General features: G+C 38.7%; 3 protein-coding genes across 5 annotated transcripts; 2 read left to right on the top strand and 1 right to left on the bottom strand.

Moving 5' to 3' along the window:
• Positions 1-43,661: 43,661 nt before the first annotated feature.
• LOC135154334 (serine/threonine-protein phosphatase 6 regulatory ankyrin repeat subunit A-like) lies at positions 43,662-50,320 on the top strand. Its single transcript, XM_064100446.1, has 3 exons — positions 43,662-43,883; positions 47,315-48,523; positions 48,623-50,320. The coding sequence occupies exons 1-3, from the start codon at positions 43,662-43,664 to the stop codon at positions 50,318-50,320; spliced, it is 3,129 nt and encodes a 1,042-aa protein (XP_063956516.1).
• Positions 50,321-52,596: 2,276 nt separating this feature from the next.
• On the bottom strand, positions 52,597-57,694 carry LOC135154540 (uncharacterized). Of its 3 annotated transcripts, none has more exons than XM_064101086.1 (2): positions 56,783-57,694; positions 52,597-53,762 (listed from the first exon to the last, which is right to left on the bottom strand). In XM_064101086.1, the coding sequence occupies exon 1, from the start codon at positions 57,463-57,465 to the stop codon at positions 56,827-56,829; it is 639 nt and encodes a 212-aa protein (XP_063957156.1). In that variant the 5' UTR covers positions 57,466-57,694; the 3' UTR covers positions 52,597-53,762; positions 56,783-56,826. The 3 variants fall into 3 exon arrangements, with proteins under 3 accessions (XP_063957156.1, XP_063957157.1, XP_063957155.1); XM_064101087.1 differs by having other exon boundaries at positions 52,597-53,751; positions 56,783-57,660; XM_064101085.1 differs by having other exon boundaries at positions 56,783-57,652.
• Positions 57,695-58,637: 943 nt separating this feature from the next.
• On the top strand, positions 58,638-64,640 carry LOC135154333 (uncharacterized). The gene is made up of 6 exons (XM_064100445.1): positions 58,638-58,884; positions 59,234-59,481; positions 62,189-62,317; positions 62,889-63,063; positions 63,384-63,429; positions 64,343-64,640. The coding sequence occupies exons 1-6, from the start codon at positions 58,638-58,640 to the stop codon at positions 64,638-64,640; spliced, it is 1,143 nt and encodes a 380-aa protein (XP_063956515.1).
• The last annotated feature ends 7,449 nt before the right edge of the window (positions 64,641-72,089 follow it).

Here is a 72,089-nt window from a genome sequence, read left to right as displayed (position 1 = left end):
AAGCAGCCCTCTAAATAAAATCAGTGCACTACCAGACTTCATCGAGTTCAGTTCTCTATTTTTTTCCTGTGTCTACCGAGTTTAGTTCCATCTTCTTCTCTCCGTTTGCTGTTCCATTTGATGTGTAAAATAGTTGAGCCTCTGTTCCTACGTCAGATAAACATTTATTTCTCCATAGACCTGTACCATTTTAAATCCCACAGCACTTTAGAGCTTCAATAGAAAGCAGGCTATTGATAGTACCTTTTCTCAGACACGTAGGTCAGATAACTTACTAAGACTTCAGTCACATTTGCTGCGGCCGCCAAATTACACTTTGAAATCTCTGCAGCGAGTATAAATTCTACAGTCGCCGCAAAATATCCACGGCCACTTGCTCGACGGTGGCCATAGTACGGCGAGTCGAAAACAGATGTTTTATTCATTTTTATTCAAATGATCAATAACTCATGTAGCTATTACAAAAAAAAGTTTAAACGGTTGTTTTTTACTCGCCGTACGCCGTAGAACAAAATGTGACTGAGGTGTAACTGTAGCAGTCACATATTAGGTCGCCGCATGGCGTATTTTTGAATTTATGGACACAGAAAATCTGCGGCTGACGTATGTCATGAAATTTACGTATGGTCGCCGTAGGGTGACCCTGCGGCTGCCGTAGGTTTTTGACAAATATTTCGGCAGACGCAGGGTGGCCGCGAAGCGCCCTCAGGGCGGCCAAATGGCATATACTATTATTATGATTATACAATGAGTGACTTCATCATGGTAATTTAAAGCTAAATGACAGTAGTTGCAGTAAAATACTGATTACAGTATATCATCGTGGATCTAGATCTGGTACAGTTACATAAACTGAACTTTGTGAAATCATAATATCCTTTGGCACATATTCATACAAACAGACACTTTGGTGATCATTATATTAAATTCTGTAAAAAGTTATTTTGAGATCGTCCCCACAACTGGAATTTATCTTTAAGAAAGGCGTTTCATTTCAGACAGTTTCTAAAGTGTCGCACCATGCCTCTCAAGCAGAGAACACGAAAGGAGAATGTGAAAGGCGGGAAAGGGAACACCACTTGAGTCCATGGGCAGCAACATGGCCACCTTACGCTCGACGTAAGGCCACCGTAGACCGTTTTACGCCATGGCTACGGCTAATCAAATTTTCAAGGCGAGCGTATAGAAATGAAAATAAAAATGGTATAACTCAGCGATGTGATTATTATACGGATACCCCATAGTCTGTAAAAACGGGAATCCTTTGTGGGTCGACCCTGGGCGGCCTGCGCAGAATTTATGCGGCGCGCCGTAGAGCAAATGTGACAGAGGTTTAAGTGTTATATATTATACGTTTATGCTGGTTGAAAAGAAAGCAGATATTTTTCAGGAATTTTTCTTATGCCAGTAATCCTCCAGTGAGCCCAGATGATCAGCATTCAAATTCAATGTGAAACGTTATCCTTTGCAAGGCTGTATTCAATGTGTAGTCAAACACAAATATACACACATTTACACTTAGTTCACAGTATATTAATCTAGTACATGGATGCGTATGAATGAGTAAACAAAGTGTATATCCACCCCTCTGATACAATCGTCGCTGATTGGTCAATGGTGATATCATTCTATAAATTGATCAGTGTGTTCTGTAAATTAGGGACAAATAAAAAGTTTCATGTTATCTTACTGGGCGCGGTGTGCAGCCCGAATAGCGCCAAAGACTAGGTTGGTGCAGTTCCAACCTATAACCACCAAACTTGAGAGCATAGAGTACATCTGTTTAGTAAAAAAAAAAAACCATCTAACTCCTGACGCGACCTGAAAATAACAACTCCATTTTTATGCTTTAATGAAGAGCAAGTAGTCAAACGATTTTATTCGGGGAATACATTTAATGTACACACCCATTGCGGCAAATACTTTCGCACGCAAAAGCAAATAAACGCGAATCCCACAGAAGAGAGGACTTTTGTCGAGGACTTTCCTTAGACTTCAATGCTATCATCTACATCATTACTCGATCTTCATTCAAGCTTGTTTTAATGATATGACTGCGAATGGACTGCCATGCCATGTTCAATGATGCACTATTCTACTACCAGTATAACTTGAAAAGCCAGAACTCTGTCGTTAGCTGTACCTAGGACTATGTTAACCTTGATCTACTGAATTGCTGTTGACATCGGCTGACTGTTGTCAAGATTATTACAGGTATGTCACATTTAATCAATTTTATATATAAGGTCCGTACGTACCCTTTCCGTCTAGATTGAATAGGAGTAACGGCTCTTAGGCCTGTATTCTGAAGTCGGGTTGAAATTAGAACATGGTCTAACTCTCTGCTAAACTTATGGAAAGCAAAGAATGTCAAATTTATTCGTTACATTGTACGTTTATTTTGCTGTCCCCAACGGAAAAATGCAGTATCATTTTTTTTCTTCACTTTTTCAGAAAAGTAGTCGGTTAGTAAACCCGTTTTTGTCACATGAGACATCCAGCTTTCTGAATTTCTTTAGTAAGTGCAAAACGCAGTATCTGAATTTAAGGTTTCCCCATGGAAAAACGCATTATCTACATTTTGCACAAGTTGTGATAACCGGGGGGGGGGCACTTGCATTGGCGAGTGGATACCATGCGCGACAAAAAAAACACGTTAAAGGGATGTCTTTTTCAAGATAGGGCACGTTACGTATGTAACGTAACAAGGGTGTCAAAAGCACTAAAATAATGAAAAAAGGGTATCTATCTCGCTCGGAAAGCTACGTGTTCAGGGTCAAATGTGCGAGGGTATACAAATCAAAAATCGTTAAAGATGTACTTTTTGTCCCAAAAGTCAACACTACGTGTTTAGAGTCCGATTTGCAAGAGGTGTTGGAGGTGGGGCCGTACTATAAACCCAATGATGTATATAAAGGTAAAACCGATGTCCGTGACATAACGCCATAGGGGTTCAATTCAGGGAATACTTGCCAATAGTATTGTTTTGTTTCCAATACTTGTTAAGGGTGGGGTTTCACACGCCAATACTTGTTAAGGGGTGCATTTTCAGAATACGGAAAATACGTGTTTATATGGTGCTTTTCGAGACCCCATGGTCGCGCATGGTATCCACTCGTCAATGGAAGTGCCCCCCCCCCCCCCCCCGGAATAATAAGCATGTTATTTTATTCTTTCAAAGCCGCTCCAATCTATTTAATTTCTCAAGTAACAAGTATTCCTTCATCATCAAATTGTAGATTATAAACTTGCTCATTTCAGGCACCCACCAAACATATAATGTTGTATTTTGAGATATTTACCTAAATGTATTGATTGTTCAGTTTCCCCATTAAAAACGCACTTTACAATTGGAGAACATGTCACTTAAATTCATTTTTATCATGACTTACTCAGTCGATGTTGCCTAGAAAATTAATTTGTAATTCAAGGAAATATTGATAGCTTAAGTCCCGATTTTCACGGGAATAAGCCAGTACCTAGTTCCATTCTGCGCATGATTAGAAGAAGGTCATCCGTACTAAAAGTGACATGGTGGTTTAATATCTAAGGACATGAGCACCAAATTTGATGTCTTGATTATTCATACATTCTTTTGAATTTTGTTTTTCATTAGATCCACCAAAAAACGACAATGCGTCCACTAGCGACTGGTATTTTTGTTTTACATTTGGCCAAGTACATTGCTATAGCAACTTGTTAATGCATTCAAAGTAAAAATGCAACAAATACTTTCATAGTGTGTTTAGTGGTGTGCTATTCTAGTCACCTGGCCTATAAAATTTCTACATCCTGCTATGTAAGGCATGCTTACACAACTTTCTTGCTATGGAATCTGCCTATCATGATGTTAAAAATGAAAGGTAATTTGACCAAAATACCCCATGAGGAATTACCGAATTGGTCAATTGTCTCAAGAAGGTTACTTGGCATTTTACTACAGATGGGGCCGTAGTTTGTAGCGGGCACCCCGGTGTTTCTTAGCTAGTATTACATCAAAATCTAAGTACAAACTCAAAGAGGTCGTCCCTGTTGGTTGAAGGCGCCCTTTGTGTTTCTAAGCTACTTTTAAAAATTGAATTACACATTGATAGATTATTTCTCGGTAATTAGGCAATATGGGCTGAGTAAATGATGATAAAACTGAATGGAATTCTCTGTCATCTGTAGATACTGCATTTTTGCATGAGGAGGCAGTATGTGTTCTATGGTCTTTTCAAACAGTTAAGCATGGTTTCAGGAGAGAAAAAAATGAGCTGATACATTGCAATTGTACTGGTAGAGATTTCTGTTACTATCCATAGTTGATTGATTGATTTTATTTGTCAGGTAACTATGAACAAGTACAACAAAATATGAAAAGAAGTGTATACCTTGACATGATTACCCATTAAAACCGAGATGGCTTATTTCCAATGGGGTCCTTACATCAGTAATTGAAGACAATGTGCATCTATGAAAAAACACCTATAGAAATCTACAAACTACATCAATTATGTCTAGACCACTAAATTAACACGATGAATTCTAAAACTTAATATATAAAAAGACAAAAGCAAATAAGTTTGCCATGAAAAACACTTACGCAGTCAACAAAATATGATTAAAATAATTGTAAAACAGGTAGAGTAAACGATCATTAATTCTAAGTTACATATGAGAATTAAACTAATAATAAGTTTTTAAGTAGCGCTAAATGCATCGTAACTAATAAACGATTCATGAATCGTAAAACCTAAGATATGAAAAAGTACAAATAAGTTAGACCACAACTTATACTTCAGAAAACGAGCCTAAGGGTATAACTCAAGTGAAGCATTATTTTAATAGATCTAATCATATTGTAATGGAGCAGATTGTATTCACTCACTTAAGGATACTTTTTTTAAAGCTTCTGAACGCAGGCTTAATCTTCTGCATTCAGTTTCAACGTTTGTTGCCTCTTTACTTAGGTTGGCTGGACCTGGTGGTTCGGAGTCAAAATTGAATTTCACTGGTTGTTTTTAATGATGTTGTTATAAATGGTGTTGTTCTTTTCCTTCTTCTTCTTCTTCTGTCCCTTCTTCTTCTTTCCCTTCTTCTTCTTCTTTCCCTTCTTCTTCTTTCCCTTCTTCTTCTTTCCCTTCTTCTTCTTCTTCATCTTCTTCTTCTTTCCCTCCTCCTTCTTTCCCTTCTTCTTCTTCTTCTCTTCTTCTTCTTCCTTCCCTTCTTCTTCTTCTTCTTCTTCTTCTTCTTCTCCTCCTTCTTCTTCTTCTTCTCCTTCTTCTTCTTATTCTTATTTCGCTTCTTCTTCTTCTTCTTCTTCTTCTTCTTCTTCTTCTTCTTCTTTCACTTCTTCTTCTTCTATTGTATAAGTGTATCCTTCACAGATGAAGATCAACACACTGCAGAGTCGTGCGCATGCAGTCGATAATCTCAAATAGACTTCAAGTTCAAGTGGGATTATATTGTTCTCACCTCCAATACTTATCCAGTCCATTTTTGAAGCTGTGGACACTGGGTGCATTAAAAATTTACTGAGACTAAAGGTATCCTTATGCTTATTTTAAAGACAGGTACACCTCAAAAACAGTTGATTTGAATAAATAGAGAAAACTCCAACAAGCATACCACTGAAAATGTCATCAAATCTGATGTAAAATATGAAAGTTATGACACCTTTAATTTCGCTTAATTTCACAAAATAGTTAATAAATGTACATCCTGGTCGGTGTGCAAAATATGAGCAAACTGATTCACACTGTCATTCACTCACTATTTATTTTGTATTATTTTATTTTATGAGATATTTTAATTTTCAAATGAAATAACGATTAATTCCTCCTTGAACAAGTGAAATTAGCCTTGTTTAATACTATATGGTTCAGTCAAGTTGGTCCGTGTGGAAGTCAATGAGTTTGACCATGAAGAAAGGAAAGGACACACTACAACGTTGGTGGTGAGGCCATTTCATCGATATCAGATGCCTCTGTTAAGAGCTTAGGGTGTTGGTTCACGAACATGACGAAGGAGCTCTCTGACAGGAACCAGATAAATGAGGTCCGAAAGATGGTAGACGATGGACAAAAGTACTCTCCCAAATAAACTTAAGTTGTGGTGCCTAAAGTTCGGTCTCTTCCCAAGGATCATGTGGCCTTTGATGATGTATGAGACTGCAATGACGCATGCTGAGAGGATGGAGCAAAGAATCTCAGTGCACAGCCGGAAGTGCCGTGGCATCCCTCCATGCACAACGAACATAAGCTTCTATGGCCATTCCAAAATGCCGAAGCTACTCCTGAGTGCACTTACAGAGGAGTTCAAGGTGGAAAAGGCTCACACGTACTCAATCCTTAGGGACTCTAGCGACCAGTTTGTTAAGGGGACTGTGCCAGACATTCGCACAGGACGCAAATGGAATGCCCAGCAAGAATGTGAGGAATTGGAATCTCGGCTGAGGCACAAGGATATTGTTAGGCCTGCACAAACCAATAGAGCAGGGCTAGGCATGAATACAACCCAGTACTTCTTTAAGGCAAGCACAAAAATGAAGCGGAAGATGGTTTCTGACGAAATCCGCCACAAAGAGGAGGAACGACGTATAGCTAAAGCAGTTGGCCTCTTGCAGCAGGGAGCTGTCGATGTGTAGAACCAAGGTCCCTATCCTGGAAAGACATATGGAACATAGAAACAGGCACACTTAAATTCTTGATCCGAGCAACCTACGACGTTCTTCCAAAACCTGAAGAAGTGGGCCAAGACCAAGAACGAGAATTACCATAGATGTGGAAATAAGGGTTTACTCAGACACATTCCAGCAAATTTTCAGGTGTCTTCGGTAGAAAGCTTGTATACATGGAGGCACAATGAGATCTTGAAGGAACTGAGCAATGCCCTTAAGATCACTCCTGAGAAAGCAAATCAGACTGAACCACTAAATGCTCCAGTGATGATCTCATTTGTGAAGGCTGGAACAAGTATTGGAGCCCATAGGAAAGCTAAACTACATACGAGTAGGCTCCTTTGTCTAGCAAGAGACTGGCAGTTGATCTTAGAATTTGATGAGCAGATGACCTTTCCCATTGAGATTGCGACTACCAACATGCTACCAGATATGGTAGTCTGGTCAAAGCAGTCCAAGTCGGTCATCCTCTGTGTGAACTGACTGTGGCATGGGAGGAGAACATTGAGACAGCCCATGAGTACAAGACGTCAAAATATGCCGGACTTATCTCAGAATGTAAGGAGAGGGGATGGAAGGAAGACTACTACCTGGTGGAGATTGGCTGCAAAGAATATGCGACAAAGTCTCTCCATTTCTTCCTGTCAAGAATGGGAATAACCAGCAGAAGAAAGCTGGCTTTGGACTTAATTGAGATTGCTACAAGGTCCTCAGTCTGGATTTGGAATAGATATAAAGACAACTTACCAAACGAGCAGCTCGAGGTGGCATCTTGATGCTGCTGGCCTGCCTCCTGCCACATAGCCATATTGAGGATAATGGGCCAAAATGGCTGGCAGGAGGACCTCGACTGAGGATCCAGCTGTTCTGGAGGACATTTCTCTGCATAAGGTGTGTTTTGATTATCTCTTTAAGTCAAATTTGTCCCTATTGTCAATTTATAAAAATGAAATATTTTACAATTCAAACAATAAAAAAACTGCCCATTCAATCTAATTACTATTATCACACCATTAAATTGTGGTTCATTGTGTGGCAGTCATGTGCCACTTTTCATCATTTTATGATGGCAAAAACAGTGAGAGACATCATCGACTGTCTCACTTGCATGTCAATGAGTTGTGCATATCACTGTTTTGTGAAAAATAAACGAAACTTTTAGATATCGTAGCTTTCTTATTCTACATCCGATTTTGATGAAATTTTCAGCGTTATGCTTGTTTGATTTGAGTACATTCATTCAAATGAACATTTCTCTGTGGTGGACTTGACCTTTTGAATTATATGTTATGTTATGTTTCTCAATGACTAATCTGGGGATATACATCTTTTGTACTGCCTCTGGTGGGCCCATGCATCTGACCCATATCTGGCACTACCTCATGGTCATATCTGTAAAATAACTTGTTAGTTTCAATTATATCCCTTCGCATACGGATGTGCAAATGTAAGAAGGGGAGGGGGGGGGTAAGTTTAATGAATCATTGCTTGTCTTGTAGTTTCTTAGACTAAGTATATTAAAAAGTTATGTTCTATCTTGTAATATATTAAGATCGATCGGGAGCACGCGATCTGCGCCGTATCGTCAAGATCACCCGACATAAATAATTATTTTCGACGGTTCCAAGGCCTTGTAAATATTCGTTTTGCCTCAACATGAAATAAGGTATTTATAGCAGAAAGTAACGTTAGTATCCACTTAATAGACGTTCGGAAAAGATCGAGCGAGACTCCGCCTATGGCTACGACGAGGCCTGCGGCTACGGCCCTAAACAACAGGCGACAGCTTCCGTAGCAACCGAGCCTGGGTTCTCCGTACAGTACCGGTCACGCAACTTCGAGCAGCCGGGCCGAAGCCCCGCCACGCCACGGCACGGTTTGGGTTACGACGATGTCCTGATCGACAAGTGACATGACGCTTCTTGAAAACATCTTCTGTTTGTTCTTGGTCTCCTCAACATTGCCCCAAATACAGTTTGTGAAGGTTCGTAGTTTGTGGTTTGTTGTCAATGAACCAATTTCAACTCATGAACTTAAGACTAAGACTAAGTCTAAGTACCGGTATAATTAGACCAAAAGCTTCAGTCTCTGTATTTTGGTTGTTCCGCTGAACTACGTTGGCTCCACTTACCAATACATTACAGTAAAATGTCAGAAATTGTTGAATAAATCCCCAGAAAAGACGGTTATTCCTGTCTACGGTATATTAAGATAACGTTAACGTTAGTTTTTGCTTGCAGTTGCAATTTCATTTTCATTTGTTTTTCCTACTATACAGTCTTATGTTTTTTCCCTTCACACACCTAGCTGATTACAATATCAGTTACACCATATGCGTATTTATATTTTTTCATATACATTTCTTTTTTGGATATATTAATATACATATCACTTATAGATACATATTTACACTTACCTTCTTCTCTTAGTTTGTTTAATGCTTTATCATACATACTTATATGTCTTTTGCACATTATCAGTTGTTCCCCATTCTTTTCCCTTTTTTTCCCTCACTCTTATGCACCAGTTTATTATGCCTTTCTTTGTAACCTGTTTGACCCACCTCTCACTAATTATCTTGTTATTCATCCCATTATCACTGTTTTGTTCCAGATCCTGTTTGATGTTGCCTGCCTCATTATCTTAATCCCTCTTGGCTTGAGGTCTTTTACCGGCCTTACTTACACTAACTTCCCTTTGTGTCTGCCTACTCCTTTTCTTTCATCCCCTTCACTAACCTGATTGGTCTTCTCTACTCACTAATGCCCCTTTTGTCTCCTTGTTTCTAGTGTTGCTGTAGCTTGTTTGTGGTCTATATTATGGTTGTTCCACTTTATATGTTTGTCATTTTGCCTCCGACGAAGATTCTGCTAGGATCGAAAGCTTAGGCCCCTTTTTGACTTTGTAATATATTTTAGTTTGTTAGGTTCAGTTTATTACATAAACCGTGAAAGGGAAATCAATAGATGAAATGTAAAATACCTGGATCTGATGGGGTAATAATAATTGCAAAGTAAAACGCTGAGAAACATTTTGGAATAAGCGCTATATGGATTATTTGATCATTAAGATGACATCAAATCAGGGATTAATAGAAGAGTAAACGGTTCTTCTGCATATGAAAAAAAAATGCTTAGGCGTGGATCTCAATATTCTACATGTACAACAATTTATCAAACTTTGTGCAAACTCTATCACGTTGCACAACACAAAAAAGAAGTCCATCATAAATATGAATTTCATTGTACGAACATACATAATGTGATATGTGTAGTTTCGTATCTAAGTTTCATAGATGGAGAAGAAAGGGGGGGGGGTGCCATTGATGGTTGAGTGAATAGTACATGCAGAAACTTATTGTTCACTTGAATGTTGTTGTATTTTGTGTCATGCGTCATGCCGAGAAATGAAAAGAAAACGGTATGGCATAAATCATGGTTGTCAATGAACTTTGACATGTTTATCCCTCTTTTTAACATTATGTGTATAGTTGGTGCACTGGGGTGATAGCAGCCTAAGGCCATGATATCAGGAAGCTAAAATGCGTCTGTCTGGATGAGTTCTTAAACATTTTTGGAGCTCTTTTAGAATTTCTCCTACACGGACAGCTATCCAATTCGAACGCATTGTGAGGGGAGTAGTCCGTATCGTCCATGTGTTGTCCCCCCCCCCCCTCCCCGAAATTTCTCATTTTTCTATTGTTAATCCTGAAAATTTGGTGACAAAATGAGCCGGGATAATTATTATTTCAAGACTCTACTCGAATATTAATTTAATTAATTAATTTAGGGATCCAATGTGGTTGAGCTTTGGTCTGTTCATGGATCACATGCCCCTTAAACTGCTATACAAGCCTGTTGAAGTATTGAATTAGTATGTGCATGGACCTACTACTAGGTCCATGGTGTGTGAGAGAGTGAGGGTGTATTTGTTTGTTTGTTTGAGTATTTTCAGAGTGTATCTATTAGATATGATTATGCACTGCTGGGACCGACCTTTAACGGCACCATCCGAAAGATGTGACCAAGGCTCGAACCTCTAATTTAGAAAAAAAAATATGAGGCATTTGAAAGTTTCCAGTCAGTACATGAAGGCTTCTGTTTCTGTTTATGATAACTCCCGTAGGAATTCGGAAGGACAGATTTTTGCTGGTAAACGCCATTAGTAGTAGTATTTGTTTCCTTGTTAAAAGCATAATTTTATATACAATAAAATACGATGGATAGCCTACATCCAGTGTGAGATTTGCCATGCAGTCACGCTGGTCTTCCGTGGAGTCCAGAACATTTAACATTAACATACAAGTTAGACATAATTATGTATAAAACCAGCTTAAAATAACAGATGTACAGAAGATAAATGATAACCGTGACGAAAATAAATGATTGAAAATACAAGTATAAACAGAAAACATATATAGAAAACAAACAGCAAATAGAAAAAACAAAAACAAATGAAGGGGTGCAAATCTTAACAGGAAAAGGGGAGGGGGTACCGGAGTCCATGTACTACAGATCATCAATCTTAGATTTGAAAATGTTAATACTAGGGGATGATGACAAGAGGAAGGGAATTATGAACCATGTCGCTTTTCAATGATCTTTTGAAGTAATTTGTTCTTCTAAGGAGTGGCCTGTATGAAATAATTTTTTAATGAAACAACGACAGCAACACACACATAAACAAGCAGAAGCTATTATATAGGAATGAGAGGGATGAAATTGCACGTTTAATCATATATTCCGTATCGCGTTGGAAAACCTATAAGAATTAAATTGTCCGAGGAAATTTGTTAATGTATTTTGATTATGAAGTATTGTCAGGGATGGATACAGAGGTCAAAGGGATCGTTGATTTCGGGCTTCTACCAAAATAATTTCTCACCTGACAGATCTTTGTGTTCATCGGTTGACCCTTGCGACCTTTTGCTTGTGAACGATTCACCGGGGATGTGATCCGAAATCACCATTGTACTTTGATCTCTGAATTTTACGTTGCGTGGTGTACCGTAAAGTGCGGCGATCTCTCGTAATATTACGGCGTCGAGTTGCGACGCTTACTACTGGATTGCGACGTTTGTAATGGCGTGAACAGCGGCGTTGAATCGCGGGGACGGCGTTTACTACGGAACTGCGGCGCTTATTACGGCACTGAGTTGCAACGTTCTGCGTCGGCAACTGCGGCGTAGGCCTATAAGAGGAACACGCGGTTTGTTTTAAAATCATCGACGTCATGTCAGATCGCTACGGTTGTTCACTGTGCGATAGAACGTATGGTCGCAAGTTCGACATGAAGAGGGACCAACAACACGCTCACCCCGCTAAATTGGATGAGGAGGAGGAAGAAGACTCCAGCGATGACGGATCTCCATCACCATCTTCCGACGAACAAACCGGTGAAAGCGAATCTTCAGAGACATACGACCCCGAAGTATTTTCAGAGACGCAAGAACCCCAAGACAATCGAGTTTATCAAGGTTGGCTCGATCGAGCCATGGCAGCCACCGAGATGAGAAACGACAAATTACAATAATACATAGCCCAGGTATTGATGAAGAAGACGCCAAGTAGTGGATCGCATACCGTTCGAAAACCCGTGAAGTCAGAGAGTCTTGGCCAAGCACGGACCCAAATTTGAGTGCCTGTTCCAGTATCAAGATGAAGAAGAGATGGAGTGGACCGAGCAGAGCGAATAGACCAACGAGGGACTTTTGAAATATCGAGGAGAAATGGAAAAACGCTGTTTCACCCCCTTAATCTCGAACTCTCGAAAAAAAAATGCCCATCGTGTGGAAGAAAATAACAAATAAAATCAATTAAACGCTTGATTTCGTTTTGTAACGGTATCTTTATTTCTTTGTTGCGTCCGTGGAAGAAAGAAAGAATGGAATGCGTGGGGGTGTGGTAGCAATTGGTTAGGTTTTGTACCCTTCAATCCCTTCTGATTGTTCTTAACCGGTTTCATACAACAGGCACATGCAGAGGCGGATCCAGCCCCCCCCCCCCCCCCCCCCCGATTGGGAAAAAAGGGGAAAGGAAGAAAAAGAAGAGGAGAGAGAGGAGAAAAAGAAGGGGAAACATAAGAGAAAGAAGACGAGTGAATAAGTAAGATGAGGGAAAGACTTGAAAATAATTTTAAAAATCTTTCATGTCACTATCTAACATTTTCGCGCGCGCTTCGCGCTCGCATTGCATTTTAGGTGATTTACATATCTTGTTCATTATGGAGTTTATATATCAAGTTTGGAAGTCAATATACAAAACATATTTCCTCTCGGAAATCGAGCTTTCATTATTTTGTGTGATCTACAAATTGATTTTAAAAAAGTGCTTTGTAAAAATGTCAGTTTTATGGTCTGAATATTAGCATTTTCTGCTCGCGCTGCATGCTCGCAAATTTTGATTTATCAGGTACCTATTATTTTCGTGTGTTCCATAAAGTTTTCAAAATATCCCTTTTCAGGTCTTATTGTCAAATCGCATCAGCTAGCGCTGCACGCTCGTCGCATTTTGATTGGCGAGTTATGTATGTCTCAATATGGATTATAAAACAAACTACTTAAAATTCCCTTTTCATGACAGTGTATGCAAAAGATTAGGCTCGCAATTTCCGCTCGCATTAATGGTTGATAATATATTAACTTATGCATCTTAGTTATAATTACAAAAGTGCTTGAAATGTCCAGTTTTCAGGCCATCATATCATTAGATTTCGTGCCCTCATTAGGCATTAATGAATAAAATATTAATCTAATAATTGAATTGTCCCTTTTGTTTCATCTCGCGCTTAGCAAGAGGAATAGGAAGGCAGTCTTCCTTTTTATATGCTGACATATCCTAAGGATGTGCCGGTCCTATGTCAAAACTCAAAGTAATAATAATGAACAATATCAGCTCTTTATTAAGTGCGATCCATATCCACACAATTTCCTACAAAGTGCTTGAAATATAGAGAAGAAATTGACTCTTTTTTAGATCGGAATATCAAATAGTTTAAGCTCGCGATTTTCAAAATAAAAATATGTATTTAGAATGTTTATATTCTGGGTCTAAATATGAAACACGCGCGCGCATGTGTTAGAGATTCAACCTTCCCCCTCAAGTGTATTCTTAATCCTTTGTATTATGTAATGCACAATAGTGCTCTGGAGTGAATAGTGAGTAGTTAGGCTCAGTGGTTAGGCTCCATCGCACTTAATTGTAATTAACATACTCAGCATTTTTGAACTGGGTGGGTTGCCTGTTTTAGCAGGAGTACCTCACTATCTGCACAGCTTTCACACAGGCAGGACCTATTGGTCCTTGGGTCCAGTTGGGTGATTGGAAATGGAGAGTTAGAGTTTTAAGCCAAACACTTGCGCTGCAATAAAACTATATTCCAGAGTCAAGATTCACTAAACCAACATGGAGGCCTGTTCCTGATTTCCTGCATTTAGTCATCCCAGTCAAACTATGGGTTCTTCTTCATCTACCTGGGAGTTCACCCAGTGGTTCTTCAGAAGTAAAGAAGTCTGGCAGCTCATTTTCAGCCATTGACCAGACCAGTCAAGAGTAGGAGTAAAGGTTTATTAGAGGGCACCCACCAAGAACGGACAGCACCCTCGCTGACAAGATCTGATGATGGTCGTTTATCATCGCTCGTTTTACTCATTCGTTACTCCTCATGAATTTTTAGCAGGAAGCAACAGTTGATTAAAGTGGGTTATTTTATTTATACCCTCCAGAGACTTAAAGCATTGTTTTGTAACCATATATATACTATTGTGTAACTTCCTTCGAGTTGAATATATTTTTGTTATTATTGTTTATCTTCTGTTTATTCTGGTCCACCAAAACCAGAAGATTGAATTTAAATGTTGGAAGTTGAAGCCGGAAAACGAGTAATAAAACTAAACATATTTTATTTGTTGAACTAAATAATAATTGTCTTCCATGGTCATTTATTTAGTTTTACAGTAGTGAGTTGAGAGAGTCACCATTCGACACAAGTTATGTCCATTTGAATTTATTCAGGTGTGACATTTTTGGGGGCTTGTCCGGGAGTCGAACCCGGGACCTCTCGCAGAATTAGGTTTCCTCTTATACTTCTTTATTACCAAAAGTGAAATAGATATTCTCATTTTGTGAAGTACAAATTTGGAATTTTTCTACCTAAGAATATTCATAGATTGTTCTTGGACATTATTTTTGCTTTGTATAATGGGATATATTAGATATTATCAAGTCAAAGCAGGATACTCCATAGAATGTAATTTCATGTGAATATTATTTACCGTTTTGATCGTTAATGCTACTTCTCTTTGAATGTTTTGTATTCTCTTCAATAATAGGAATAGTTGTGATTTGGTGATTAGAACGGAAATCGGATGCAAGTCTTCCAAGTCGGTTAAAGTGTTCTTGATTCTTTGGTAAGTAATCATTTTGCGTAACTTTGCGCGCGTGTTTGGAAGAAGTTATTTTCTCAGATAGAATTTTAACCTTTTGATACAATAGTCCTGCCTGGTTGAGTTTTCATAATGGATTCTATTGATGAAAAATTGATTAACTTAGGTAAGGAGTTAGGATTAGTGGGTAAAGACTTGTTGGATTTCATTAAGGATAGAGAACAACAAGCAAGAGAAGAGAGAGCAACTGTAAGGGAAGATAGGAGACAGGAAATTGAGTTAAAGCAGTTAGAGGAAAATATATTAGATAAACAGTTGGCCTTAGTGCAGGCTAATAAGGGTAATGAATCCCAGTTAGGAAATAACAGTATGCGAACCCATAGTTTGACAAAAGTCCCAAAGTTACCTCACTTTGACGAAAGTAGGGATAACATAGATGCATACCTAGAGCGTTTTGAAAGGTACGCAAATAGTCAGAAATGGCAAAGTGATTGTTGGGCCATTAATTTAGGTGCACTTCTACAGGGGAAGGCTCTAGAAGTCTACAGTAGGTTGGCACCAGATGAAGCTGCTAAGTATTCAACTCTCAAGGGCGCCCTCCTTCGTAGATACCAGATGTCTGCAGATGACTTCCGGAAGAAGTTCTACAGAGCAACTCCAGAGACAGGAGAGTCTGCTGGTCAGTTTATGGCGAGGTTAGAACATTACTTCGAAAGATGGGTAGATCTGACAGATACAGCCAAATCATTTGAAGGGTTGAAAGATTTGATAATTAGACAGCAGTTCTTAGAGCAGATAAATCCAGGATTAGCTATTTACCTGAGAGAGCGTACTCCTCAGTCGACAAGGGAAATGACTGAAACTGCTCAGATTTATATTTCAGCACATGGTGGTCATTTCAAGGGTCCAAGAAAGGAAACCAAAGTAATGACACCTCATAAGTCTGAAACAAAGAGTGATGGTTTTCATAGGGAAAAGCCTAAGGGCCGAAAGCAAATTGGTCCTTGCTATCTGTGTGATCAAATGGGTCACCTTGCAAGAAATTGTAAGTCAAGTTCTAAATCAATACCTGAGAAGGGTGGAAGTTTTGTAGATATTGGGTCCAAAACCAATAAACATAGGAAGTCTTCAGGTAAGACTAAATTTCATGATCCATGTCCTACGTGTTCTTCTTCTAAAGATTTAGGTGATGGCAGTGATACATCCCAGCTTGAGAGTGGGCTGTTTGTCATGATGTCTGCCTCAGGTATGGACCAGACAAGACCTACGAGGAAACAGAGGAAGAAACAGAAGAAGAAAATATCTGAGATGTGTGCGACTTGTAAAGGTAAGTTACGCGAACTAATGCCTGTTACTGATGGTATTGTGAATTCTCAGACAGTTTCTGTTCTTAGAGACACAGGGTGTACTTGTGTTGTGATTCGGAAGAAACTAGTCAAGAAGGATCAGATGACTGGGAAATACAAGCTGTGTATTCTCATTGATGGTACGGTACGTTGGTATCCTACGGCTACGATACATATTGATTGTCCGTTTTTTGTAGGAACCGTTGTGGCGCTTTGTGTACGAGCACCACTGTTTGATGTTATTGTAGGAAATATCCAGAATGTTCTTCCTCCAGATGCGCCGAATCCAAATTGGGGAATGCCGACATCAGGTAATGTTGTCACAGATAATGCTTTGTCTGAGGTGGGGATGGCTGTTGAGACGAGGTCACAGGTTAAAGCTGCTGAGAGAAAGCAAGCTCCTTTGAAGGTAATGTCTCCCATTCCAGAAGTTTCTCCACAGGATATACAGGAAGCACAGTTAGCAGATCCTACACTTAAGAAGGCAAGAGAACTTGCTGAGACCGAGGATGGTAGCAAAGAAGGTAAGAGAAATTATTTTTTCTTTCAGGATGGTTTGCTGCATAGAGTTTTCCAACCAAGTAGTGTTGTGAATGGAAACCAGGTTGTGCAACTTGTTGTGCCTAAGCCCTATCGGAAGGTTGTTATGAAACTGGCACATGAAGGTATTATGGGTGGACATCAGGGTGTCAAAAAGACTTCAGATAAGATAATGTTGAGTTTCTTTTGGCCAGGATTACAAGCAGATGTGAGTAGATTCTGCCAGTCGTGTGATATCTGTCAGAGAACTATTAGCAAGGGAAGGGTCCCACGAGTTCCTCTTGGCAAGATGCCAATTATCGATGTTCCATTCAAGAGAATAGCTGTTGATTTGATAGGACCGATTCAACCTATCACTTCCAGGAAGAATAGGTATATTCTTACAGTGGTTGATTGTGCTACTAGGTACCCAGAGGCGGTAGCCTTGCCCAACATAGAGACAACTACTGTTGCAGAGGCACTTGTTCAGATTTTCTCCAGAGTCGGTGTACCACAGGAGATTTTGTCAGATCAGGGCACTCAGTTCACCTCTGATCTTATGAAGGATATTGGGAAGTTGCTTTCAATAAAGCAAATGATGACGACCCCATATCACCCTGCCTGCAATGGGCTCGTTGAACGATTCAACGGCACGTTGAAGAAGATTTTACGAAGAACTTGTTCAGACCGTCCCTCTGATTGGGATCGGTATCTCGCACCTATTTTGTTTGCTTACAGGGAGGCTCCTCAGGCTTCTATGGGTTTCTCACCTTTCGAACTCCTGTACGGACGCACTGTAAGAGGACCCTTAATGATTCTCAAGGAACTTTGGACGGGTAAGCAGCAGAATGAGGAGTTGAAATCAACCTACCAGTATGTAGTCGAGCTGAAGGAACGACTGGAATCGACGCTAGAGGTTGCACAGCAAGAGCTGAGGAAGTCGATGGAAAGAAGTTCAAAGTACTACAACTCGAAGAGTAGGGAGAGAAGATTTCAGGTAGGAGATCAAGTTTTGTTGTTGTTACCTACTGAACACAACAAATTGTTAGTACAGTGGAAAGGTCCATTCACTGTTGTGCACAAGCTCAGTGATCAGGATTATAGGTTAGACATTAATGGAAAACTTAAGACTTTCCATGCTAATTTGTTGAAACGTTATATCAGCAGAGAAGAAGACAGAGAAGAGTCTTTGACGGGTGATGAAGATCCAGCGGTTAGCGCTCAAGCTGTTGTCGTGACCGAGGATGATGACAGTGAAGCTAGTCCGATGTCAGGGAAGCTCAAGTCCATCAGTATTCATCTCCCTCCACTTGAAGCAACTGAGACGACAGAAGATGTTTCAGTGTGCAAGAACTTATCTAAGGAGCAGAAGCGTGAGGTAAAGTCTTTGTTACTTGATTACAGGAAAGTCCTTACTGATCTTCCAGGAGAGTGTAAGTTGGGCACTCATTCAATCAAGCTGACTACAGATGAGCCAGTACGTCAGAGACCATACCCCACTGCACATGCTCGCAAGAACACAATTGAGGAAGAAGTCAAGAAGATGCTCGAGATGGGAGTGATTGAGCAGTCTGAGTCTCCTTATTCATCGCCAATTGTGTTAGTTGGAAAAGCTGATGGGACAAACCGTTTCTGCGTAGATTTTCGTCGATTGAATCGAGTGACAGTGTTCGACGCAGAACCCATTCCCAACAGTGATGAGATTTTCGCAAGTCTATCAGGATGTAAGTACTTCTCAAAAGTAGATCTATCTAAAGGGTACTGGCAGATTCCCTTATCCGAGGATGCTAAAGAGAAGACTGCATTCCGTAGTCCAAGTGGACTGTACCAGTTTTGCAGGATGCCTTTCGGTCTTGTTAATGCGCCGGCAACTTTCAGTCGGGTAATGAGATCACTGCTCAAAGGTATGCCTTGCGTTCATAACTACTTGGATGACATACTCATCCATACTCGTACATGGGAGGAACATCTCCATGTTCTTGGAGAAGTCTTCAACAGACTTCGTTCAGCTGGTTTGACGGCACGGCCAAGTAAGTGTCAAATAGGATGTAACCAGATTGAATATCTAGGCCACATCGTGGGAGAGGACAAGCTTCTACCGATGCAAGACAAGGTGGAAAAGATTCGCAACGCTCCACCGCCAGAGACAAAGAAGCAGATGAGATCGTTCATCGGGATGATAAACTACTACCGCAAGTTTATCCCTGATTTTGCATCAATTGCAGCTCCTCTGACAGACAAGACCAAAGGTCGTCAGCCCAACAAGCTTGTTTGGAGTGAATCAGACAAGAAGGCTTTTCAGCAGTTGAAAGACTGTTTGTCTACAGCTCCAGTTCTTTGCTTAGCTGATGTCGCTAAGCCCTTCATCATTCGCACTGATGCCTCGTCAACAGGTATCGGAGCAGTTCTCTTTCAAGAAAAAGAAGAAGGAAAACGCCCTGTTGCTTATGCCAGCAGAAAGTTACTTCCCAGGGAGCAAGCGTACTCTGCCATTGAACGCGAATGTCTCGCAATCGTTTGGGGAATTAGTAAATTTCAGGTATACCTAGATGGACGAGAGTTTATATTGGAGACAGATCACAAACCCCTCGTCTACCTTAACCAGTCTAAGTCGACTAATAGTAGAATCATGAGGTGGGCTTTATCTCTCCAACCTTATAGGTTCCATATTGAAGCTATACCAGGTTCGGAGAATGTTGGCGCGGATTTTCTCAGCAGGGCAGTTTGAGTTTGAATTAAGTTTAAGTAAAGCAAGAGAGCTTAGATTTATTTCTATGTCAATCCACTTTTGGGGATAGATTGAATATTTAATGTAAATATGAAATATTTTCTTAAGGAGGGGGTGATGTTAGAGATTCAACCTTCCCCCTCAAGTGTATTCTTAATCCTTTGTATTATGTAATGCACAATAGTGCTCTGGAGTGAATAGTGAGTAGTTAGGCTCAGTGGTTAGGCTCCATCGCACTTAATTGTAATTAACATACTCAGCATTTTTGAACTGGGTGGGTTGCCTGTTTTAGCAGGAGTACCTCACTATCTGCACAGCTTTCACACAGGCAGGACCTATTGGTCCTTGGGTCCAGTTGGGTGATTGGAAATGGAGAGTTAGAGTTTTAAGCCAAACACTTGCGCTGCAATAAAACTATATTCCAGAGTCAAGATTCACTAAACCAACATGGAGGCCTGTTCCTGATTTCCTGCATTTAGTCATCCCAGTCAAACTATGGGTTCTTCTTCATCTACCTGGGAGTTCACCCAGTGGTTCTTCAGAAGTAAAGAAGTCTGGCAGCTCATTTTCAGCCATTGACCAGACCAGTCAAGAGTAGGAGTAAAGGTTTATTAGAGGGCACCCACCAAGAACGGACAGCACCCTCGCTGACAAGATCTGATGATGGTCGTTTATCATCGCTCGTTTTACTCATTCGTTACTCCTCATGAATTTTTAGCAGGAAGCAACAGTTGATTAAAGTGGGTTATTTTATTTATACCCTCCAGAGACTTAAAGCATTGTTTTGTAACCATATATATACTATTGTGTAACTTCCTTCGAGTTGAATATATTTTTGTTATTATTGTTTATCTTCTGTTTATTCTGGTCCACCAAAACCAGAAGATTGAATTTAAATGTTGGAAGTTGAAGCCGGAAAACGAGTAATAAAACTAAACATATTTTATTTGTTGAACTAAATAATAATTGTCTTCCATGGTCATTTATTTAGTTTTACAGTAGTGAGTTGAGAGAGTCACCATTCGACACAAGTTATGTCCATTTGAATTTATTCAGGTGTGACAGCATGTTTATTCGATACTCAACTTGTCTATTTAAATCATTATCCAGTTTCAGATCACAATATAATTTTTTTTTTCTGCTCGCGCTTTGTGCTCGCATTATTAATGTAGAAAATCCCCTATTACTCATTCTCTTCATGATTTACAAAACATGAATAGAGTGTCATGTTTTTAGGTCTAATTCTCGATTTATTTTTCCGCTCGCGCTTTGCGCTCGCATCAATTGTTTAGTTATATACCTATTATGTTCAAGTTACAAAAAGTGCTTAGAATTTCCATTCTTTTGGTAAAAATGTCAGAAAAATTCAGCTCACGCTTCGCCCTCGCATTATTTGGTTTTTGAAGTATGTAACGTCTTCATGGCTAACTGCATGCAGTCTTTATTAGGTACCGTATTTATCAGTTTATTTCTGCTCGCGCTTCGTGTTCGCAGTAGTTATTTAGTTGCATATGCACATCTTTTTCAGGATAATGTTACGATACTGCAACAAATAACAGTGAAAAAAATTGATATTTAAATTTGTGTTCCCTTTCTTTTATTACAATAAATACAAGTATATTAGCTAACAAAATTAAAACAAAATATCTTACAACAATCTCTTGAAATCAGTTCTGGCGTTATTCCGAATTTATGATCCAAATGATAGTATCCCAGTTGGCTGGCGAAAACTCTGTTTACAAAGATGGCGACGATGAAACTGATGTTGAAGCACGATGAATAACAAGAGTCACTGTAACGAGTTGGAATGTCCGCAAAGACGATGTTGATGATGATTAACAGTCAATTTCAGCAATCCATGGGTTGAAAAGCGTTCATTAAACAGGTTGATGATGTTGATGATCTCGATGAGAACTGAGAATTCCTCTCTCAAAATAACTGCAAACAGTTCATTGATGGCGGGCAAATAATTCCACAGAAGATAAATATTCCAGGTGGAAATAAACTCTGCTCTGACATAAAGTCTGGCGAGAAACTCTGAGTTCTGATCTGATGTGATGAAGTGATCTGATATGATCAAGTCTGTGATCTAGTATGATGTGATGAAGTCCTTGTAGAAACTGCAGCTTTTATATGCACATTTCAGCTATTCTAGATTATTCTAGTATTCACTATTCTAGAGGCTTCTATATAGTATTCACTATTATGGAAGGTTCTAGTATTGTCTTTAAAAACATTCCTGAATGACCTCAGTGAAATCAACACATAGCTAATCCTATTGTGTATTTCCACTACCAATACAAGACTATTATAGAGCAATCTCTATTGTTTAGCAGTCTGTATTGTCTCTCTTGGGACATACCAGAGATAACAAAGATTATTCAAAGATTACTCATGTGTAACACAGCTGTACTATAGAGCATTCTGGAACATTCTTAATCATTCCAAAATATTCTTAAAGAGGAAATAACTAAATTAATGAATGTAATTACTCTTACAATTCTTCTTATATATAACAATAACAAACATTGCCCAGAATGTTTAAATTTAGGAAAAAATACATGAGATTTCCCAAAAAAATAGCGCGCGCTTCGCGCTCGCATTATATAAATGAGGATTATGATATTATATATTTATGTTGATTGATAAGAATAAAGCTAAAACGTGACTATTAGGACTACCCTTCAAAGAAACCAAAAATCCTCTTCGAGCGGCCGATCGAGGAAAATATGGCTGAAACCCCCCCCCCCCCCCCCCCCCCATTGGCGAAGGCTGGATCCGCCCCTGACATGGATATTTGTAGCCCGTGGAGGGGGCCACTTTCATTGACGAGTGGATACCATGCGCGAGTATGGGGTCTCGAAAAGGACCCTAAACAAGTATTTTCCATATTCTGAAAGTGCACCCCTTAACATGTATTGGTGTGTGAAACCCTACCCATAACAAATATTGGGAGGAACACGATACTCTTGGCAAGTATTTCCTGAATTGAACCCCTAAACAAGTACAGCGATATTTTAATTGTTATGTCACGGGTCCTTCGGTCATCGGTTTTACCTTTAGCCAGAGTACGGCCCCACCTCCCACACCTCGTTCAAATCGTACTCGAAATACGTAGTGTTGACTGTTGGGGCAAAAAGTACATCCTTTATAAAAGATTTTAATTTTTTTATACCTTCACATATTTGATCCTAAACACGTAGCTTTCTTGGCAAAATAGATGCACTTTTTTCATTATTTTAGTGTTTTTGGCACCCTTATTACGTTACGTACGTAACGTGGCCAATTTTGAAAAAGACTTTGTTTTTACGTGTTTTTGGGGGGGTCGCGCATGGCATCCACTCGTCAATGTAAGTGCCCCTCCCCCGGGATTCGTAGATACTAAACTCCATCTAGGGAAGCTTTATGATACGGTCACATATAAGACGATGGAATGAGTATAGGGGAAAAACTAAAACAAAAATCAGTTCGAATATTTCAGATAAAATCAAAGTCAATGAGGTAAGGGGAATAATACAGCCAGCGGGCGACCGAATAGCCACCTTTCGCAATCCTCACGGACGCTAATATTATGGTCCCCTAACACAAAAGTTAACGCTTAATCATACACTTGATTTTTAGGATTGATTGTACATTATCTGATTATAGTCAATAGAATCAAACGTAGAAAACTGCTCTACAATCAATGCTAAGCTTTGTGTTACAGCGGGGTTACAGACCCTACAGATCTGTTTTTCGTGTGCAAAATTCTTCCCGCGACACCCGCACCATACATGCATGTACATTACGACTGATGGCTGGAGATATTCGAAATGCAGGACCTACAATAGATTATGACATAGATAAGAAAGAGTTTTTTCAAACAAATCGAGTGCATATTGAGTGAGGAAAAGGTTACTGAATTAAGGCTTAGATGTAGATCATTCCAGTCCATCGAATCGATATTGCATTTAATGTGGATTATTGGTGGATCTCTGGCAATTGATTCCATGGTCAAATCACCTCTCCAGCCGAAACCATTTCGCATGCGTTGATTATGTACACTGCATGTATATGTCTGAACACGTACCAGCCGAATTTGCGGGGTTTTTTTCTTTTATTTACTCCTACACAAACGATATGCCTCTAGCACACAATGTAATGGGCATTATGGTTTACTTTCCCCAGAAATGGGGATTAGATTCGAATTCCAGTAGGGACCACTTCCATTGATGAGTGGATACCAAGCACGACCACGCGGTTTCGAAAAGCACCCTAAACAAGGGAAACAAGGCTTTTCCAGATTATAAAAATGCATCTTTTAACAAGTATTTAGCTTGTGAAACCCTACAAGTATTGAAAACATTTCCTCATTTTAAGTATTTTAAACATCGTTTTTGACACCCTTATTACGTAACATAGACCTATACGTACCGTCCTTGCCCACTCTTTCCCTTTTTACGCGTGGTCGCGCCTGGTATCCACTCTTCAATGGAAGTGGGCCCCGCGGGCGGCCTCTCGAGCTCTGGGAGGAACCAAATGTGGCTTTGGAAAGTCGTCCTAAATCGGATATATCGCTGTTACCATAGTAGCAACCAGAACTTGCACACGAAACGCAGATTGAATGTTTCCGTTCCAGATGCGAAACGAAAAAAATCTCATGTCACACGATTTGCATTGCAGGACAGAGTTTAACGACCATGACGACGGGCCCAAAAATCTCTTCCAAAATCAACTACCGTCGCAAATAAGCGATCGCGTTCTCAAACGAAAGGTCGGGATTATTTTGCAATACACGCTGGATGATAAGCCGTGCGAACATGATAGGAGTACTGTGTTTCTCGCTCAAGTGCCAGTCCTGCTCATAAATAGAGAGCCGCGACAAAAGGTTGGAAATCTTTATTGTAGTAAACGGAGTTCTTGCTCCATCAGCGAAAGGTCGAGCTTTTCCTTTTCATTGATGCGTGCATCAGTGTTTGAGCTGTCAATAAAAGGATTAAGTCTTGACAGGGAGTGGCTCCAATATTCATTGGTGTACTTCGGGCCAATTGAAATGCTTTCCTCGAACACAAGAGAAGAGACATGATTCAACATTAGAGCAGCTCTGGACGTCTCAGCTTAGGGCTAATACACGAGACTTGGTCTTTTTTAGAAGATTAATCGAGAATGGGGAATTTAATGGATAAGATTTGGTCTTTCTTATAAGAAATATCAAATCAATGGTGAAGAATTCAAGGTTTTCTCAATTTCTGCAAGTCACTTTCCTTTGTAATGGTGACTCGCTTTTTCGTGTGCTTGGATATGGCAAGGATGCGGCCATCTTGGGTCCATATCGCCTCCATACAATCAGTTCGTTTCCTTGTGAGACTCATGAATATAGATTGCATTATCCTGTATATAAAGAAATTTCTCCTATTTTTGTAGATTTTGTCTCGTACATGGTAGTTCATGAACTTCACAGTTATTCCACTCTCTCTGTTTTGTTTACTCTTACCCAATCTATGGCTTCTATCTATTTCTTTTTATTCTAATTCAACATTAAGCTAATCTGCATTGAGTTTGACGATGGTTTCATCAGTGTTTTCGTTCTCTCGCTCCTTTAATCCATTGAAAATCAGACAATTTCTGCGCGAGTACTGTTCAGACTTTAGACTTATCAAGTTGGTCTAACAAAGATTGTATCTCTGATTCTAAGGCATTGATGCGAGTGTCTCGTGCCTCCATTTCAAATTCAATTTACTCACATATACTATCATATAATATGTAACTTACTCAGTGATCAAGGGTGTAATATCATTAATCAAAGTTGTTTTACTTCAGTCTCTTCAGCCTTTAGATAGATAAATCAATATCTTGCAACTGATTTCGATATATGTTTTAAACATCATGACAAAATCTGTCATAACAAATTGATTTATATATTAAAAAGATATTTTTGGCTCGGTCGCTTCCCTCGCAAACAGCATTTTGAAACTAATTGAGCCCTTTATGTCGTGTCTTGCCCCGAAAATTTTAGTCTCATGACGCCTCTGACCTCGATCTGCCCAAACTAAAAGAATAATGAAATAAAATCTATCAAAAATAAAAAAATAAAAAGATCCCTCACAAGAGAACAAAACAGCCACCAACCATGAATACAGATCTACACACATAGCTTGCCAGTATATATGCTAGAACGGTGGTTTATTTTTAATTCTATCAAGATAATTATGAAATATGGCGCTTTAAACATTTTGTTGACGTAGATGGCGCTCTTTAATATTGATGAACGAAGAGCAAATCAGAAATCAGAGAGCTGACGGCAATTTCGATGTTCGATGTGCGATTATCCGAATACAGAATCACGAAGAGAAAAGCGTGTTTTGATTTTGTTTTTTATACTAAAAACACAAATATAGTATGAGAAATCAGAAAGAGCCCAAAAGTATTTCTTGATTTATATTTTCTGTTTTTTATCTACAAAAACGAAATCACAGCAAGTTTTTTCTCGCTGTGATTTCGTTTTTGTGTTTTCAAAGACCGAACCACGGGGCTGATTTCCGTTTTTGCTCTTCGATGATTAGAAAGGAAGAACGAATTATCCATTAGTACCCTGATTCAATGGACATGAAATTTCAATGCAGTGACATTGCTACCACCTTTATTTGTGCACAAGCAATAGGCCGGAACTAAATGAGAGTATAATACATCATAAATGAAGGGTTTTCGCGATCATTTTAAGCTGACGTCAGCTCCTGTCAAATAAGATTGACGAACAGTAGAGGTATACATGAATCCTGATATCTGCCAAGTTTGAAAGGTTTCGCTTGAATTAAAAAAAAGATACGAGCAAGCTAAAGATATTCTGATAGTATTGTGCATTTTTTTCGATTTTTTAAATCTTCAGGCGTATTTATTTTTTTTGTGGATATTTCGTAAATTGTATAAAAGGTTAATATTTTTTTCAATGTCTTGAAAGGGCATATCTTCAAGAACCTAAATCCAAGAAAAGGTACGGTTTGGCCTTACATGACATAATGAGTGTCAGTCAAAGATAAACAATCTCAAAACTTTAGAGGGTGCTATTTATAAAAGTAGTGGTTACTAAGGCGTAAACACTATTGATTTGTGAGGCTTAATACCATAAGCAAACCCTGACATTATTAGACCGAAATAAATAAAAGCAAGGAAGTTATCGCCATTTTACGATTTTCCGACTTTGCATTTCAATAAATGTGAAGTTTTTTAACGTAGACTATTTTTAGGGCATGAACATGGCAATTTGAAAGGCAAATCATTTTTTTATGAAAGAACATATCGTAAACAATCTGCAGCGATCTGTTAGAAGTAGGTAGCATGCAGGATAAGGGAGTTAGGACGGGATTAGGGATGGTATGCAAATGGACTTGAAATTCACAAAATGGCGCCTGGATGGTCATACATAAAAGATTTTGGAAAACGGGATGTAATATGCACAACAAGGGGTCCTGGGCCCTGTTGTACAAAGAGTTACGATTGATCCGATTAATCGTAACTCTATGGCAATCCATCAGTGTCATATTTTTTTCTACAGGAAATTTGCAAAATGTCCTTTGTAATCAAAGGAGGACACCCCAAATTGTCAAAAAAGCAATGAAATTATGGATATGGATTCATATCTAGAATTTTTTTGAACAAACATGCATTTCATATGTTGACTTTGCTGGCTTTCCATAGTTGCGATTGATTGGATCAATCGTAACTCTTTGTACAACGGGGCCCAGGAAAACATTCCCACTAAATTTGGATGAGAAACGGGGACAGGGCAGGAGCCTATTCAAAGATCAACATTGTAAAATCATTAGAGGGCGCTACTTTTAAAAGTAATGGTCACTGATGCATGAATCACGTTTGAATTTTGGAGGATAATACCAGTACCAACTAATGAGAGAAAGCTCTAGATGTGATTTATATATATTTATTTCCATGACAATACGTGGGTGAAGTTAGGTTTCCACGAGCAACCGATTTCTGACACACACGTTGTCTACAAATAATGTTGCTGATATTGTGCATTGTATAGTATGCCACTCGATCAAATCAGTTTATCTCCAAATTTTCTGTTATAACCTATGTCGTATTTAGTATCAATGGACAGGAAATTTAAATGCGGTGACATTGCTACTACCTTTATTCGTGCACAAGTGATAGACCGGAAGTAAATTGGATTATAATTAATACATTAAAAATGAAGGGGTTTCCGTGATAATGTTAAGCTGACGTCAGCAGAGCCGCGCGTTTATATTTACTTGCATATTCTGCCCACTGACGTTAATATGTGACTGACGTTATACGTGACGATCAGAGTGGTCTATCAAGATCTAGATCTACTACACTCGATCTAAACAAAATATATTTTGATCTAGGACTAGTTTTATATACGGATTAGACCTATAAAACCAAGGCTACCAAACTCATTGGTCTAACGTAACTAAACGTAAACTTTAGAATTAACCAGTTCTAATTTAACCATTAGTCGGCCGCAGGCTTAGACAGGTACAGATTTGAGATAAAGTTCATGCCTTAGCCTAGGCTAGCCATAGCCTAGCCTAACATTGTGTCTTGCCATTAATGGCAGTTTTATAAGTGTTTAAGAATTTTAATTTTTAAAGATCTAGATATAGATCTAAGCATGAGGCCTATAGTGTACCGGCAATTAGAGGGTGCTGATCACTGACGTAAATCCGTGTTGATGGGTGGGGGGATGACTGAAATATGTTGGCTTTTTTGCAATCATGTTTTTAGATCCTGGGGGGCACCAGAAATTTTTTTGAATCACTGAGTGAGCGTGCTCAGTTGCCAGTTATACTGACCTAATATAGAGACATTTTAAGGACAATGTCATTAAACGGATATGTATCTCACTGATCAAATAATGCGAGCGCGAAGCGCGAGCTGAAATTTTTTTATACTCACACCTAAAAAGGAACATTATAATCAAATTTGTGTAATCATGATAGGTACCTGTATCGCTAAACATTGCGAGCGCGAAGCGCGAGCTGAAGTTTTCGTATGATTTTACCCCAAACAGCGAGATTTTAAGAAATATATTTTAGGAATCCATTAAGAGTATGCACATCTCAATAAAGTCATCTCATGCGAGTGCCAAGCGCTTGCTGATTTTATTAGAATTACATCTGAACACATGAACCACTTTTTGTAGTCATTGCAATCATGATTATCGTACGCATCTCACTAACAAGATATTGCGAGCGCGAAGCGCGGGCTTAAAATTTAGATAATTCAGACCTGAAGTGGGGCATTCTAAGGTTTCTTTGTAGGAATTACCTAGGACCATACGTATTTCATTTACCAAATGATGCGAGCGCGAAGCGCGAGCTGAAAATTTTTGATATTTAGATCAGAAGAAGGGACATCTTAAGGACTGATTTTAGGACAGACAATGCAAGCACCAGGAACAATGAAGACGTAGGCCCTGGGCAAATTATGTTTCATAAAGTTATGATAAAAAATGTTTCTTATGTAATGTAACATAACATAATATAATATAATATAATATAATATAATATAATATAATATAATATAATATAATATAATATAATATAATATAATATAATATAATATAATATAATATAATATAATAACATTATAATGAATAATATGTTTTTCTTTCCCACTACGTTTCTCTTCCTTTCTCCCTCTTTTCTCCTTTTCCCCTTTCCCCTTTTTTGGTCAGCCGATTTAGGGGGGGGGCACATTTTTTTTTTTTTTTTTACCCCATGATGGTTTAATGGTTTTATTAGAGATTACATTCAAATTTTTTTGACATTCCATCTTAATCCCTTCACAAAGGCCCCAACATTGATAAATTGGATGAAACGGGAGTTTCTATCCAATGTTATAATAAGCTAGACATAAGTATTTCGTTTGGAAATGGTGAACTGGCTCTTTATTTGCATTTTATGATTCAATAATATTGTTTTATTTGTTAAGAGGTATTCCAGGAAGAATCTTCACCAATAAAACAATTATCTCTTGTGATTTTTTTTTAAATTTCTTTCGTAAAAAGTGGGGGGGGGGTGTGTTTGTACAGGCCATCACCCCTCCTCGAAAAGTTTGGGGGGGGTATATCCCCCCCCCCTTCCCCCCGGATTAACGCCAGTGGTGCTGATTCATCAAATTGTTTTCTTTTCCTGATTTTTTTTCTTTTTTTTTTTACAACCAGTGGTGCATGGCAACAAAATGGGAGGGGTCGGGTTTATCCCCCGCCCATTTGTCCACCTACTGTATCTATTTATTTACAATTTACGTTGTTATGTTTACTGTTCTCAAGGAATAAAATATTTCTTGTATTTTACTAGCTCGGATTCCCAGTGCCCCCCCCCCCCCCCCCCTCTTTGATTAAGCGGTACTCCTTGTCACAAATTTCATTGTTTGTACTCCGGGCAAAAAAATATATACTTGGCTTGTTTGGTGTTTGTTTCTTTCGATTGCTGAAATTACTCTGTGAGTTACTGATTTGGGGGAATCTAAATTTGTAAAAAAATATGCTTTTGATTCTTCAAATGTTAACAGCCAATCGGGAAAGGGCATTTCGATGACGTCATCGGTCTTTGAAAATGTTTTTATTGAATTCTACTAGTGAAATTACTTGTACTTACCATTTTGACCGTACACATGAGTGAGTAATGGGTACAGTGGGCCAGGATACGGGAGGGGGGGGCAGTCAATTGTATTGTTGTACACACGCGTGGCCAAATTATTTTCAAACACCCCCAAACTAGTTTCTCTCTGTGTGCAAAATAACCCCATAAACAAGTTTTTCGCGGGCTTTATTTCCACGTTTTGGCCCCTAAACGTGTTGTCGCCAGATTATGACCCCGGGGAAAAGGCTTGGGGGGAAAACATACCTAAACACGTTTGGCTAGTCTAAAAAAAAAAGCTTTGGAAAAAAAACATACTACAACATATTTGTCCAGGATAGGCCCCATAAAGAAGGGGTCGAACTTTTTTTCTTAGAATACAGTGTTTTTTTATGGTTTCGTGTCAATCTGAGGGTGCTGATTCCGAATCTGAATGATGCCACTCTAGTAACCTCGAGCATCCGCATATTGGCGAAATCCAATATGGCCGCCAAAATATTCAAATTACCTATGCAAATCATAAAATTGCCCACACATTGAATATAAAGTGCATGTAGTTGTTTTGCAGGAGTAAAATCTCTCTGGAAAAACGATAATTGAAAAAAGAATTATTCTATTGATAGTCAAATGGCCGCCATAGGTCCATGCATACTCTCTATATTGAATATGAATGGGGGAAAAATAATTTAAAAACATGAGTACTATTATTGCAAGTGATTGTGATCTACGAGTGGACTACTGTCTGAAAAAATGATTATTAACAAAAGGTGTCATTTGCATACTATGTAATGTGATAAATGCTGTATCATGATATTCAAAATGAATGTCATAGACCCCCTTATATTATGTTCAATATATAAAAGTGGAAAATAATTTTCACATTTGGATTTGCTTGACTATAAAATAGTTGCGAAATATTGGTGTAGCAATGTCTGAAAACATAATTCCTAACGAGACGATTTCACTTCGTTTTCCATTCGGTAATAATGCTGTATTTTGACATTCAACATGGCCCCCATAGCATGCATAGGCCCTATCTGTATTGTGTACAGTGCGAATGAAGAAACCAATTTTCACAAGAGTAAGAACCATAAAATGAATGTAACTGTATCACTGGCGTAAATCCGGGGGGGGGATGGGGGATACATGTATATCCCCCCCACCCTTCGAGGAAGGGGGGGTGGCCTTTACAAACTTCCCCCCCCCCCCCACTTTTTACGAAAGAAATTAAAAAAAAATCACAAGAGATAATTGTTTTATTGGTGAAAATTCTTCCTAAAATACCGCTTAACAAATAAAACAATGTTATTGAATCATAAAATGCAAATAAAGAGCCTGTTCACCATTTCCAAACGAAATACTTAGGTCCTTATTATAACATTGAAGAGAAATCCCCGTTTCTTCCATTTCATCAATGTTGGGGTCTTCGGGAAGGGATTAAGATGGAACGTCAAAAATATAGTTTACGCGCGTATTCGCATTCCGATCATGCGTGCCGCGCGAGGCTGTTGTAATGAGTTTGATGTAATGCATGTATGTTAGTTTGACTTCAATAAACTTGACAACTCGTAATAGGGAATATAGTTTTGGCTTCATGTCCCAGTCCGGTTCAAAACGACGTATATTGAGCAAAACAGCGTCTTTCTTCAAGAGAAGAGATGAAGAGGATCCACAAGAAGATGTGGCAGAAAATGTCTCAAATTAGTCTTCAACTGCCAGTAAAGAAGAAGCCTCAACCTCCGAACCTAGCAGGGACCAACATGACAAGCAAGACCAACAAAGTGTCAACAAACCTGTGATTGTGAATGTCTTGCATCTTCATAATGACAAGCCAAATCATCCAGCATCTACCAAGTGGATTTACATCGTATCATATTGTTCTTGTAACTATTAATGTTATCATTATTAGTTTTATTAATACTGTTATTATCATTATAAGAATCATTTTTATAACTGTTATTATTTATAGCATTATTATTACTCTCTATCACTATTATTCTTTTAACTATCATAATTATTATTTTGTTAATATTATCATAGGCCCTAATTATTATTATTATTATTGTTATTATATTATTATTATTATTATTATTATTATCATTATTATCATTATTATTATTAATGTTATTATCATTATATAATTATTATTGTTATTATTATTATTATTATCATCATCATTGTTATGAATAGGGAATAGTATTATCCCCTTGTTTTGTTTATTGTCTTTCTGTTCTTTCACTGTTGTTATTTTACTATTATTACACTTTATCGATGAGATTATCCAGCATTATTATCATGGTGATTATCATGACGTGTTTTGTTTTTTGCCACCGAATGTACAGATTGACCTATTATTAAAACACCGCTGTCTGAAAGTAGGAAGTTATATCTTGTTTTATATATTGTGTTCATGACTCTCCTTTGATTAATAGTGTAGAATGATGCATCATTTGAATAAACTTAGTGATTTGCAAATGTTGACAACATGTTTATATGTGCGTGAGAGAGAGAGAGTGTGTGTGTGTGTGTGAGAGAGAGAGAGAGAAATATGCGTGGTGGGTGTGTGGATATCCTTAAGCTTGAACATTGAAGTGGATTATTTATTCATGAATTCATTTTGAATGTAATCTCTAATAAAACCATTAAATCATCATGGGGTAAAAAAGGATAATAGTATTGGAGGGGTATTTGCCACATGGACATATCAATGACACTTCCTTGCATATCTAAAAACATGATTGCAAAAAAATGCCAAAATATTTCAATCATCCCCCCCCCCCACCCATCAACACGGATTAACGCCATGATACAGTTACTGTATTGTCTGAAAACATGTTTTCTAGCAAAACATATCATTTTTTTTTGTCTTGCATGAGACAATTGCTGTATTGTTAAATTCAAAATGGCGCCTATGGGCCCTTACCCATAAAATATTGTCTTGAACATGTTTTCTAACTAAATATATCACATATTCAATGTTCTTGAAGGTGATAAATACCTTAGTTTGAAATTCAAAATGGGTGCCATTGGCCCTGAAAATATGAAGTACATTGTAACTGGGGACAGATAATTTTGAAAGAATTATGCTTTGTTTGACTTTGAATATTGCTTAATTTTGATGTAGGTGAAAAGTATTATCTAAACCCATGATTTCTAATGAAATATATATTGTGCCATAAAGGTAATGAATGCTGCATTTTGAAAATGGCCGCCATAGGCCCTTATCATAATATGTAAATGAATGGGGAAAGACAATTTCCACATAAGGGCATATTGCAGCCATTTTTAATGTTAAAATATAGCATTTACTACCAAAATAACATAAGAAATTATCATTTCGTCAGAAATCACATTTTCAGACAATGTTTCACTCATACATGCAACACCAATTAGTCAAGCAAAGTCAAATTCTGTTGAAATTATTAAACAAATGAAATATATCATTAGCGATCATGTTTTCAGACACTACTTCACTCGTAGATCATAATTACTTGTATTTTAGTGCTCACTTTTTTTAAATTAATTTTCCCCTTTCGTATTGTACGGGGGTCTATGGCGGCCATTTTGAATATCAAGCCAAATAAATATTTTGTCAAAAATTATTTATTCAGAGAGTATTTCACTCCGGCAGCACAAATGCATATACTTTATAGCCAATGTGTGGGCAATTTTATGATTTTCATGGGTAATTTGCAAAATTTTGTCGGCCATATTAGATTTTGCCAATTTGCAGAAAATGCTCAAGGTTACACGAGTGGCATCATTCAGATTCGGAATCAGCACCCTCGAATTGACAAGAAACCATCAAAAAACATTGTATGTCAAAAAAAAAGCTCGACCCCTTCTATCCTGGACTAAATGTAAACATCCATAATGTGTTATGCACTTCTTTACATCACTATACCTTACTGTGTAGCTATTGTGTAGTTTACATGTACGTCAATGAACTTGAATGCTCTGACTGAGATCAACCACAATGCAGGCTGTTCATCGGGGGACTATTCATCCTTTTGTGCTACTCTGCTTGTGCTATTGACTTTGTGGACTGCAGTGGACATACCACTGTACATTCTTTGGGTTGTGAACTTTTCACTAGACAACATTTTCTTAAAAGGAGGATCCCATATAGTGTAAACAGCAATGCCTCCTTTTAGTTTGAACTGCTTCATGCCGGCGATGTCCAGCCATATCCTAGCCTCTTGTCGAGGCCCTGGCGGCTGCTTCCCGAGTAAAGCGAGGGATATCCTAATTTGCAAAGCGAATTAGGCCTGTAGCGCAGCGAGCCATGGCCTCTTGACATCTGAGCTGAATTCTATATTCATGAGGAACGTCTTTCTAGTGAATATACCTATGCTCAATGAAACATTGAACGGTTACATCGTAAATTGACCAATGAAATGTCAAAGCTGTTTCGTCCGGAGTTCGGAATAAACCACTTTTGGTGAGGATTCATTTAATTGCGGACACTAAAGGGGATATTCCCAGCAAAATGCTACAAGTAGTGGTACTAGCCGTAACAGACGTATCACCGCCCCGAAACTTCCCGGGAGATCGGCCTGGTCCACAAGGGGTAGCACCAACTGAAGAACTCGACTCCAGCATTCCCTCAACGCAGAGATAATCAACACAACGCAAAGTGGAATCGCATGTAAGATAACACTTTTTTCCATATCCTGTGGACTAGGTTTACAAACACATCTCGTCCTTTCGGTGCAGATTTAATTGCATCAACTTGCAAATCCTTAAATCGGTCAATATTCAGCATTTTAGAGGCATATTCTTCAACTATTCTTCAACTCTTTGATATTTCGTCGTCACTCTTCGCCAAGAATCCACAGGTCGCCATTCAAGATGAGTTCTACAAAGCAGAGTCTTCTGAAAGGGGAAAGTCAGCGAACAGATACCAGTCACTCAAGGTGTAAGACAAGGGGGCGTTGCCGTTCTCTCACCAACATTGTACACCGTGTTTGTGGATGGTCTCATAAAAGTCATACGGGAGAAGAACCATGGCTGCTCTGTACGGGGTCGCTTCTCCGGAATCACTGTACTAGCTGACGATGTCGCACTCATCTGTAACTCATCCCTAGAGCTTCAGCAGATGCTAGAGACCACCTTTGACAATGTCAGGCAATGGCAATACAGGACAAATCCCTCTAAAAGTGCAGTGATTGTGAGCAGCAGGAAAAAACAACCATCGAACTCATCCTGGGAATTCGACAGATCTACCATCGGAGAGAAAGTCATTCACCCCCATCTTGGTATCCTCAAGTCTGCGATACGATTGGATCTAACTGGCGACACCATAGGAACTGGTATTCGTACTTGCTTTGCTCTCACTGGTACTGGAGCATATACCGGGGGTCTGGTTCCTACTCTTGTATCTCAGCTCTGAAAAAGTTTCTGCATCCCTAGAATGCTGCACGGTTCATCTAACCACAAATTCACTAAATCTATGCTTGTACAATTAGACCGGGCTCAATCTCATCTCTTTAATCAAGTTCTAGGGGACCCAAGACTGCTGCCGACGAGATCGTCTACCTCCTCACTGCTCTCCTTCCAGTCTCATCACAAATAGATCGCACGAATCTGCTTATTGTAGGCATGGGCGGAAATCCCAGGGGGACAGGGGGACGTGTCCCCCCTACCAAAAATAGTAGGGGGCACACAATATCAAATGTCCCCCCTACTATTTTTGGTCTTTTATGATGGAGAAAAATGCATCATTCACATTCGAAATAATACGTGTATTTTGGACTAAATGACCTTACATTTTGGTTGAAAACTTTCTCTTTTTTTTGGGGGGGGGGAATTGTCAAATCTTCCAGAGTGACTAAAATAAGATGAGGGGAAGACTTGGAAAATAAAAAAAATCTTTCATGTCACTATATGAAATTTTCGCTCGCGCCTCGCGCTCGCATTGCCTGTCAGGTGATTTTTCAATATGGAGCTTAAATATCAAGTTTGGAAGTCAATATACATTACACATTTCACCTCGGAAATCGAACTTTCATTATTTTGTGTGATTTACAAACTGATTTTTAAAAAGTGCTCTGTAAAAGTGACAGCTTCATGGTCTGAATATTGACATTTTCTGCTCGCACTGAGCGCTCGCAAATTTCGATTTATTAAGTACCTATTATTTTTGTGTATTTCATTTAGTTTGAAAAAAAATCAAGTCTGGTTGTCAAAACGTATCAGATAGCGCTGGCTGCTCGCTCGCATTTTAATTGGCGATTTATGTATGTCTCAATATTGATTTTCATGACAGTTTGTCAAAGATTTTGGCTCGCGATTTGTGCTCGCAGTAATGGTTAAAAAATATTTTGACTGATGCATTCTATTCATAATTACAAAATCGCTTAAAATCAATGTCCAGTTTTCAGGCCATAATATCATCAGATTTCTCGCCCTCATTAAGCATTAATAAATAAGATAATAATTTAACGATTAAATTGTCCCTTTTGTTTCATCTCGCGCTTAGCAAGAGGAATAGGACGATAGTCATCATTTTCATATGACATGTCCCAAGGATGTCCCGGTCCTATGTCAAAACTCAAATAACAATGAAAAATATCAGCTCTATATCAAGTGCGATCCATATCCACCTCACAATTTTCCTACAAAGTGCTTGTGATAATTATAGCTGAAATGGACTCTTTCCAGATTTTTCATGAAAAAAGAGGTGTAGAATGCCTAGATTCTAGGTCTAAATCTAAAACACGCGCATGTTTATTCAAATATTCAACTTGTTCTCTATTTAAATCATTATCCAGTTTCAGATCGCAATATCAAAAATTTTCTGCTCGCGCTTTGTGCTCGAATTATTAATGTAGAAAGATCCTCTATTGCTCATCCTTTTCATGATTTACAAAACATGAATAGAGTGTCCTGTTTTTGTCTCACCTGCATAGCAGAATGAGACCATAGGCGCCGCTTTTCCGACGGCGGCGGCGTCAACACCAAATCTTAACCTAAGGTTAAGTTTTTGAAATGGCAGCATAACTTAGAAAATACATGAACCTAGTTCATGAAACTTGGCCATAAGGTTTATCAAGTATTACTGAAGATCCTGCCTGAGTTTCATGTCACATGACTAATGTCGAAGGTCATTTGTGGTCAATGAACTTAGACCATGTTGGGGGAATCAACATCAAAATCTTAACTTAAGGTTAAGTTTGTGAAATGTCATCATAACTTAGAAAATATATGGACCTAGTTCATGAAACTTCAGGTTAATCAAGTATCACTGAACATCCTGCATGAGTTTCATGTCACATGACCAAGGTCAAAGGTCATTTAGGGTCAATGAACTTTGGCCGAATTGGGGGTATCTGTTGAATTACCATCTTAACTTTGAAAGTTTATGGATCTGATTCGTGAAACTTAGACATAATAGTAAGCAAGTATTACTAAACATCCTGTGCAAGTTTCACTTCACATGATTAAGGTCAATAGTCATTTAGGGTCAATGAACTTTGGCCAAATTGGGGGTATTTGTTGAATTACCATCATAACTTTGAAAGTATGTTGGTCTATTTCATAAAACTTGGACATAAGAGTAATCAAGTATCACTGAACATCCTGTGTGCATTTAGGTCACATGACCAGGGTCAAAGGTCAATGAACTTTGGCCATAATGGGGGCATCTGTTGAATTACCATCATAACTTTGAAAGTTTATGGATCTGACTCGTGAAACTTGGACATAACAGTTATCAAGTATCACTGAACATCCTGTGCGAGTTCCAGGTCACATGATTAAGGTTAAAGGTCATGTAAGGTCAATTAACTTTGGCCACGTTGGGTGTATTTGTTGAATTTGATACCATATCTTTGTGTATTGGTCTAGTTCATAAAACGTGGAAATAAGAGTAACCAAGTATCACTGAATATCTTGTGCGAGTTATAGTAGTTTTCAAAGTCAGCACTGCTGCTATATTGAATCGCGTGATGCAGGTGAGACCGCCAGAGGCATTCCACTTGTTAGGTCTAAATCTCGAATTTTTCTGCTCGCGCTTCGTTTGCATCAATTGGTTAGTTATATAGCTACCCTGTTAACGATTACGAAAAACTGATTAAAAATTTTGATTCTTTTTGTAGAAATGTCAACTATTTCAGCTCGCGATTCGCGCTAGCATTATTTGATTGTTGAAATATGTAACGTCTTTATGGCTAAGTGCAAGCAGTCCTTAACAAGTACCTTTTCGATCAGTTCAAATAAAAAAATATTTTATGGCTGCACTTTGCACTCGCTTTACTAATGTAAGGACCGGGTGTAAGGAAGGCCCCCAATTACTCATCCTTAATAGAGTGTCTAGTTCTTAGGTCTTAATCTCAAAATTTTCCGCTCGCGCTTTGCGTTCGCATCAATTGTTTAATTATAGACCTATTATATGTTTCAGTTACAAAAAGTGCTTAGAATTTCCATTCTTTAGGCAAACATTTTTAAAAAATTTAAACTCTAGCTTCGCGCTCGCATTATTTGATTATTCAAATATGTAACGTATTCATGGCTAACCTTTAATTTCCATCAGTTAACATCTGCTCGCACTTCGCGTTCGAAGTAATTATTTAGTTGCATATACATCTTTTTCAGGATAACAAACATTGCCCAGAATGTTCAAATTTTAGGAAAAAATACATAAAATTCCCCCCAAAAAAAATTGCTCGCGCTTCGCGCTCGCATTATATAGATAAGAAATATGATATTATATATGTATGTTGAATTATAAGAATAAAGCTAAAAAGTGGCCATGAGGACTACTCCTTCAATGAAACAAACAAAAATCATCTTCGAGCGGCCGATCTGGGATTAACATATGGCTGGAAAAAAATTCCCCCCCCCCCCCATTGGCGAATGCTGGATCCGCCCCTGTTGTTCCCCCTAACTTTCGGGACAGATTTCCGCCCATGCTTGTAGGTCAACTCCTCAACCTCGATCACAGTCGCTTCGAGTTTAGAATATTCCTAGAAGCCCTCTCCTACAATACTCATCTTGCAGGACATAGCAAAGAAGTACGATCTTCCTGATCTTCACAGTCTTCTTTCAAATCCTCCCGTATACTTATCTTGGAAGTGATTGGTCAATTACAAAGTGAACCTGCTGACCAAACACAACACACGTCAATGAATCCTTTTCAAGCCATCTCATAAGTACTGGCAGGATTGTATACGTCCTTCTGCTAAATTCCTGTATCCGAAAAGTGTACCCTCTCCTGTCATACGAAGACAGTGTGGTGTTGCTTGTCGGGTGCAGACGTGTCTAGCTCGCGCTCTCGCTTTTAACATTTTTAACTTTTTAAATTCGTCTTTAAAAAAAAAATTAGCAATTTTTTAGCCTTGAAAGTCTTTTAACGTGTGCTATACCCAGTTTTTACCAACTTTTTGTGGACATTTTATGGTGCTTTTTCGGCATTAGGAGTTAGTTTTAGTGAGTTGATTTCGCCACATCACCATTCGCTTGCACACTGACTGTACGTATCTGACTGTAGCCTGTAGTCCCAGCTATTGCATTCGTTAAGAAAGCCGTCGGTAGCCGCCATCTTGAAAGCGCGGGAAAATCAAAAGAGAGATTTTTCGGAGTGGATTCACCCTGGAATTAACAGCAAATTCCAAGTTCTAGTCGAAAGGAAAGCTAACCGTACCTTTTTGTGAAGGATTATCAAGTGATTTTTGGAGGATGACCACCACTTGTGTTTTAGTCATATTTTGGCTCACTTTGGTTTTGGGCCTACACTGCCACTTTTGTGCCACGCCTTTGGCTCCGCGCTGGAATAAGGTAGGAACTTTCCAATTTCTTACTTCATTAAGAGAAAAACACTCTGACAATATACTCGTACAATATAACGCTAAATATGAAGAGACGACATTTGCAAGAAACTATCAGGACAAGAAAGGGAAAACCTGCCCAGCATTCACTATTCATAGAATTAACGATAGAGATTTATTCATCAATTAATGTCCTAAAGACAAGCCTACAAACATGAGGGCAAGGACTTTCAGGTTCAGAGTTCAGCTCCACGGAATAAGGACGTACAATCTGTTCCTAGCTACATATTTGTTTTCTACCAATCACGCCGGAATGAATTGAAAATCCGTGGGTTTTCCATAGTTCATAGTTCATACCTCCATAGTTCATACCCCCATTCCATAATTCATAGTTCATACCCTCATTTCGTTGAATACGCACGGGTCTGTTGTTCCGAGATTGAAGTTATTGATTGCCCTACACATGCTCATTAGTGGGAATGTACACCCAAACCCCGGGCCCAATTACCAACGGTACCCATGCACAATATGCGCTAAACATGTTGCCAAAAAAACATCCGGCTCTGGAAAGTGATCGGTGTAATGAATGGACTCACACCAAATGTGCAGATGTTTCTGATCAGCTGTATGATCACCACATTGGTCTCGGAGAGTTTGAATGGTATTGTCCCAGCTGTGATGTACTAAGATTTAGTTATTCATTTCTTGACAATGATACTGTAAACCCTGAAAATAGCGACTCAACCGATTTGTCTGACATGAGTATAGATTTAAACTTACTACCGAATGGAGACACTCAATCTCCATCTCACATCAATTCACCAATGGTAATGCCTGATCTTGGTATAGGGAAGAATAAGCAGGCAGACAAGCAAACTGGAATTCGATTTCAAACTAAGTGCATTGGAAAATGTGATGTTAAAATTTTGACAATTAATGCTGAAGGGCTGAGTAATAAAAATTGCTGCTTTTCATGCTCTCATAGACCAACATGAGGCTGACATTGTTTGTGTAACGGAATCTAAAGTTGATGAAAATGTGTCCTCATATGAACTGTTCCCTACACATTTCAATGTGTATCGGAAGGATAGGAAACGTGGAGGTGGTGAGATTATCACAGTTGTTAAATCAAATCTTGTTAGTACTCATTGCCCAGAAATGGACACCAACTGTGAAATAATATGGGTATGCATCCATTTAACAAGATGCAAAACCACTGTATATTGGAAATTTAAATAGAACACCTAGCCAACTTATTGAGCATTGGTCACAGCTTGAAGAATCATTAGGTAAAATCTACCAAAAGAACATGCCTTTTATGGTGTTAACTGGAGATTTTAATTGTCCAGAGATTAATTGGTCTACTGATCCATCTACGGCTGGAGGCCACCATGGAAGGCATCTGTTGTCAGTCTGTGATGAATTTCATCTTACGCAGATGACCAAGGAGCCTACCAGAGACCCCGAGACAACAGCCAATATCCTGGATCTCGTATTAACCAACTTACCCTGCAAAGTCCAGAGGTGCATAGTCAGGGCAGGCCTTAGTGACCATGATTTGGTCTAACTTCTGTTGTGCCAAAACCCAAGCTTCTCAAGAAACCAAGACATGAAGTTTACTTGATTAACAAAGGTGACTTCGATCAAATGCTTAAAGATATGAGTCAGTTTAAAGAGCAACATTTCGCTCTAAATTCAACTCAGAAATCTGTTTCGGAAATGTACAACAGTCTCAAAGATGCTGTACTTAGGTCCAGAGATAAAAATATCCCATGAAAAATGTCAAGGCAATCGAATAGTCTTCCATGGGTAACTGAAACCATTAGTAAACTGATCAAAAGACGCAACAAACTTCACAAGAAAGCCAAGAAGTCTCTTCTGTCTACTGACTGGGAAGCCTTAAAGGAGAATGAAACCCTTGAAACCAGCTGAATCCATATCAAAGAGAAAAATCAAAGAAACATATTGTTGAAAGTTTGAGGAAGATTAAATGAATAATAAGAAAGTTATGAGCATTTGAATATTGAGATCACTAATGCCATGTAGTTCCTATCATTGGCAATGCGACCAAGATCTGTGATGTCACACACGTACAACTCCCTCATTACTTTAGTACTTATTTCACTTATATTCTCACTTTTATAGAGTCTATCACAAGGTGAGGTGTTCTCTTTATGAGAGGACAAGTACAGAGGTTTCACAACATTATATAATTGATGAATCGTTTGTCATATGATTAGAATGAGCAAAAAGATATATTTTGGGGTATATTTTCAGTGTCCAAAAGGGGAGAGTTGTTCATCTGTGACATCATATATCTTGGTCGCATTGCCAATGGGAGGATCTCCATAGCATTAGTGATCTCGACATTCAAATGCTCATAACTCTTCTATTGCTAGTCCTATTTTACTCAAACTTTTGTTGATCTTATTCTTTGATTTTTCTGCTTTCACAAAAGCTAACTTGCTCCAAGAGTTTCATTCTCCTTTAAGAGAAGTACGGCGAAATGTCAAGAAAGTCATCAAGAAGGCAGAGTCTGAATACATCAAGAATATCATTGATGACCTGAAGAAAGATCAGCTACCCTTCTGGAAGTACATCCGAGGTAAAAGACTGGATAATTCATCCATACCAACTCTGAAAAAGGACTCTAAACTTTTAATTACAGATTCTGAAAAGGCTGTAGCACTTGCAAATCATTTTAACTCCGTCTTTACAATTGAGAAGGATGACTGCATCCCGTTCACGCTAATTGAATTCCCCGCTATGGATGACATCGAGATTAGACAAGGTGTCCTGAAGCTTCTCAAAAACTTAGACACGAGTAAAGCTGCTGGTCCTGACGAGATCACTGCCAGAATTTTGAAAGAATCAGCAGCAGAATTGGCTCCCGTTCTGACATAATTTTTCCAGCAATCCCTGGACACAGGGATTCTCCCAGACGACTGGCTCTTGGCAAACATAACATCAATCTTCAAGAAGGGATCTAGAGGAAATCCTGAAAACTACCGTCCTGTTTCCCTCACATCAATTATGTGTAAGCTTTTGGAACATATACTCCACTTTCAGATCAGCAAACACCTTGATAAGCATAAAATTTTGACCCAATTGCAACATGGTTTTCGGAAGGGACATTCATGTGTCGCTCAATTGATTCAGGTTGTCAATGATTGGACGGAAGGAATTGACAACTCGCAACAAATCGATGCTGCAATTTTGGACTTCACAAAAGCCTTCGACTGCGTGCCTCACGAAAGGCTTAAATCAAAATTACACCATTATGGCATCAGAAATAAAGTTTTGAACTGGATTAATATGTTCTTGACCCAGCGACAACAACGTGTTATCATCAATGGCGTAACCAAAAATGGCACCCAGTAATATCCGGGGTCCCAGAAGGGACTGTATTAGGCCCGTTGTTATTCTTAATCTACATCAACGACATTGTTGAAGAGCTTCAGTGCAATGTACGACTGTTTGCGGACGACTGCATCTTATACACCACCGTCTCTAGTGTTCAAGATTGTTTCAGGCTCCAAAAGGATCTTGACGTTGTTTGTCGATGGGCTTCTAAGTGGCAGATGACCTTTAACCCTAAGAAGTGTAATATCGTGTCCCTGGGTCTGATGAGATCGAAACTCCTTCATGAGTACACCATGATCGGAGAAACTCTGGATCGAGTTCATAAACATACTTACCTTGGAGTAACGATTTCTGCTGATCTTACTTGGAAATCACACTATCAGCGAATAGTCAGCAAAGCAAATAAGATTCTTGGTACCCTTCGAGGAAATATCCATCAGTGCAGCTCTGATACCAAAGGGAAAGCTTACAAAGCTCTTGTTCGTCCACACCTGGAGTATGCGTCTGCTGTTACTGTTAGATAAAGTTCAGAGAAGAGCCGCTCTTTTGTGATCAACGACTACAGTCGTAAGTCCAGTGTTTCCAAGATGCTGAAACAATTAGAGTGGGAAAGTTTTGTTGACAGACGACTCAATGCCAGATTGAGCCAGTTCTACTTAATTCATAAGGGGGAATCTCCAGTAACGTCAACCAAACTCCACCTTAGAAACTCTAGCCGTCCAAGTCGACGCTTTACACCAGATGCCTACAATATCATCGAATCCAGAACTGATAGGCACCTGTACTCATTCCTGCCCAGAACCATACGGAACTGGAACGACCTTCCCTTAGCCATTACATCAATGCAATCCCTTGACAAATTTAAGGCTGCTCTAAACTAATCAATGTCGCATCTGCACCCGACCACAGCGTCATGGAACTTTCGTTCTGTTGCTGTGTACCCGTGATGATGATGATGATGATGATGAGCATCTGTGGTGAGAGCTCAACTCCTCACAGCTACCTACTTAACACAGTGTCGTCTTTTCACGCTGAAGAAATCATCCAGTCGAACTTGCCCTCTTTGCAAATCTGCCGACGAGACTGTGGAACATTTTACTGGGCAGTGTCCCAACCTTGACCATCTCCGTCAAATTGGCAAAGTCAAGGACTACCTGTGGACTTCCCAACATGTGTCAATCTTTATGTCAATGCCAACCCAAAGGATTATTTCATCTTAAATCGAATGATGTGTACAGACCCCCATATTCAGAGTCTCATCCGGTGTCTGTTGCATGGTTTCTTTCTCAATTTGATGAATACATCCAGGATCACCTACTGTCCATTGTCCCACTCTTAATAACTTGTGATTTCAACAGAATAAAAGTCATTTAAAGATCTTCTCGAATCACTCTGTTGTACTCAGTTTACATTAATTCTCAAGGTCACCCGCTTGACCTCCGTATTTATCGCCAATCTGATCATGTAATTGTTGGTCAGCCATGGTCATATAAATACCAAGAAAATAAATATTTTGTCAAAAATCATTTTTCAGAAAGTATTTCACTCCGGCAGCACAACTGCATGTACTTTATTGCCAAAAATCTTGTGATTTTTATGGGTAATTTGCATAATTTTGGCGGCCATGTTGGATTTTGCCAATTTGCAGAAAATGCTCAAGGTTACACGAATGGCATTATTCAGATTCGGAATCAGCACCCTCGAATTGACAAGAAACCATAAAATAATTGTATATCTAAAAAAAATTCGACCCCTTCTATCCTGGACTATATGTAAACATCCATGATGTATTATGCATCTCTTTGTATCACTATACCTTACTGTGTATTCATTCTCAAGGTCACACGCTTGACCTCCGTATTTGTTGCCAAACTGATCATGTAATTGTTGGTCAGCCATGGCCATGTAAATATCTTATTTCAGATCATTTTCCAGACATGTGCCATCTCAACACATGTAAACCATTTTTGACCGACAAGATTGTGTCGTTAACTAAGAGCTTGCAGATAGTACGCTATGTAGAAATTTACATGTATCACGAGATATTTCTGAATTGGCAAACTTGTATGATATCTATATATTTTATCTATAATCAATGTCTCCCAGTCTACGGGTCATTTTCCTACTGAATGGAAAGTAGCCCTGGTTTCACCTCTGTTGAAAAAAAAAAAAAAACAAGGGCCCCGTTTCATAAGGGACTTGCAACTGTTGTAACTAATTATGGCAACTTCCATGGTAACAGGGCTCAGCAGCCAATCAAATCAAATTTGTCATGGTAGTTGCCAGAATGGCAAAGTTACAACAGTTGTAACTCTTTATGAAACGGACCCCAGGTCTGGATCCTGAATTTTGTAATCTAAGACTTGTAAGGAACTAACAATACATTTCAAAATTTGAAGGTGCAGCCACTCAACAAATCTTACATTTTATCAATAGCATTCACTTCCTTCATCCTATCAATCCACATATAGAAAATTCCACAGTAAAGAAACTGCACTGCTTGGGATTGAGAGTGATATTTTGATGGCAATGGACAATCAGAAAGTCACTCTTCTAGTAATACTAAACTTAAGTAGCGCATTTGATACTATTAACCACAACAGACTTAAAGAAATTTTGCAGAATTGTTTCGGTATCAATGGTGTTGCTCTCAACTGGATCAAGTCACACTTGTCTGATCCACATCAAAAAGTTGTTATTGATGGTACTCTCTTAGATTCTTTACCAGTACCTTTTGGCGTGCCCCAGGGCTCACGACTCAGTCCCTTACTTTTTGCATTATACACAAGTAGCCTTATCAATAATCACTCAGAATAATTTTCCTGAAGTTTTTTTGTCATTGTTATGCCGACGACACACAATTGTATATATCTTTTAGGCCATCTTCTACCTCTGCAGGCACAAGTGTTTCAAGGCTAGAACAATGTATCATTTGTATTCTTAGTTGGATGCTCAATAATAATGTGAAATTAAACGATAGCAAAAATGATTTTTTGCTCATTGGCACCTCACAGCAGATCTCTAAAATTAATATCAACTGTATGAAAATTTGAGTATCCAATGTCAAACCCTCTGATACTGCAAGTAATTTATGAGTTTATTTTGGTACAAACCTCAACATAGAAACTCAAGTCACAAATGTATGCCAATCAACATAGTATCTCCTGTATAATATTCGGCGCATTCGCAAATGCTTTGATAAAGAAAGTATCAAACTGGTGTCACATGCTCTGATTAATACAGTTAAGCTTGACAACGGTAATGGTTTGTTGTTTGGAATGCCTGATAGTCCTATTTATAAGTTACACAGAGTCCAAAAATTCAAGTGCAAGACTTATCTACCGTGTCCCAAAGTTCAGTTTCACTACACCTCTTCTGAGAGAATTCCGCTGGTTGCATGAACGCCAAAGAATTTCATTCAAAATTCTGTTAATTGTATATAAATCATTAATCGGTCAAACCCCACATTACATTACAGAATTTCCTAAATCTTAGAACCCAATCACACAGTCGAAGCCTGCGAAGTTCCGCAAATAGATTTTTGTTCCAGATCCCATTTCACAAAACAAAAGTCGAATTGGTGATCGTGCATTTGCACTTGCTGTCCCAAACTATGGAATAGCCTGCCAATTGACATAAGAAGCTCTCCATCGTTGACTCTCTTCAAATAAAAATTTAAAAAATACCTCTTTTGTTAAGAAAATGTGCTGTGTAGAAATAAGCAAGAACTCTGAACAAGCCGCAGCTGAATATATCCACATAAAAGCTGCGCTATACAAATAAATGTTTATTATAAAACAAAAACTTAGCTTGTTCTGGAAACTCGCATATTTGAAATTTTCTTAGGCAAACATATTTAACTGGCAAGCGTTTGATATGCATGAAAGTAAATGCTTTTTTGCCTATAGATTTTCTAAAACAGGCTAACTTTTTCTTTTCTCCTTAGCTGATAAGACAAGGAGCTGGGGTCAATAAGGAGGATAATAATGGTCGGACTGCATCACAAATTGCTGCTTCCGACTGTCATATTGACGTCATCAAATATCTGATCAGTGAAGGAGCTGAGGTCAATATGGAGGATAATAATGGTTGGACTGCATTACACAATGCTGCTCAAAATGGTGATATTGAAGTCATCAAATATCTGATAAGTCAAGGAGCTGAGGTCAATAAAAAGGATAATGATGGCTGGACTGCATTACACCGTGCTGCTAGGTTTGGTCGAATTGACGTCTTGAAATATTTGATCAGTGAAGGAGCGGAGGTCAACAAGGAGGATAAAGTTGGTCGGACTGCATTACACAGGGCTGCTTTCAATTCTCAAATTGACGCCATCAAATATCTGATCAGTGAAGGAGCGGAGGTCAACAAGGAGGATAACGTTGGTCGGACTGCATTACAAATTGCTGCTTCTGACTGTCATATTGACGTCATCAAAAATCTGATCAGTAAAGGAGCTGAGGTCAATAAGGAGGATAAAGATGGTCGGACTGCATTACACAATGCTGCTCAAAATGGTGATATTGAAGTCATCAAATATCTGATAAGTCAAGGAGCTGAGGTCAATAAAAAGGATAATGATGGTTGGACTGCATTACACCGTGCTGCTAGGTTTGGTCGAATTGACGTCTTGAAATATTTGATCAGTGAAGGAGCGGAGGTCAACAAGGAGGATAAAGTTGGTCGGACTGCATTACACAGGGCTGCTTTCAATTCTCAAATTGACGCCATCAAATATCTGATCAGTGAAGGAGCGGAGGTCAACAAGGAGGATAACGTTGGTCGGACTGCATTACAAATTGCTGCTTCCGACTGTCATATTGACGTCATCAAAAATCTGATCAGTAAAGGAGCTGAGGTCAATAAGGAGGATAATAATGGTTGGACTGCATTACACAATGCTGCTCAAAATGGTGATATTGAAGTCATCAAATATCTGATAAGTCAAGGAGCTGAGGTCAATAAAAAGGATAATGATGGTTGGACTGCATTACACCGTGCTGCTAGGTTTGGTCGAATTGACGTCTTGAAATATTTGATCAGTGAAGGAGCGGAGGTCAACAAGGAGGATAAAGTTGGTCGGACTGCATTACACAGGGCTGCTTTCAATTCTCAAATTGACGCCATCAAATATCTGATCAGTGAAGGAGCGGAGGTCAACAAGGAGGATAACGTTGGTCGGACTGCATTACAAATTGCTGCTTCCGACTGTCATATTGACGTCATCAAAAATCTGATCAGTAAAGGAGCTGAGGTCAATAAGGAGGATAAAGATGGTCGGACTGCATTACACAATGCTGCTCAAAATGGTCATATTGAAGTCATCAAATATCTGATAAGTCAAGGAGCTGAGGCCGATAAGGTGGATAATGATGGTTGGACTGCATTACACCGTGCTGCTAGGTTTGGTCGAATTGACGTCTTGAAATATTTGATAAGCCAGGGAGCTGAGGTCAACAAGACCGATAAAAGTGGGTGGACTGCATTACACAGGGCGGCTTTCAATTCTCAAATTGACGTCATCAACAATCTGATCAGTGGTGGAGCGGATGTCAATAAGGAGGCTAAAGATGGTCGGACTGCATTGGACATTGCTGCTTCCGACTGTCATATTGACGTCATCAAATATCTGGTCAGTAAAGGAGCAGATATCAATAAGGAGGCTAAAGTCGGTAGGACTGCATTAGAAATTGCAGCTTCCAATTGTAATATTGACGTCATAAAATATCTGATCAGTCAAGGAGCAGAGGTCAATAAGGAGGATAATATTGGTCGGATTGCATTACACAGTGCTGCTAGGTTTGGCCATATTGAAATTACCAAATATTTGATCGGTGAAGGAGCTAAGGTATATAAGAAAGATAAAAGTGGTTGGACTGCATTACACAGTGCTGCTTCCAATGGTCATATTGACGTCATCAAATTTCTGATCCGTGAAGGAGCTGAGGCCGTTGAGGATAATAATGGTCGGACTGCAATACACAGTGCTGCTTCCAATGGTCATATTTGCGTCATCGAATATCTGATCAGTGAAGGGGTTGAGGTCAATAAGGAGGATAGTAATGGCTGGGCTGCATTACATATTGCTGCTGATGATGGTGATATTGAAGTCATCAAATGTTTGATCAGTAATGGAGCTGAGGTCAATAAGGGGAATAATGATGGTCAGACTGCATTACACATTGCTGCTGAGATGGGTCATATTGACGCCATCAAATATCTGATCAATGAAGGAGTTGAGGTCAATAAGGAGGATAATAATGGTCGGAATGCAATACACATTGCTGCTTCCAATGGTCATATTGACGCCATCAAATATCTGATCAGTGAAGGAGTTGAGGTCAATAAGGAGGATAATAATGGTCGGAATGCAATACACATTGCTGCTTCCAATGGTCATATTGACGCCATCAAATATCTGATCAGTGAAGGAGTTGAGGTCAATAAGGAGGATAATAATGGTCGGAATGCAATACACATTGCTGCTTCCAATGGTCATATTGACGCCATCAAATATCTGATCAGTGAAGGAGTTGAGGTCAATAAGGAGGATAATAATGGTCGGACTGCATTACACAGTGCTGCTTCCAATGGTCATATTGACGCCATCAAATATCTGATCAGTGAAGGAGTTGAGGTCAATAAGGAGGATAATAATGGTCGGACTGCATTACACAGTGCTGCTCCCAATGGTCATATTGACGTCATCAAATATCTGATCAGTGAAGAGGCTATGGTCGATAAGGGCGACAAGGAAGGGACAACTGCCTTACATATTGCCGTTCAGAATGGTTGCATTGACGTTGTTAAAGTCCTACTTACAGGGGGAGCAGGTTGTGATGTAGAAGACATTCACGGTCAGACACCCTTACATCAATCGCTTTTACATGGGCACAGATATATTGCTGGTCTTATTTTCGACAGCGGTAATGCTAAGGTAGGTAATTCATAAATTCCGAAAATTTTCTCTGACAGAGCTATAAATAGCTGAAAAGTTGCATTTTGATCATTCTGCAAGTAACATCCAATATTATAAATGTAGGAGCCTTGTAAACTGCATAGAATACTCATGTATATTTTGCAAACATGCTTGGTCAAAAAAGGCGGAAAACAGTAGAACAGAAAAAGAGTAGTTTGATAACCACTCAAACAAAGAATTAATTATTTCAGTTTGATATACAAGGAAGATTTTACTAAATAAATGCTTTTTTCCCTACAATTTACAAGAATGCTAATTTTCCTACTACGTTTATATAATTTTGTCAATCCAGAATGATTCAGCAGCATTCCATCTAGCTGTGATGCACGGACATACATCTATTATTGAGAGGATGATAGCTTACGGATCTGATATCAATGTACAGTTTAATGACGGTCAGACATGTCTTCATAAAGCTATCAAATTATGCTACCAAAAGGACAAGAATGTTGAAGACACCGAAACACTCAGAAAGGTTAGTCTTGGAAAATACATTTGCCTCAGTTTTCAGTATACACTTTGATTTTAAAACATTTAAGTCAACGAAGTACGATTATCATGGCATTTCTGGCATCCGCTGCTTATTGCAATACGATACAAACTTACCAAGAATTAACAAAAAGCATATAAAAGACTATTTTTCACTTTATTAAATTTGTGAGAAAGTAATTATTTAATTCATACCATAAATTGCTTTATCATTGAGCCTATCACATATATTAATGGCATCAAACACTTTATGGACTAATTAGGTTTAAATACTATAATTACCACACAAACTAAATTAATCATCCGTTGCAGGTATCCAAAGAATACTACAGTGGCAGGTTATCTCCTGAAAAGGCATTGGTGTTCTATCTCTTAGAACATGGAGCCAGGATTGATATTAAGGATGAAGCAGGTTGCTTACCAATCCACTATGCAAAGGATGAAATGATCAGACAGATGATATTGGCAAGGTGAACAATTACTTAAAACTAAATTTCCAGTACAAACGGGTTTTGATGTACATGTATTTTCAATAGAGGAAAATCAAACATGCACAACATTGGAAATTTTATTACAATTGAATGTAAAATTATATGATATTTTGAAGTTTCGCTTATTTTTCCTAAAAAAGTTATATGCACAAATCAGTGACATGTATGAAAGAGTCGGTGATGTCCCTAACGTTTCCTTCTATATTTTTATTGTTTGAAATGTGTAATATTTCAATTTTACAGATTTGACAATGAGGACCATCTTGACCGAACCATAAAATCGTTAAAGCAATGGTAATACCACATGCTCGGAGTGGAATGAAACCTTGCTTCATATGAGAATGAGGAGAAAATCTAGAATATTTTATGCAATAAAATACAAAGGAAATAGCAAGTGGGTGACATTATCAGTTCCTTCTTTTGCATAGCGACCAGAATGTGCATATTCAGTAGCGTACCTAGGATTTTCAACAGGGGGGGGGGGGCAAATTCGTCCGTCAAAAAAATTGACAAGAAAAAAAACGGGTCATCAACCACAAATATAGGATTTCGTGCCAGAAAAAAGGGTCCTCAACAGGATATAAAGGACATTTCGCACCCCCCCCCCCCCCCCCAAAAAAAAAAATTGACAAGCAAAAGAAAAAAAAGGTCTTCAACTTCAAAGGAGGGGGCCACTGGTGGCCCGTCAGGGATCAGTTGTGACTCGTCAGGGGGGGATACGTCCCTTGCATGGGTTGTGAATCATCAGGGGGCAGTCTACCCCCCCCCCCCATAGGTACGCTAGTGTGCATATTGTACAAATGTTATTTTTAATCCAGCGAAACTTTAAAAGAGAAATCCTTATTTCCAACCCGATTTTGATTAAATATTCAGTGTTATGCTAGTGTGGAGTTTATCTTATCATTCAAACCAATTTTCTGTTGGGATTGAATTGTCCTTTCAACATTCTCTTCGTTTGATTAGCCCGTGTAGCTTTAAAGAACATCGTGTGCAATTTGAAATGGCACATAATATGTGAATACTTTTCACTGATGCGTTATTATCAGAAATCCATCGAAAAATTATGGTTTTCTTTTGAATATTCTAAATGATTTTATTTCAGTTGATGAAGTAAATATAATTCAAGATATTAGAAGTTGAATGATTTTGTATTGATTGCTTACTGCAGATTACCTTTCCTCCTATGTGTTACAACGTCGGAAAGTTAATTTCCTTTCTTTATCTACCTCAGGTGACAAATACTGAAAAAATAACAACAATGACAAAAGATTGAACATGTTTGGTCAGAGCTGGGCAATGATTATTAGCTCGCTGTTTATTCAATAGACTCATATTTGTTCAGAATGATATGAACATTGCAAAGTATGCATAAGCAAAAACACAGCCAAGAAAATTAACTCGACAACAATGATAAAGGATTGGGATTTGAAGCTTAAATCCCGAGGGATTGTGAAGGAAGAAGATTTGACGTTGCGTCCGATTTTATGTATGTGTCCCTGGCTTTGTCTGACTTCCAACGACCATGTTGTGAAATCAGAAAGGGAGAAACTCGATTGTTACTAGCGGATGAAGCTCCACCCGACCGGAGACTGTGCAAACCGAACTTAGAGACGTCGGGAACAAGGGGCTTCAACGCCTCCAGGACAATCTCGCGAGTTCTGGTGTAACTTAGGCCGTGAGAAGTGGCGACTAGACCGCGTTTGGAACGAGCAAGCCTGCGAATCACTGGTAGGTGAGAATGAGGAGGATCGCCTAAAGCTGCGAAATATCGCTCGGCTATAATGACGGGACAGGTCGGGTTGGATGTCCTAGCAATGGTAACATCTCTGCCTTGGCGGAATTGATCGGTTTTAGAAGAGGGTAAGTGTAGGACTAGCCTGTCATGATGAAGAGTGCAGTCCTTCCTTCTTATCCTGCTAAGGTCGTCGAAGCGTAGGAATCCAGCATAAGAAATGAAGCATATAAACAAAATGCGTAGATCAGCTAAAGATGCATTGAGCTGACCGTGTGATGCGCGAAGATGGGACAGGATTTCTGGTGTAACAGGCTCCTTACGACAAACAGGGGAAGAGTGAGTCCGGTTATACCCCTGCACTGCTGTTTTTACCATAGGGTCATCTGTGGGTGAAGGAAGGCCTGCGAGACTGTGCGCCCATTTCACTGACGCGACGAGGGAATCTGCTAGAGTCTTGGCCCCGCTAACGGAAGACAGATGGGAAAGGTATAGACAGAGGTGGTACGCTTGGACTGGAAATGTGGGTAGAGATTTGGAGCTCGCCCACTGGACCCATTTGTCCCAACGGGATTTGTATTTTGATGTGGTAGATGAAGCTTTGGCAGACATGAGTAGGGATGGAAGAACATCAGCGGCTAGGCTGCGTAGATGCGGATCGGAGATGGAGTCTTGCTTGGCGGACCATGTTTCTGAAAGTTAGCTCATGAGAGCAAGAAAATTAGACAAAATTAATAAAAAGAAATCAGTCGAAAGACTGACATACATACTGTACAGTAAGCAGAGTGAGAAATTTCAAGAAACAAAGTAATGAGTAGAACCAAAAGCTGCTTAATACGTACTTTTTCAAAAGTAGGTATCCAAAAGACCTAGATTTAATCAAAAGAATAACAATGCGACAGGAAACGAATAAGGAGGATGCAAGGCGCCCAGTACCTGACTAGTGTACGAGACACTAGTACTCGGAGGCCACGAAAAACCCCCATATTAGTTCATGGAGGAAACGTGGTTGCGTCCCAGGGTACCGAGCGAGGGCGCACTCCCTTGCTCCTTGCTCCTGAATACTAAGTAATGCAAGTTTGACCAGGGGCGGGGGGGGGGGGTGAGGGAAAAGCCGTAAGAACAAAAAAAGGGGGGGTGGGAAGTCGAGCTAATAATGCTGAGCCGAGAATGGAAAAGATATGCTTGTTAGCGCAACGAGAAAACTCGAAATACGCAGTTACGTAAGAAACACAAAAGGAACACCTTGCGTTGGATACCGAAAAGAAATTCCACTTTCCTCCTATGTGTTACAACGTCGGAAAGTTAATTTCCTTTCTTTATCTACCTCAGGTGACAAATACTGAAAAATAACAACAATGACAAAAGATTGAACATGTTTGGTCAGAGCTGGGCAATGATTATTAGCTATCGAGAAACGCAAAAGAAGGCATAACAGGGTAAAAAGTTGCCAGGAACTTAAATTGACCTAAGCAAGGTGTGATTACAATGCAAGCAAGGGCTGCACATCACCTAGGCATGCAAATCTGCCTGTATATCACAAAACGGGGGGGGGGGGTGACTAGGCACGCAAATTGGCCTGGATAGAATAAATAGAGATAATGATAGGTACGCAAATCAGCCTCGATAGAACAAAATAATATTATTGGCCCGCAAATCGGCCTGTATCGTACAAAAGGAACGAAGGGCGCACAAATCGGCCTGTATAATGCAAAAAGCTAATATCGTAATATGAGTACTTGATCATGATAAGGACTCGTTTGCTTCAAATACAATTTGGGCAATAACCCAAGTCAGCAGAACAAAAACCGGTGTTTGAAGTTCTAGGCGAGCGCTTAAAATCGTATCGTAATGCTAGGGTAAAAAATGACGGTTGCTCGCAAAACACATCTTTGTCTTTGTGCAAGGAGGAGGGAGTAAATGAAGCATTTAATATCCTCCAATCGTGAATGTGCGCATCAAAATGGATGCCGTCGGGGCAAATGAAAGGCCAGAAATGGGAGGTAGGCCAACGGGGAACTATCAGCGTGCCGACAGCGCTACAAGCAGCCATGCGCTTTATTACTTGAATAATGAACGATACTGGCGGGCAGAGGTAATTGTTTTCAAATTCCCAATTTTGACAAAATGCGTCCACGGCGGAAACGCCCCGGCAAAAAAATCTTGCGTTAAAATTGGGAAGTTTGGCATTGTGGGGGGAGGCAAACCTATCGACTGTATGTGGCCCCCACAAGTTGTCTACTTGTGAGAAAGAATGATCGTCGATAGACCAGTCGTCATAATCGCGATATTTACTGATCTTGTCTGCTAAAATATTTTCTCTCCTGGGTAACCATTCCGGTGAAATAACAATATCGTGCAACTGACAGTAAGAGAAAATATCAAGCGCGATACGATGAAGATCGGACTTAACACTACCATGGTTAATGATTCGAGGCACGTTGGAATTATCAGAGAACCACTTGATTTTTTGGTTAAAGCAATGGCTGGAAAATGCTTTGAGTGAGCGATAAACAGCGGTCAATTCGCGCCAAGTGGAACTCTGAAGTTTCTCAGAAGGTGACCACAAACTGTGGACGCGCAGGTGTGAATGATCTTGGACATGAGCACCAAAACCAAGATCGCTGGCGTCAGAAAATATTTGCATGGTCGGTACAAGGCGATATGAAAATGCAAATCCATTAAGCGAAAAAATGTTGGCAGACCAAAAAGCCAGTTCATTGAGCACAGATTCGGAAATAAAAATCAAATCGGACCATGAAGACCGAGATTCGATTGCGCGATAAGTTGCGCGCGTCATCAATCTCGCCACCGGACCGAGAGCGAGATTCATTGAAATGACGTGTCCGGCGAATGAGGCCAATTTTCTCACTGGGACAGGAGCAGCAGCCTTAGAAAATGACACAAGCTCGTCAGTGCTCTGAACTAAGTTTATTAGTTTCGACTGAGGTACAAAAATCGAGCGTGATGGTGAATCGATGAGGAATCCTAAGTAAAGAATTCTACTAGATGGGTTCCAAGCACACTTTGCTTCATTGGGAACGAAACCGCTGCGCCGGATAGTTTCCCTTACTACTGCCAAATTTGCTAAAGCGGATTCATAAGACGGTGAAATGATGAGGCCGTCATCAATATACATGTAAGCAATTATACCATGTGAACGCCAGTGGTACACTAGTGGCCTTGTCAATTTAGTGAACAAATAACATGCGCTGTTGAGCCCAAAAGGCAGTACAGTGAATACATAATAACGTACTACGGAATCAGAATGGGTCCAAGAAAACCCTAAAAATTGCTGGTGGGGGGGAAATATGTCGACATGGTGATAGCCGGACTTTAAATCAAATGAGAAATAAAATTGCTCGGAACCAAGCACTTGCGCAATATGAGTGAGATCTTCGTATTTAAATTTAGATTGTGCAACGAACTGATTTGTGTGACGTAAATCCAAAACTAGGCGTAATTTTTTGCCTTCGGCAACGGTTAGAGGGTTACAGCAATAAGGGCGTTGCTTTACTTCTACTGCACATCTGTTTTGTATCAATTCAGAGATGGCACTTTCAACAAAATCTGGGTGATCCAAACTGGACTTGTTATTCTTGCTATAAAATGGGGGAGGTACTTTATCAAAAGGGATTTTATAACCGTACTCGATAATATCGCAAACAAACTTGGAAGCTTTTAATTCACTTTTCCAGAATGATAAACATTTTCTCAATTTACCTTGCACGCCTGAAGGCGGGTCGAGAGATGAGGCGGGTGGGGCACTAGAAGGGGGCCTTGGATGGCTGTTGCTGGTTGACGGCACTTCTAGCGGCTCGCAGAGCGGGGCAGTTGGGGCGGACGTGACCGGAGATGCCACACTGGAAGCAGATGCGGGTTTCAGAACGGTAGGGGTTGAAGCGACGAAAAGTCCCAGGCATAATGCGAGGAGGTACAGAAGAGCGGGGGGCCCGGAAGGGGGGCTGAATCTTCGACTTTTTGGCTGTTTCGGCCCTTTTGGTGGCTGCAGCCTTCTCCGCCTTTCTGAGACGTTTTTCGTCATCGGAATTCTCCGCGAGGTCGTCTGCGATATACTCTTTGACTGTGGCCCAGCCCAAAGGGGAGCGGTCTGCCAGGCGAATCAGTTTCTGCCTCTGAGTAAGGAGGGCGGATGCCTCGAGTAGACGCTCCTTTGCGGCCTCGATATCGATATCCTGCAGCGAATGTAGAGCGTCGTCAATGCACTGAAAAATTTTCTGGGCGTGGTCGTATTGCTGCTTGTTTCCCTCACTCTTGAAGGAGGGGGAGCTTTCGGGCTTGGCAGATTTCCGGGAGGCAGAGTCCACCTTTCGTTGAAGAGCCTGGATGGCTTGTAAAATGTTGTGAGACGTGGCTGGGCCGGGCGTGGTCTCGTCCACGTCCATGCCGCTATCTTGACGGAAAAAATACGGTAGCAGGGCTCGTAGAGAAAATCTGGAGCTGGTTTCCAAACGTGCGCGAGCTAATAATGCTGAGCCGAGAATGGAAAAGATATGCTTGTTAGCGCAACGAGAAAACTCGAAATACGCAGTTACGTAAGAAACACAAAAGGAACACCTTGCGTTGGATACCGAAAAGAAATTCCACTTCCTTGGATGATGTACATTCTACTAGAGGTAAGAGCATTCCTGAAATACAAAACACGAAATCGTCACCGAAGCCGTCGCACATGACTGCACGTTAATATGTATATTATTGGCCGTTCATCCAAAAACATAGCACTGTAATGTGTACTTTAGGAACAAGTGGTTTGTACCTATATTCGTACTATATGTATATTTACTTTGTATTTTAATTTTTCTGTCTTTTCATTCACTTACTTGTTTCGTCTAGTTTAATATGGTATTGTTCTTCTACATTTGATTCTTCTTGCCCTTCCACTTCTTCTCTTTTTGTTCTTATTCTTCTTCTCACTTTCGTTATTCTTAAGATTCATAATACTTTACCTCCTATGTAATTTTATATCAAATATCTCAATACATTTCCCTTATTCCTATCAACTCCACCTTCTATCTTACCTTCCCATTCATTCCCATTCTTAATAATTTTTAACGATCTGGAAATCAACATTCTGATTTTAACATTGACTTTTTTTAATTGTTCATATATCAATATGATTCATATTGATTATAAAACTTTGTATTCTATATATTAGCGGATTTTTATGTTATATGTGTTCTGTGATTAAGTTCGCTGACGTCGTGTCGTATGGTGAATGTTCTGTAATAATTTGTTTATCTTAAGCTATGTAATAATTGTTGCGTTTGTGTTGTGTTATATTGTACACTATGCTATGCCTTATAGTCATTCGTTTTTATGCCTTGATTGATTCTTTTAATCTAAAAACAAACCATTTTAAACTGAATTTGAATAACCGAGATCACAACACAAGGCTAAGAAACAGGTTTGTTCCTCTGTATTGTGTTTACCATGACCTTTTTGTTCACCTTGTATACGTGCATATATCACAGATCGGCCATCGAATTCTAACGGTGCCTCTGTCAAAGTCAACAGAAATTCCAGTCAGGAAGTTAATCTAGAAGACCATGGAATATCAATGTACCTTCCTCCAGGAGCGGTTCTATCTGATGACTCTTGTCAGTTCACCCTAGCCATCCTTACAGACAATCCCGGTATTTATGTCACTGAAGGTGAATCAGTGATCTGCTATGGGATCAGGTGTGACCCTCATACCTTGATCTTCAACCAGCCTGTTAAGATCAATATACCACATTCTTTATTGGTCGTAAATCCAGAGCAGGTGAAACCAGACATCGTTTGTCGTGTGTGGGACTCAATCACGAGTAAGTCCATAAAGATTGAGATTGGACTATTATGGTATTAGTAAAGCATATGGACTATCTTTTTTCTTTCTTTAAATGACTTTGATGCTACCATATATCTACCAGATACCAGATATCTAATTTGACATTCAAAGATCATCATTACAATCAGTAAAATTACAAGTAGCATCCGTAATCATTCTCACTATCAGCACCACAGCGTCATCATTCATTATCAGCTTCCGTCAGTAGGTATTATATGTCACTAATAATAACGTTTATAATAATTATAAAGTCTACAACCATTATAACTTTTCTGAACGTCGTGATAAATCGCATCTTTTCACTTTTCGGCAATTGGTAAAATTAGATCTTCCAAGAACTTTAAGGAAGCAATCATCCAGCTCACCAGACACACCACCATACTGCAGACTGTACAAAAAACATCTTGAGCTGTACATTGACCACTGTGCTGAGTGGTGGGTTCTGATTCCTCTTGAACAACAGGTGATCCGACAGCGGCTAATGTGTACTCCATACGTCCCAGACAGGATCGAAAGAGGACAAGAATTTGCAGTTAATCTTCAGTTTCGTAACGACCTACCTGGAAACGAAGCGGTCAGTATTAAACATCGTCGCTCCATATAAGTTCAGAATTATCGGTCATTCGCCAATTCAAAACAGCTCTGAAAAGCTGAAGATCCTTATCATTTTGGTAAGATGTTGATTGAAAATTTCCACCCTCCAGCCAAATGAGGTGAATGTTTGCGGGTAGAACAAAATTACTTGAATGCTATCGGTTGACGTAATGATATGAAGCGCTCAGAACCATTTCACTATTATTGATATTATTACTGTTATTATTATTAATATAAATACCACTGTCATATATTAAGTATTGCTCTTATCAACATTATTATAGATAATTCTGCTTAGAGGTATTAGCACCGTTGCAAATAACAGCCAGGATATTTTTTACAATTAAATAAAGTAAAGTAACTTTTCACATCTGTAACTGCATATGGGTAATAGCATTGATATATATCAATCGTTTCAACTGTTTTGGCTCAGTTGTGAGAGCGTCCTATTCACAAGTCGGGAGGTCAAGCTCCGGCCGCGTCAAATATACACAAGTAAAAAAGTAAGTCCCCCCTTGAACAAAAATCAATAATTTCCGAACCAATGCGAGTTTTTGATATATTTTGACACGAGTGTGTAGGTAATTTTATAAGCTACCCTCTGAGTAAATGTTATGGACGTATTTTACGTCATGCTTCAGTGAGCACCGTCAGAAGGCAAAAATGTCACTTTTCAAAAGTCACAAGCCAAAAATCATGACTTTGATTCCATTTTATTGGAACTGATTCCACATTCTCATCATGAAAAATAGTCAAAAGGCTTGTAAAAGATACTTTCTAAAAGACGATACAATTTTTGGGCTAAATTTCACGGTTGAATAAACACAAGTCCAAATTTGCTATAATTGGATTTTGTATACATTTTCATCGATAAAAATGATAGAATATGATAACAGTTATTTTTGGGAAGAGTATCTTCAACAATATTCATCGTTTAACGGTTCAATGAACATTTATTGAAAACAAAAAATACGATTTTCAAATATCATAGGCAAGTATTGTTTCATTTTGGTAACTGAAACTGATCTTTTATCAAATTTTTCGTTATGTTCATGACCAATTAACATGCTTCAATGATTTAAAGGCGTTTATTTAAACATTCACGCTTGAATGAACATGTAGAATGTGATTAGCTCTTTTATACGTCATTGGAAAAAATGCAATTTGTAACTATGGATATATGTCACAAACCTCCGTGCATGGTTCATTTGATTTGATTTTTATGAAAATCCCGATGTTTTATGCATCAGTGAGCACACAATATTCGAAAATTATGCAAATGAGAAGAACGTTCAAGGCCTTTGCCCCACTCTGTGCCGCATTGAATTGTTATTTTGGTTTGCGCGCCTTTTGGATAGTGTTACTCTGAAGCCATGTGCGAAGTTTCATGAAATAACTGTTGGCAGAAGTAACAAAAACCATCCATGAAACAAACCCCTTATTTCATATTTGTTAAATTTTGACTTCCTCTCTCATAGACTTGTGTACATTATGGGTGCATATGTTTAAGAATTAGTAACCCCTTATCAACCTATGGGCAGAATTCTGTGCAAAAATTAAATCGATTTGTTTATTTACGGATGAGTGAGCACGCATCAAAGTGAGAAAATGGGTATTTTCAATGTCACAGACTCATTTTAAAGGGTAATAAGGTGAATGTTGGGGGCAAATTCGGTTTCAAATGTGACTTTAATTGCTGTTGTTTTTATCATCCATCGTTTCTATCACCACACACTTACCGAACTTAACATTTTCATGGTTGAGCGAGCACATTCGAAAACTTAGGAATGAATACTCTTTATACTGCATAAATGCATTATTTTCCTAACAATTTCTCATGATCAGTTTAATCTATGGACAAATCAGTGGTGGATCCAGAATTTAAAAGTGGGGGAGGGGCCTATAATCGGAGGAGCCACCAACATTTTCAAATTTTAATATGACCTAACAAGTTGTAGAGGATACTACCAAAAAAATCCTATGATGATACGTCACAATACAGGGGCCGCGGAACGGTTTTCAAAGTGTGGGGAAGGGGCTGAGCCAAAAGTGGGGGGGGGGGCTGACCATGCAAAAAATCACAATCTATGGTCATTTTTACATTTTTGTACATGATTTTGGAAAAAAGTGGGCCCCCCCCCCCCGCACCCCCGCTTCCGCGGCCCCTGCGATATTGTGCTCACTTAACCACGAACATACGATATCAAAATTGTGTGTGGAGTGGCGAAATGATGGATAGCAAGTTCAGCATAACACCATAAAATTCACCTAAAAACAACTTTTGCCCAACGTTGTATTTGCACAATCTGAAAAACGACTCTTGTGACTTTCAAAAATGGTCATTTTTAATTCAATCTTTAATTACTCATGCATGACTCAACCGATCAATCTCATTCTTCCCCAGGAGTTGCTTAATGAGTGTAGAAAACCACCTACGAAATATCATATCTCAAAATAACTTCGTTCAAAAGTTACAGCAATTTGATTTAGGGGGACTTACTTTTTTTGTTGTGTATATATAGCGCTGCCATGCCGAATATCAATTAGGCAGGCAGAATTAGTCTTCGGAGTGTTTCTACTTTAGATTTCTATTTAGAATTAGAACAAATATGGGTTTTAATATTTTTTTTCAATTTTTTTATTTGTTTAATAATTGAAATAGAATGTAATCGTAATCATCTTTGTAGGCAACACAAGGGGAGTCGAGACAACAATCTTACCATAGATGTCATCGCTCGGTCCCTTTCAATGTTGAAACAAAGGGTGGTGACGTCACAATCACGTGCCATCGTGAAGGAGGAGAAATTGAGAGCCAGGTAATTAAGCTTCAGAACTTATTTGATAACTGTAAAACAAATAAGGTGCTCTTAGCAATCCGGCTCCTTGTTAGATTAAAACTAATCCCAAAGCGAAAATAATAATACTCACAAAATAAGGCATACGGGGATGTACCGCCAGAATGGGTCGCTTTTTTGGAGAAAAAAAATCCCTGAACATGGGGTATGGCTTTATACTGGAAAATTCATAAATATGGCCCCAATTTTTAGATACTGGCCTTGAACATGGGTCCATTGCCCTAATTTTTAGATACTGGCCTTAAAAATGCATCCATATTCTCCTCCAATTTCGGGTGATAACTTTCTTTTTTATTGTCAAATTTTAATAAATCCCTTATAATGGGTACCAAATTTGCCAAAAAGACCCGTAAATATGGGTACAGGTTTTTAACCTTCAGCCGCACACCCCCGTCCTAACCAAGTCCAAGTACCCCCCCCCCCCCCCCCGGGGTTTTCCTTTTTTTGATGGTGGATCAAAGCCTGCCGAAGCGGCACAGCCCCTTGGTGGTTTATGCATTTATATTCTGCTGCTGTATTTTCTCCCCAACAGATCGTTTCTCTTAGGGACCTTCTAGCCAAGATAAGCCAATGTATATCGATATACGTTTCACCCAGCGAAGACGATCTAAACTTTGCAGTGATTACCATAACACTTACACAGGCTGGAAAGCTTGGGATTTCGCGATCTACTGCCTTTGTCATCAGATATACAGGTAGAATTTCATGTTTGATAATTCAATGATAAAATGTTATGTTTCTTTTTTTAATCACCAAAGACTTGGATAAGGCGATGGATTCAAGAATTACCCGCCATGTCATTCAGCTCCATGGACTAATTGAATAACGGTATTAAATATTTTATCATAACAAGGTGTACAGATACATCCTTTGGCACTATCGCTGACAACATAACAGCATAGTTTATATGATCCGTTAATGCCGAGGGTAATTTTTAGATCATGAAATAAAGAGAAGTATTATCATTGTAAACAGAATACACAGTGGAATGTTCGTTTTATGTCTCTTCATTTTCTCTCTGTGTTAGATGGACCTATGTTCCAATTTCCTTCCGAACAGACAGACCTCACTAGGTAAGTTTCCATCAATTAACGTGTTTTTCTTTTTCTCTTTTTCGAGGAAACTCAAATATTTGTTTAAAAATCAAAACATAAGATTAATTTCATTTCAGGTAATATGCTTGTTGACTCGATTAGATGGATGAAGACATCAATAATAATTATGATCGTGAACTTTCAGTCAGGTTCTCAAACCGGCAACGTTTCAACGAAGGGTTTTTAAATCGCATACATTCGTAATTCCGAAGCTTCGTTATTCCGAATGTTCGGATATTCCGAAGGTTCGTTATTCTGAAGGTTCGTATTTCCGAATGTTCGCAATTTCGAAGATTCGTAAGTCCGAAAACGAAATGAGGTTCGTAATTCCGAAGGTTCGTTAGTCCGAAAACAAAGTGAGGTTCGTAATTCCGAAGGTTCTTTAATCCGAAAACGAAATGAGGTTCGTAATTCCGATGGTTCGTTAGTCCGAAAACATAATGATTAACGAACCTTATTTCGTTTTCGGACTAACGAACCTTCGGAACAACGAACCTTATTTCGTTTTCGGATCAACGGACCTTCGGAACAACGAACCTTATTTCGTTTTTCGGATTATCGAACCTTATTTCGTTTTCGGATTATCGAACATTCGGAATAACGAACCTTCGGAATAACGCCACAAATATTCGGATTAACGAACCCTTTTACGTTTTCGGATTAACAAACGTCGAGGTATATGCAATATACGTGTTTCGGAATTACGAACCTTCGGAATAAAGAACCTTCGGAATTACGAAGTGTAACCTCTAAAATACAGTGCCACGCCATGGATGTATATGTGATATAGCAAGTGAAAACGGTTTTAAAATATAGTAATTTAGATTAATTAATATTGAATAACAGTTCTTTGATATTTCAGCCATGTCTTTTATTTCAATGCATCTTCTAGGATACTAGAAGAAGTAAAGAACAGTGACCTACAATCGGACATAGACATCCGAACAATAGCCCAGACAATGGACGTAAATCAGTTCTATGATTTGGGCATAGCTCTTGGTTTCACCATAGCTGAGTTGGATCGCGTAGAGTACATGAGATTCAGAGATAGGCAGCAAGCTACCTATGACATGCTACTGGCATGGAGGGGGAGACAATCATGTAACCAAGCAGCAAAGAATACTCTCATCACAATTATAGAATCATTCAACTCATCTTCAAATGATACAACCTTCCCAGGTTTGAGTTAGTGTTTGTTGGTTTTACTTTGGTTTCATTATTTGTTTTTATGATGCCTGTCGTATCCAACATGTCTAAATAGATTGATAAGAATTATTTGTGTTACTAGTTTCAGAATAATTACTTTCAGCTGCATGATGTAACTGCATCTTCGTTTGTAAGAAATCGGAAATATTGCTATAAAATGGAGAGTACGGATATTTGACAATTTCTTTTAATAACAGTACATATTTTGCAAGCATTAGTTTATTTTTTCTTTATCACAAAAAAAATAGTTGACATTACCATTCAAATTAAAAAGCGTTATCCTTTATTTTCGTTTGTGGATAAAATTATAAATTTAGTCTAGTTTTTCATCGTCGGTAAAGGGTTGAGTAATGATTTTTTTACTAGTTTCAAAAAAATACTTCAAGATTCATGCTAGAAAATTTGACAGTACGGGTATTTGGAAATTGTTCTTAAGTGGTACTACTGTAACTCTTGTATAATTACATGCCAAAATTCCTTATCTCGTTTGTATCTTAAGATCAAAAAGATTTGCATGAGAAACAACATACCTGCTGACATTTAGGCAGCGTACTAATAATTAAGTTTATCAGTAATTTTTCTTCTATAAATTTATTTTTCTCTTCTCTTAAAATTGCTCTCATCTCGGATTCGGCTACGTCCATCAAGATATTAAACCGACTGAGTAAGTTTCTTCAGTATGCAGTACGTTATACAGCGTGTCTCTAAAAAAAGTAAACCCAACTTCAATGGCAAATTTTCAGAAAACTAACAAATATTTACACATTATTTTTTCATGGTTAGATAGTCCACTAAGTCCTCTGTCCAATTATATCACTTAGGTTATCTAACTCTTATGCATGACTGAGCATGATTCAACTTAGTGAACTGGTGTCAAATCATCACTGTGGCAAGTTATTTCTTGTTATTGTCATGCATTCAAGGCCTATTTGAAGTTAAGGACGTTCCACAGTTAAAGTGAAATCCATGTCATTTTCACCAAACTTTGCACATAGATACTTTAGAACCTTAATATTTGAAATATGCAAAAATTAACATAGGTCCATGTGCTTGATTTTTTGCCATAGAGCTTCAAAGTTCACCCAAATTGATGTTCTTAAGAATTGCGCATTCAAAAGAATTTGGCATTTTTAGACCGCCCAAGATTACTACAATGAGTTTAAACCTCCATTACTCAGTCAAAATACATGAAAAAGTCATCAAATTTCGCAAGAGAGTTAATAATTGTATCGTTAGAATGGAGAATATATTAATAGTGCTATTTGTTTGCAATTTTAAGTTTAACAGCACTGTCAGTTCTTAAAAATGGCGTAAAAGATAACAAAATCCCAATCTAAAAAATGTAAAATTTCAGTAACAAACTACAAACGTACAATAAATGCTGCACTTTATTAAAAATCCATGTCATTTTCACCAAAATTTGCAGAGTTGTAGAGGAAGGTATACCTAAGAGGTACAAACATTAAAAAATATGGGTTCATGTGCTTGTTTTTAAACTATCAGCATTTTTATTAGAGCAAATGTGCTTTTTAAAACACCAAAAATGGGCCGAATGATTAGTATCTATGTGAAGAAAAAATCAAAACCACTCTACCATTTATTCAAACTCGGGGTAATATTCGTGTTTCTTGGCAGCACTGCAGAGTAAAGTATTTTGAAATTATAGAGAATATTTTTTTGAATGGTCCATGGAATAATTCAATTTTTTAGCTTCATGAAATAACGCATCGGATCTGCAGTTAAAGTGCAGAAGATGAAAAAAATCAGCTCATACCCGCAGCTAATTAATCACCTGTTCATCCATTGTGACGTCAGCGCGCAGAGTGTAAACTATGCGCAGATCATAATGCGCACAAATATAACTGTGGAACGTCCTTAAATGTTTGTCACATGTTAGGCCTATGATTAAATCATCACTGTGGCAAGTTATTTCTTGCTATTGTCATGCATTCAAGGCCTATTTGAAGTTAAATTTTGGTCACATTTTAGGCCTATAATTTCATAACAACTTCAGCAAAGGTTGTTCCTAACACAGGCACACTTCACATGCTTTCCAAACATGGTACAGTTGACAATTGAGCAGAGAGTATTCTTGGTAACTCAATACCAGGAAACAAGAAGTTTCGTGGAAGTTCAAGAGGCTTTTCGGGTGCAGTTCCCCGAGAGGCAGCCTCCAACAAAAGGGCCATCTGGTACAATGTGAGAAAGTATGCTGATCACGGAACCACTGAGTTTAACTTCAAATAGGCCTTGAATGCATGAAAATAACAAGAAATAACTTGCCACAGAGATGATTTGACACCAGTTCACTAAGTTGAATCATGCTCAGTCATGCATGAGAGTTAGATAACCTAAGTGATGTAATTGGACAGAAGACTTATTGGACTATCTAACTATGAAAAAATAATGTGTAAATATTTTTTAGTTTTCTGAAAATTTGCCGTTGAAGTTGGGTTTACTTTTTTTAGAGACACACTGTATATTGCAGACAAATGAAAAAAAACAGCAGCAACTTCATAAATGATATGTGTGACTAGTTTGCTTTACTGAAAACACTGAAAATTAATGTAAATTAGTTTAAACTTTAATTTGTCTTTTAAATTACAATAACACAAACTTGTCAGTTTTCTTAAATTTTGTTTATTATAAGTTAATGTATGTCATGATGGTAACAAATACTGATAGTGAATTTCATGATTTCTATCCAATGATACAGAGAGATTCCCGACTGCATGCTATTGAAAATTTCCCGTCACATTAACAAAGATAAATTCTATGAGATTGGCAGGCAGCTGGGATTTGACGATCTAGAGTTACATCACATCGAGCATCGATCCCTGTACAATAGAAAGGATGCTAACATTCAAATGCTCTCGTTGTGGAAAGCATCGCAAAGATCATCAGATAAACCGGATGAGAAATTGAAGACCGTCTGGGAATCTTTAAATGAGGCTTCAAAAGTGACGGACGTGAATGGTATCTAAAATCATTTAATGAAAAGGAAATGCACACAAAACGAAAAATGTGGCGACAAGTTCTTGTTCAGAAGTTGATTTCAGTTCAGTTAAACGCATTTTAATACGTTAGTGAACTGAAATCGACTACTAAACTAGAATGTTTAAATAAAAAGGTTTATTACACGATCCCTTTTTTACAGCATAATGAGTAAAATCACATCCTAATTTATACATTTAAATGTTGCTTGGTGCTTTTTAGAAAAAAATAACACGCATCATAATTGAAAGTCAAGCTCTTTTAACTTTGAAGGTTGGTCTGGGCTTTACTATTGTTGTCAACTTGTCATATATTTCGTTCTCGTCGACAGGAATTGTTGAGAAGAGGTAGAATTGGTCGAAATTGGCCTCGTCAAAAATGAGGGTTATAAATAAAAATTGCAATCTTTAGTGGGGGGGGGGGGGTTGTGCAAACACACCGAACTATTACTTTCTTACGGCACAAGCGGTGAGTTTTCAGTGGTTATTATCAGGTAATATTTAAAAGAATGCAACAAAACCCTTTGGCTATAAATCATATCATGCAGATGATGAGAATAGTGATGGTGTGACCCCTCTTGATCCGGATGTGAATTCTGACCGATCACCTCAAGAACCAGATGAGGATGAAGATGAAGAGAATGAAGATTGGAAGATCATTGAATACTCAGAGTCAGGTAGGAATGAATGATAAGCGAGGGTATGGATGAAGAGGGGTGGAGAGAGAGAGAGAGGGGGGAGGGGCTAATACAAAAAAGAGGAAAGAAGCCATAGTAACGAATCAAAAAGTATATACAGTGCGTCCCAGAAAAAACGAAACCGAGATTAAGCGATGATTTATCACAACTTAATCACAAATACAATAGACAATTGACCTACCAATGTAAAGCTTAGAATATCCTCTTTCATCTGAAATTACTTATATTATTTTTCATTCACGCATGAGTGAGCAAAAACAATTTGAAGAAAGGATACCAAAAACTCATTTGGCGGGGGGTATCTGAATTTCAAAAAGAAAATCACATGCCTAAAAAGTTCAATATCTGCTCTTTTATTTGATACCTTAATCACAAAAAATGGTCAAGAAGTAAGAAAGTTATGATCCCTCGAAACAATGCTTGTATTTCCATAATTTCATTTAACAAACGTGTTTTCACCCGTTTCCAACAGAAGCTATCGCATGGTTAACAAAAGACTTAATGCATGGCTGATCGTCAACAAAACGGGAGTGTCAAGTGAGTTTGAACGCTAGCATGTAGAACCTCTTAATTTTATGAAATTATTGAAATTCAAGCCTTATTTCAAATAACCAGAACTTTGTTATTTCTTGACCATTTTCTGTAATTGAGGTATCAAATTAAAGAGCGGATATTGAACTTTTTTAAAATGTGGTTTTGATTTTGAAACCCAGATACAGCCCGCCAAATGACTTTTTGGTATCCCCTCTTGAAATTGTTTTTGCTCACTCATGCGTGAATGAAAAATAATCTAAGTAATTTCAGATTAAAAAGGAGATTCTAAGCTTTACAATGGTAGTTAATTTGTCTATTGTATTTGTGAATAAGTTATGATAAATCATCGATAAATCTCGGTTTCGTTTTTTGTGGGACGCACTGTATGTATCAGACGCGTTTTCGATAGCACCAAAACCAAGATACAAAAATTGCACCACGTTGTATCAATATAGTACTGTCGGATCTTTATTGAAATTTCTAATAACATTCACCCAACCAAATATTATTAAATCGTAGACAAAGATGAAACTATTGTCGACATCGACGGGTATGGAGGTTCACCAAGTAATTCAGAACTGTGTAGCGTCGTTCGTCCGGTGGCGAATGTCACGTTGGCCTTAGAACTAGCTAAAGCCCTTTGTTTGGACGTTAATGACATCATAGTTCTCATTGCTCCTCGCGACCCTGCATTAATGGAGAGACTAGCATGGCAACTCCTTCATCAGTGGTGTAGACGTCTAGGAAGACAGGAGAAGGAAGAGAAGGTGTCTACGCTTCTTCAAGGATACAACATCGAAAACGCTCAACCAGGTTTGATCACAGCTTGAATTTTATTAAACTCGCTTTTGGTATAGCTTTTAACACGTTTTTTTTAAAGTTGGATGGAATAGACAACTAGCCAAAATATATATATTTTTTAATGTAATGGTAAAACTGTATATTTCGGCAAAATGGAAACAGGAGTCGTCATTCACTATGAACTTACAATGTCATTATGTTCCCTATAAAAAAGGTATTGGTGAAATCTGTGCCAAAATTCGGACTACTCCAGACCTCATCGACCTCTCTCAAAGGTTGGATCTGCCAGCTTCTGAAATTCTTCAGGTGATGGCTTCATCTTTGACCTTTGAACCTGCCTCGATACGTCGGATGGTACTACAAATGCTTCAGAAATGGGCCAAGCAAGGAGGAACAAGGCTGAGGTTGCTTGAAATGGTTCAAGCTTTTGATTTCAACGATGCTGCAGATCACATAGCCCGAGGTAGGTTTAAGCAGTCATGGGACGAAAATATTAAAATCAAAAGTGTATTTTAAAAATCATAAGTATACTTTTTGTAGCAAAGACGCACAATATTTTTTGTTCGTTATTCATACCTGTGCACTCAACTATAAAATTCGAACATGTCGAAATCAAAGGCAACATTTGTCTTCATCCATGTTTATTTCTTGAATGGACATTTTACCATTAGGAAAAGTGCCACATGTTATTATAAGACTATTGTAATTCAATTAAGAGACAGCATATTGATTGATGTCTCATTTTATCTCAATCACGTTATTTTTAGTTTTAATAATCAAATGTAACACATTCAAAAATCGGCTCTTGAAAAATCCGCAATATCTGCATATCTGCTTGCTGACCCGAAATGTTCTACTTCACTATAACAGCAATACCAAACCACCCAGGTTTCTTGGATCCTTTCACACATGGCATCATTGATCATGATGGTGGAGACCTGAAGCTAGACGAACCTGATATCCGGGTATCTATTCCATCAGGAGCAATCCCCAAAGGAATGAGATCAGTCGTTACTCTCACTATCCTCAGTCGAAGTCCATCTAAGTTTCCTCTGGATCCTCAGGAGGTTCTTATAACACCACCCATCCGATGTTCCTTCAACCATCATCTTCTCAAACCTGCTACTATAGTGCTTCCACACTACATTGCTTCAGATCGATACCAGCAGAAGAAGCAAGACTTGCGTGTGAAGCTTTACAGCAAAATAGAACCAGGTAATGTTTATGTAGTATACGCTTTTGTGATCGGAATTGCTTGTATTGTGTGATGTCAAATTTGGGCAGTCGGTGTGTAACTTTTCAAATTCATATTCAGTCGCCTTTTTGCTTTTCATTTGTGCACCAGAAATAAAACATAAAAATACAGTAATGTTTTATGGTATGGTTGAATGTATAGCAAGTTAACATATTAAATGTATGACTCATAATGTATATCAGGTCAATAACATAAGTCATTTTTATTACTTAACATGGCTGTCAACGCGATAAACTGGCTTTAACACGAAGTATTTTTCTCGTCTATCGTTGCATATTCTAGGAGAATATGGGTACAGGACTTTGCTTCCTGAATCGACAAGAGATTTTGAGATCTCAGAAGACAAGATTACCTTCTCAACACGTCATCTTCAATACTTCGCTTTGTCTTCAAACGACATCAATGGGGTTCAATTCATCTGTCAAGTATCACATCCTCTTTTCATCAGCAACTCCTCACATCACACTCTGCGAATCTACATAACCCATCCTTGCAACACAGACTCTACAGTATGTACAGGCCCTACATTTATTATAAAACAATCATATTCAATGCATGAACAACAATTACACGAGAGGAAATTCTTACCTTTTAATCAAATCATATAAGAAAAACTTGTCGCATCTACAAAAGATTATCTCGATTACCTGGCATTTTGATCGCGCAGCAGCAACATATGTGTGTATAATACTTATATGTGTGTGTTTTATGAGTGTTACTTGAGAAAGAATTACCATACCTTTTATCCAAACGGAGAATCACATGTTATCTAGATTTCAACTATGTTTGTTTCTAGAGTGTAAGAGGACAGGAATACACCTTATCGGAACCAGTCTACCAAGGCGCGACGGCAATCAAATTCAATCTGAAATCTGCTGAAGATGACATCAAGATTTCGTGTCTTACTGGCCCGGAGAGAATTCGAGAAACTGTACGCATCTAAAAACGTTGTCTTTTCTGTCACACCCTTTTAGTTAAAGTGGCAAATATATACTTTATTGGAAATAAATGTGAAGCATATTTACCAAAATCTGTTCATTTCATTAGACAGTAATATTTATTTGCTATGCACCCTGGAATTTGCTGTTTAAAATATCAAATCTTATCAAATGAGCTACATTCTTCCTAAAAGGAGGTTAATACCATGCTCTA

This window comes from Lytechinus pictus, chromosome 6 (genome assembly GCF_037042905.1).
Source record: "Lytechinus pictus isolate F3 Inbred chromosome 6, Lp3.0, whole genome shotgun sequence".
Lineage (NCBI taxonomy): Eukaryota > Metazoa > Echinodermata > Echinoidea > Temnopleuroida > Toxopneustidae > Lytechinus > Lytechinus pictus.
The sequence above is the reverse complement of the archived record's forward strand: the minus strand, read 5'-3'. Positions and strand labels throughout refer to the sequence as shown.

Bases quoted from the DNA above. Each gene is read 5' to 3' on its own strand.
- LOC135154334 (XM_064100446.1), top strand. From the start codon at position 43,662: ATGATCGGAGAAACTCTGGATCGAGTTCATAAACATACTTACCTTGGA. The intron at 43,884-47,314 runs GTTAGATAAAGT...TTTTCTCCTTAG, and splicing joins AGTATGCGTCTGCTGTTACT to CTGATAAGACAAGGAGCTGG. The intron at 48,524-48,622 runs GTCAACAAGGAG...AAAGGAGCTGAG, and splicing joins TGATCAGTGAAGGAGCGGAG to GTCAATAAGGAGGATAAAGA.
- LOC135154540 (XM_064101085.1), bottom strand. From the start codon at position 53,671: ATGTCTGCCAAAGCTTCATCTACCACATCAAAATACAAATCCCGTTGG.
- LOC135154333 (XM_064100445.1), top strand. From the start codon at position 58,638: ATGTACCTTCCTCCAGGAGCGGTTCTATCTGATGACTCTTGTCAGTTC. The intron at 59,482-62,188 runs GTCAGTATTAAA...TCATCTTTGTAG, and splicing joins ACCTACCTGGAAACGAAGCG to GCAACACAAGGGGAGTCGAG. The intron at 63,430-64,342 runs GTAAGTTTCCAT...TGCATCTTCTAG, and splicing joins GAACAGACAGACCTCACTAG to GATACTAGAAGAAGTAAAGA.